Raw genomic sequence first — 72,089 nt, 5'->3', positions numbered from 1 at the left:
TTCTGAACCATTGTTATGAGGATTTAATTTCAGTCTGGTAGATTTTTTTTTATATTTCTGCTGAGACTGTCAGGTCCAGGTTGGATTCTGGCTTTTTTCCTAGAAGCAGCTCAGCGATAAATCACAGCAAACTCGCCTTGTGGATGTAATCTATTGAATGTTCAGTTGTTTATGTTAAAGTTTGGTCCAATTCCATGACTGGCAGAGATTCGCTTGATGTCCGTGCTTGTATGAGTGTGCATTTATTTGTTTGTGTGTATGTGTGTGAGAGATGAGGAAATGAATGGTCGAGGAGAGATTTTGATTTCGGGGCTGCTGAGCTCCTCCATGCGTGATTCATTCAGTGCTGAGTGACTGGCTGAGGAGACTACAGTTGTTCATTGTGCTGCACCTGCTCTCACTCTGTCAGGACACATAGACAGAAATAGAGCGCTGCCTAACAGGGCAACAACACACACAGTCATGTCTCTATGACTTCAGAGGACATTTCATTGACTGACAAAAAATTCTTGGAGATGTGCTCTAATCTTTACCATGGTTACTACTTGCCAAACCTAAACCTAAAAACATATTTAGGACTTAGCCTTTTGTCCCCATAAGGAAGACAAGTCCCCATAATGTGACTGTGTAAACAATACAAGTAGTACCTGAACACCACACACACACACACACACACACACACACACACACACACACACACACACACACACACACACACACACACAGAGACAGACACACACACAGACACCAAAACAAGCCTCGTCTTTAATCCTAATGTCCATTCTAGTTTTCACTCAAGAATTAAAATGCACGTAATAATTTAACTGTCGTTTCCAGTTACTCAGATTTTTTTCTCTTATTCTTATTATTAAGAAACACCCAAATCGAATGTAATATTCTTGTTGAAGAAGAGTTTAGAAAAGTGGGACTCCTGAGCGATGTCTTTATTTTTACCCTCTGCTCCAAATATACTGTACATGAGGCCTAGTTCAGAGTTACTTAATTGGCTGAGGTCTGATCTGATTTCTCGTGTGGGAGGAGGCGAAGTAGAGCGGGGATGTTGTGGCGCTCTTCTGTTACACACTGTCGGTGTTCGACCGCCACTCTGCGTGTGTCACTGTCACTTTTCTCCGCTGCTCGTCATGGTGTCACGCTGCAGCGTGTCGGGGAAACGTACGCTGTGATTTGGTTGGTTTGGATCCACAGCAGCTAATCTCTTACCAGGGTCGAGAGGAAGCGCACTGTGTATCGCTGTATTGATGCGTCTGTGTTGTGTCTGGGTCCAGCTAATCATTCAAAGAGCTTTTGTCGGTGTGTTTGATTTCCTCTGAGCTTTTCCTCTGGGGACTCATTGACCTGTAAAAACGGATAGCAAGTACTTTTCAGGCGCTGCTGATGAGGGAGACCCAGCTTGTCCGCAACCCTCACAGAAAAAAAGACATCACTCAAGCCTGTGTGTGGATTAAGGTCCCGCTGATAGAAGCACCTTGACTGAACATGTCTCATGCTTCTGTGCAAAGCTTATTTTAGCCTGGACATCCCATTGTCAACACTCGGTTTGACCAAACACCAGGCCGACAAGTTAAATAGGGCTTACTCTGACCTAAGACCTTTTATTTACTGTTCTGTTGCCATAGACGGGCATCCACAGCAACTCCGTTTCCCATTTGACTTTTGTTTAGGCATCTAGGTTACAGAGACAGTTTCATTGTCTCCCTTTAGGGACTGAGGTCCAAAGGGTATTGTCTGCATGGTAAGGAAAAGTGATAGATATTCTACTTGCTTTATATCAATATATAGGCTTTGTCATTCATACCATGCATATCATGTTAGCTTATTTTGTGTCACTGTATTTCAGGTGATGTTGTGCTCACTGTCTGTTCCTATTCCTAAACACTGTGTTGAACTGTTTGGTCACGTGGGGGCCGCAGAACAATGTAAACACAATATTGACCTTATACACATACAGGTACAGTTGTTATGACTCAACCATAGACTGTATATAAAGATGTATGAAGCCAAAGCGTCTAGATCGCCATCTGGTGTCTAGCTGCAGAATAGGTAATAAGTCCAGCCTCCTCCATGTTAGTGGATGGGACAAACTAAAAAGTCAAAAGAAGTTTCTGTCATCTTGGGGAGCTCTTATCACAATAAAGTATTTTCAAGTGTTAATTTGTCCAGTAAGTTTGGTTTTGATGAGGTTGACTCACGTGAAGGAAGTGCAGATGCGTTGTCCATCTTTGTTAACTGTCTGTGACAGTTACAACACATTCAGCAGACACCGAAAAACAACAGTATTCATTTGGATTAGTGATTGTGGTGACAATCCGAAATCCGGTCTCGTTTTAACTCTGTTTTGTTCTCTACCAACACCTGAGAGAAATATCTGTCTGTTTAGCTGCTAAATGCCCCATTTTATTCACTGGCATGTTGCTAATTTTACCTGCCTACTGTTTGGTGCTGGCACAGTGGGTTCATCAGACCTTTACAATCTCTAAATATGTTGGAGAGCTGTGGCTGAACAATATTCAAAAAATGGACCTGCTCCAGGCTTCATGGTCGCACTCAAAGTCTTTCTGGAGGCTTATTCCTGGTGGTCCCACGTGGTGGGTCTTAAGTGCATATTTACCCCTCCATGACAGCTTTTCCTTTATTTTAAACCCACTAGTCCCAGTTTCAAATCTAATTAGTGGTGATTAATGATGAGCCACTAATGGCATGTAGGACTTTGAGCTGGGGTCTCTGCCCTTGGCGTTGACCTCAGACTGGAGCTCTGACATGAGCTGCTGTGACTGAGATGCAGTGCAGTAGAACAAAAAGAGCAACAAATGCGCCAATGGCACATATGCTTAAGAAAATGTTTCCAAATACATATAAGCATTTGTTGTGATCTATTTAAAGACTGTTTATACCTTTACACTTAGATTAATAGTTTTGTCCCAATACCTTGGGTCTTTTGCATCATATGTGATGTACTTGCGCCATTGTAAAAATCAAAAGTCTTCTCCAAAGAGAGCTGTGGCTTTAAAAACCAGGACATTAAAGTGACACGTCTTAGTTTTTGGATCTTCATTTAGATTTGTCTTTTTGTCTGGTTGGACTTTGAAGCCATTTTCTCTCAAGGACAGATAATGAGAGAGAACAGACCAACTCTGGTGAGTGTGAGACTTTACTGCCTGTTCACTGATGACAATCTCTCAACAAGTCTTTGTTGATAGACTCTTGAGCAATTATTATAATATTGAATGGGTTGTTACTGTGGACAAAAGAAAATAGCAGGGTTTATTGTCTTTGCTGCTTTTCCTTTTGAGGGTCACAAGGGGTCTGGATCCAATCCCAGTTGACAATTGCTTAGGGTCACAAATTATTCTGTACGGCAGTTGACAGTTATAATGATGGCAGATGTAGCATTGAAATTCGTTGCACTTTCTCGATCAAGCTGCCAACCACTGCCTTTTCTAACTGCCTGGTTTTACCATCAAACTAATTCAGCTAACTCATGAGTTGGTTGAAGACGCCATTTCCATTCGACTTTTTAAAGATTCCAGCTGAGACACAGGCTAAAGCTAAATGTTCCAGGGATCACCATTCTTACAAGTGGATGATTCGTGTAGGAGATGTAGGAATTTTGAACAGCATTGTCTTTTGTTAGAGAGATAGTTAATCTGAGTATCTGAGTAAATTTAAGATGAAACATTTAATTTCTTTCTAATCCCATATCGTTTGGGATTCTTTTTATACATTTTTTTTTTTTTGATCATGCTGAAAATAATCTGTCATATCTAGAGAACTAAGAGTGTGTGTGTCTATGACTGTGTGCAATTGGGTGCGGCTTGACTGAATTTAACTGGACTTTTGGCCTCTGCAGAGGTATGCTCTCTACTCTGTGCCATTCTCGTTCCCAGGGAAATCAATGAAAATGTCAAAAAACGCCCTGGCTCGCCATGTTCAAGAAAGTGAAAAGAAAATCCTGGATCCAAGTTTCCCTGATCCACAACATTTCTATCTTTCTATCTGAAATCCGTTCAGTCGTTTTTTTTGCCAAATCCTGCTGACAAACAAACAGATTGACAGGGTTGAAAATATAACCTCCTTGATGGTAGAAGTAATAAAATCTGTTTCCGGAGCAGCAACAAAAAAGTTTACAGAAGAGACACTATACACTCAATATCTCAATGGAAGCAAATCTAAAATGTCAGTAAAATAAACATTCCCTGACTAACGAAGAAAACAGACATGAGTCAGTATAGAGGGGGTTGGTGGTGGTTTGTCTCAGCCAGAGGATAAGTTTACCACATCTCAAGATTCAAGTATAAACTTGCTATAGATAGACAGCCTACATTTTAGCCTGTATAACAGTTTGCTATAAGCTTAACAAGCCCCCTGCGGTTGTGTAAAACAATTGCTGACATGGATGAATACATAACTTTTCCATTTTTCTTTTTAATGAGTTGTTTTCAACTCATTAAAAAGAAAACATTACCTCAACTTTACCTGGTTCACTGTGTGCCCTGCAGCCTGCTCAGCCCTACCAGGATGTTTCCCCCCCCCCCATTGGGCTACGATGCTGTGAAAAACATACAGATGCTGCTTTTGAGTGTTTATAAAATAGGAAGAAACCCTGATAGTAGCAGTTAATGTTGGCTGTTTGTTGGCAATTTAGCAAAAAGTCTGTTTCCCTTTATACAAGTATTCCAATTTCTCAGCCTGGTCAAATGATATTTACTTATCAACCATTGATAAGTGACTGCGTAATGAATTGATGGTGTAATGAATATCAGAGCTGCTACGGATATCATATCTCACTCCCCAGCTCTTACTCTGGAAATAGGTGCATCCTGCCAGGCACTGATTATTGCAGCTACATTCGGTTGAGCTCACCGATGGCAGCCTCCGCTCAGCTGGCTCACCTCACACTGCGTCGACTCTGGGAGGGAATGAGAGAGACAAGCTTTCCACTCAGTGTCTCACCGTTACCGTCCTGCAGGATGACAGTTGTTGGGAAAGTGTCCTGCTTCAGGAGATGGAGGCAAATACTCTGGCAAACGGGAGCCATGAAGAATTTCGGGTTGTGTAGCTTTCTCTACTGACCAGATGTGCTGTGTGTGTGTGTGTGTGTGTGTGTGTGTGTGTGTGTGTGTGTGTGTGTGTGTGTGTGTGTGTGTGTGTGTGTGTGTGTGTGTGTGTGTGTGTGTGTGTGTGTGTGTGTGTGTGTGTGTGTGTGTGTGTGTGCGTCATACAGCTGTGGGCTCTATATGTGCGCATGTTAACTTAAGAATAGATCTTTCCCCCGGGTCCTTGTTTGAATCAGATAGTGTAGACGTGTTTCTGCATTTCAGGTGCATCACATGCCTCAAGGGTCAGATCATCATTGAGGAACAGATGGTGCTATGTTGGCTCATATGATTACAAATTAATCATGATTGCAGTTATGGTTTTGGAAAGTGTGCAGTCCACTTCCCATTCAGGGACAGGGAAAAAGAAAAGTCAGTGTGACAAATGGTTTTTGGCCTTGTACCCTGCATTTTTGGGTCTGTTTTGTTGTTTGGTGTACTTTTTATACCCATGGATAATGGGACAAAAGTGGACAGCGTGATTTCAGATGTTCTCAGCAATTTTGAAGAGGTTTAACAGCAGAAAGAAAATGGTAATAGCAAGCAAATGTCAGCGCCAAGGTTTGTTTTTGTACTGCTGCTATTTTTCACCATTCAGCGTTTAAAAAAAGAACAAATCTTTTTTTAAGAACTGCCTCAGTAGATATGTTTTTTTTTTTCCCCCAAAGGATAGTGGTGAGATGATTTGTTGATTAATCACCAGCTCTGTGATTGGCTGAGAGGCACACAGCGCTGGACCTCTTGGAGGAGTCCACTTGGAGTCTTTGAATCTCCTACTTAGCACCTCTTATCTGTTTTTGTTTTGGAAAACCGCGCTGAGCTGTGTACAGAGGCCAGAGAAGGTCAGCGTTGTCTTGCCGTGTCTATTTTCAGTGCGACTGGTACGTTCCAAAGACTTGAAGCCGCAACGACAAGACGGCGATAATAAGGTTCAAATCTCTTGTGCAGGAGTGTGTGTAAAAGTTGCAGGTCTGCCATATCTGACCTCAGGGGCCCTGCAGGGATCAGGGGGCCACTGAAGGTAGATGCTCTGTGATATTTAGGTTAACACTTTATTGGAAGGAATATGGGCTTGAAGAAATTTGAAATTGGCCACTTGTTGTGAGTTCAGACCAAGTTTTAAAAATCTGTTTTGATTTCGCAAAGCTTGATCCAATAAATTTCCACTTCTTATTTATATCCCCTCTCTTTTTTCATTGGCAGTTGTAAGACAACAGAATATCCCGGAATTACATACAACATTCGTTTGTCATTAAATCATTAAGCTGGATATGAATGGTGAAGCTGAAAAGAGTCACCATCGTCCACGCTCTACAAATGCAGAGTATTGCTGTTATAGTAACAGTGAAGTCAGTGTTTTCCGAAGTTTTAAAGGGCGCAGGTGCCGCATGGGTTCTAGGTGCCTCAGAGTTTTGTGTTATTCAAGACAATCACTATATATATTCTCATAATTTAAGTGGAAACAAATCTAAAATATCAGTAAAAGAATATTCCTGGGTAAAGTTCAGAGGGAACACAGACATGAGTCAGTCCTCTGTCCTCATCCCTCCTTCACTGCTGTGATTCACTGTCTGCAGGTGTAGAGGAGGAGGGTGGTGATGGTCTGGTTAACTCATTAATTGGATAGTTTTGCGACTGCATCATTCAAGATTCAATGTAAATATCATGTAACATAAGATTGTATGATGAAATGACAGGTGCAGTCCCTTTTTAAGCTGCTCACAAATCTGTAATATTAATGAATGGAATAAATAATCAAGTCATAAAAGTAACAGCACCTCAGTGATGTATGGACGGCTGTGGGGAAATAAAACTCTCAAAGTTTACTGTCTCGTGTTAATTTATCTTCTGTGGCAGTCGGCTGTATTAGTCAAGGAAGTAGAGGAGGATAAAGACACCTGAATGTCACTTAGTTGTTAAGTATTGAGTTAATTTATCTTTAGCAGCTGTATCAATGTATCAATGATACATTGATCAATGAGACTGTATCAATGGAACCTTGCTTCTTCTCCAGATCGCTTCAACACAAACTATGGCTCCAAATGTGCAACATGGCAGAGATAATATCCGGGATATTTTAGCTTCATTCCTGGATACTGGGAGAAAGTGAAGACGCGTCGTCCATCAGCCTATGGTTCAAAGCATTAACTCCATATTCAAGTCACTGACTTGACTTGTTTCTTCACCCTCTCTCAGAAGGTCAAAGGGCACATGGAAGAATCTGTCTACTTCCTACTGATATCCCATCATACCTGGCAAAGGACATCAGACAACATTCCAAATGAAGTTTCAGCCCGAGTCTCCCTCCCCCTAACTCCCTTTATGTGTGCATATGAATATCTTTACCTTTCATACTCTGCCCCCATCAGTCTGAATTTATGGTCACGCTGCAGAGGCTCGGGCTCTGCTATGCGTCTGCAGAGACGGAAAAGCCGTGCGCACTGTATCTCTCTGCCTCTCTCTCGCCAGGAAAGACGAATATCTTTCCTAGGGGACGCCATAAATCTGGACTTTATTTCTGAGAGTGCTGTGAAAGAGCCCAGAGCAGGAGACCAGCGTTTGCTAAAACTTATTTCTCTCCCTCTCTCTCAGCGTTTGCTCTCCTCTCAAAGATATTCTGACCGTGAAGGTGATGCAGCCATTAAGGACGTCTCCCCGAGCAGACCTGTCAGGATGCCTCTGTGCGCCGGAGGTCATTTTAAGTGCAAACACGGACTGTCTGGAAGTGTTTATCTAATAATGACCCACTGACTGGCTGCACATGTGAGCTTGTCCAGGCTGAAATAGCAGATTGTTTAGCTGAGCGAACATCTGGGAGGATGATTGGTGGAGTTTACTGTCTCTGTTATTATGATGTTCAACACGATCTGCCTCACTCTTAGCGCTGTTGAATATCAACATCCTGAAGTGGCTTTTTCACAGTTCGCCTACCAGTAATGACATTGTGATTAACATTTTAATTATTACATGTTAATTCAATCAACATTTCAACTCATGTGATTGCATACACACCAACTGGCACCAACTATTTACAAGCACATGCTTCAAATACGTCCATAAAAGAAGAATCCATCAAATTTTGGTGCTGATCCTGTTTTTTCTTCTTTTCTTTACTATTGCACAATTGTTTTTTTTGACATTTTCTGGATCTTGATGAAGAAATCAGGTGTGTATATATAGGGAATTTGATTTTTACAAGTGTGTGAAATTTGATGCAGCTTGAATTTAAAGGGGCTTTTGGGCCTCGGCCGAGGTATGTGCTCGACTGAGTGCCAGTTGAGATCTTTGTGTTGTCATTTCTCTAATCAGTTTTGTAAGCTTACACGGATTGACACTTAAATCAGTTTCCTGGAAGTAGATGTTCCCCTTATGATTCTCTGACGAAGGTGACTTGCCTAAATATAGTTACACCATTTAAGTCTTTTAATTGCTTTATCACGGGTATGACTCTTCAAGTAAACACTATGCTGTTGTTCCCCATGGTTGATTTGTAGTTCCATTTGACTCCAAATTAGCTTTAATAGCACATGTAATAATACACATGCTCAGATGCCTCGTATCTGCTGCAGAGTTGAAACTAATTATCTCATAATGTGGAATAACTTGTGCGTGCATGTTTGTTTAAATGCGTTCTTCTTGTCCCAGGGGATGAATCAGCGCAAAGATTAGAGAACAAGAGTAGTGTTGCATCCTTACAGCGACTTGTGAGATCTTGCCCATTCTTGGCAGTAAAGACACCTCGTTGCTAATAACAGGGTAGTAACTTTCAGGTGGTTGTGTAGGTGTGAGGTCATCCCTGTAGCAGATGAGACAAAGAAACATATTAAATGTATTACGAGTGCCAGAGGTTGGATGTGGTAGGTACAGAGGTGATAACAGCTCGGAGAGTAAAACCTGTTTTGGTTTGTGTCTAATCAAAATCCTCAGTTTGGTCGCTTACGCCAAGAACAGTCGAAACAGTTTAGTTTTTCATTTAAAGGAGTTTAAGTGTCAGTTGAGCCTGAAGCACTGAAATAGTAAAGTGTCAGTTGAGGTGAACGCTCTCAATAGAATACAAGTGTCGGTCGTGTTAAGTATTGTAAACCGGTTGCATGTAAGCACTGGGGCACCCGACAACAGCTGAAATATTAGAGATACTTGATACTTGTACTTCCATCAGTAACACACATAGGGCTATATAACAAAGATTAAATATATAACAATTTAATGCTCATGCATTTTGCAAGTATAGTGAGGAGCGTTTTTGTAAATTTCTGCCCAGAAAGATGAAACGTGTACTTAAACTTTTATTTAGGCCCACATCCCATACACAAACATGGAGGAGACTGAGTTTATGACCAATACTGCAGCCAGGTGCGAGATGAAAGTTGAACGGAGAAAGCAAGTGAAATTCAAATGGTCTGGCTTCGTTATCTCACATATTTCCTCTGCTGTTTTTAATAGAGGTTTTTTATTTAAATACATTATGAATCATCAGCTGTCAGTCTGGAAGTAGTCTGTTAAACCCTCCAGGCTAGTGTTGGAAAAAACAGGTAAATGTTGGTTGCAGGTACTGCTCTTCCCATTCCCTCACCCCCGGTGTGAATTGTCTGGTTTGTGGTGTGTGTGTGTGTGTGTGTGTGTGTGTGTGTGTGTGTGTGTGTGTGTGTGTGTGTGTGTGTGTGTGTGTGTGTGTGTGTGTGTGTGTGTGTGTGTGTGTGTGTGTGTGTGTGTGTGTGTGTGTGTGTGTGTGTGTGTGTGTGTGTGTGTGTGTGTGTGTGTGTGTGTGTGTGTGCGTGTGCGGTTCACATGCATGAGCCTGATGAGCTCATCTCTGAGACGGATCCAAAAACATGCCACCTCTAAAGTTTACACACCCCAGTCTTTCAGTCGGGCTGAGTCTTGACACACCTGTGCCGACCTGGATGGTGAGGCTGGACAGATTTATGTGATTTGACAAATGTTATGATGTGATAAGCCTGTTCTGTGTTGGTGCTTTTGAAACGGCTCAACAACCTGGCTTAGATTTAGAGAATAGTTTAGAAAAACTCCACTGAGATTCACATATTCTGGAAGGAGGCAGCAGGCCTCTTCTAATCGCTTCTCCTGCCAATCCACAGTCACCCAGTTGAGAAACTAGCATTTGCGACCACTTCCATCCATAGATCTGCTTTATGTTGACACCTGCGGGTTATAGGTGGTGACAGTTTAGCTCTGTGTGCTGCAGAGAGATAAGATACTGCTCAGTGTTTTCCCAGCAGCGTGTTGGGCTCTGCGCCAGCCTCTCTGCAGTGCCCTCTCACCACAATGATAAGCACGTCATCGTCACTTTGACGTATAGGTTAGGTGCGTGCATGCGTGTGCATGTGCCTTTGTTTCATTCTTGGCATTCGCTCACAGAACAATCACACACAAAGGGGTTTAGACACACCATGATTCACAGGCAATATCGGTTTATCGGTGCTCTGAGACACACAAACACTTGATGAGTGTGTTAGAAGGAAAATTGTGGGATTGTCGAAAAAAACCCCACTATTTTAAAACCTGTTATTGGGTTAGAAACCTCTCAGGTCATTTTTGATTTCCAAGGGGCATTTTCAACAGTCGCAGACCAGAAGGCCTCTGGATGCACTTGGAAAGACAACCAATCAGAGCAAAGAAACGTTTGATGATGGGCAGATCAATGAAACATTACTGGACGCACTTATCCTGCAGTTTCTTTTATACCTCTTTTACACCATAATTAGTGAGCATACGCAGGTTTCTTAAACAAGGGTAAACCCTCTAAAGAAAGACCAATGACTCCTTTCCCATTGCCATTAGAGGAGTTAGCCTTTTTGAGTTACGTTCGACGTTGTTGCCCCCGTTGTGCCGGGAAAGGTGCGTCTTGACTGCCAAAATAAAGAGGAAATTAGCGTGTTCACCTGGATGTCACGTTTCCATCACTGCCCATTGGACCTGAAGCCAATACAAACCTGTGTCCACTGCAGAGTCATTTGACCCGTGAGTGGATGCCAATTGAATCCATTCGCAGATAAAAGCCAGATGTTAGTTCGTGTTCATGTTTTTTTTTGTGACCAGCAGTAAAGGCATCCACTTCATCTAATAATGTCGCAATAGCAGATTGAACAGACGTCTCCATATCAGCAGCAGCCATCCTGGTTATTAACGAAAATGCTTCAGGGCCACTGCGCTGTCAGTCATCGAAGCAAACCCTGCCCTGTTTTAGATAAATTGCTGCGACTGGCCCGACCTGTTTCAGTCTGAATGAGAGGGAGGGGGGGGAGCAGATCCATCTGCGAGAGCAAATAAACATGAGCTCTCTGATTGGGCAGGTTTCCAGGCGACCTATTTTACTCACCCTTGCACCTCTTTTCAGCTGTTCAGGGAAGAACCAAAGTGTTTTGCATTTCCCTTCTCAGCAGAATCCTAACCCGATTGGCCTCAGCGACGCTCCCATTCTCCCTTTCCCTCATTATTGCCTGCATGGTCCCTGATTTTGTTTGACTGTATCTTTCTTACCTTCTCCTTGTCCCTCCCCCCTCCCTCCCTCCCTCCTCCCTCCCTCCCTCCTCCTCTCTCTCCGCATGCTGATCCTTTTATTTTGTCCCTGCTGAGAGATGACTGGAATTTCTCATCTGGCTGAGAGAGTGATTTTAACTTTCTCCTCTGCCCTTGCTCACTTTATTTCCACTCCCATCCACTCAGCCTGCACGCTTTTCTCCCCCCACTTCTCTCTGACGCTCCACGACACTTTCTTTGGCTCCCCACTCGACTGTGTGAGCCAAGGGAAGGCAGCACTCTCCTGGGACACTAGAACTATTCTGTCTCTTTTCCCTCTTCTCTGAGCCTGGGACGCGCATTCTGCAGCATGCAGCAGGACACTTTGCTCCCATCTGTATAGTGAGGATGGGGCCTAATTTGCTTGCCTTGGCTAATGAGCTTAGTCAGTGCTGAGCAGCTTTTAGCCCTGCAGGTTGCTGTAGTGGCCACTGGCTAAGGCTCAGTGGTTAGCGGGAGGAACCAGAGCGGAGGAGTGGATCGGAGAAGGGGGCAGAGCTGCAGCCACAGCTTCACCACTCCTCTGCTTGCCTACCAGGACCACCTCTACTTGTGCCGACACTGCGGCTGGGACATCTCTTTCTCACTCCCTTCCTCTCTCCCTCCCTCCTCTGCCTCACTACCTGACTCCCTCCTCTCTCTCTGTCCTGAAGCAGCGACACAGTGTCTTTGTAGCTGCATCACTTTTTAAGCAGCTGCCCCTCTTTCTAGCCTCTTCATCTCTTTCTCTTTCTTTTCCTTCTCACCCTCTTCCCCCTCACGTTGTTGCCAAAATGTATCGGAACCCGTGGATCTCGAATTACCTGACTCATGTCAAGTTTTGCGGCCAAGGTAAGGCAGCGACTCTCGGGGCTCTGGGGCTCAGTGCAGAGCTGAGATTTGAAACAGGGACTGGAGGCTTGGGGACAGGTTACTGGGTGACTGGTTGTGGATGTGGGGAATCTGAGCTGTTGAAAGTTGGCAAGCAACAAACTGCAGACTCCCTTCCTCTGTGCTCACTGCCCTGCTCTCCACTCAGCTGTCCTTGCACTGCAGCTGTAGCCTCCAAGGACACTACGTAGCACAGATAACGGACTCTTTAACAGTGCGGGGGGCTGTTGTAGGGATGCAGCTATTTCTGTGCTGTTTCTATTTGCACAGCTACTTAGGACTCAGTCTTTTATGCGATTTATATACGTTTACAGTTGATGTCATTGATGATGTATGTGCAGAGCAGCTTAACGTGAAGAATCACTTAATTTAATCACAGCTTTCAAGTTTTAATTTCATGTAACCAAATGTCCGATTATATAAACAGAGGTTCAACCAGCCAGGCAGCCCAAAGTCTTACTACCCATTTACAGTAGAGTTTAAAGGGCAACATTTTGTGGTGAAATTCATTCATTGCAATGGAATTGCTATGATCAGCGAATTTGATCACATTGGCGTACACAATTTCCCAGGCGTGAAAACACAGTACGTGGGGTGCGAGTTTAAGTCGAATGAGTTTAACACGCCAATTTGCACCATGCATTGACCAATGGCAAACCAGGCAGTGCATCCTTGAGGAAATGGAGACCTGGAGTCCAGAGAAAATGAAATCAACCCTTACAATCTAATTTGCTTGTACATATTTTCCTCCTAGCAACAAAGCTAATTACTTTAAAATTGCTAAATGACAGTGAGCATAAACTTTGTTTAAATGCCTTACAGCTCAATATTTATCTTTGTCCTTGTTGTCTCTCCTCTTGAATGAAATGAAGCACAATCCAGATTATCCTATAAACGGCTGAGATAACATTAAATAAAAACGATTGTGATAGACATATGTGATGAGCAGTGTATTCCAGATTACTAGTGTGATCCCCAGCTCCATTGATTCATTACGTCATAACTACTTATTCCACAAAGAGGCATGGACTCATTTTGCTGTGTCATTGCCCAACTTTTGAAACCCAGTTGTACTGTATTTAGTCCACAACACAACATTGAGTCTAAATGAGCAAAGGAAACACTTAATATGATAAAACATATTTATGGTTAAATTGATTCTTAATTGGCTAATTCATAGATTATGTAATCCAGCCCTAGCGTGCACAGCTGTATGATTATGCACCAGGTCCACGTAGGCTCCTCTTTTGAGTGTTTCTCATTCCCACCCTCCTCTGTAATAGTTTCTGAGTGAGAGCCGAGTGTTGAGAACTGGCTTCTCCACTTAACTGGCTTGGAGTCCACAACAGGTGGCTCACAGTTTCTGGCTTTTATGTGAGCGTGGAGTCTGAGGAAAGGTGTGTGTGTGTGTGTGTGTGTGTGTGTGTGTGTGTGTGTGTGTGTGTGTGTGTGTGTGTGTGTGTGTGTGTGTGTGTGTGTGTGTGTGTGTGTGTGTGTGTGTGTGTGTGTGTGTGTGTGTGTGTGTGTGTGTGTGTGTGTGTGTGTGATTGTTTCATGGGTTCGATGTGGCAGAGTTACTGTCCTTTGCTCAGAATTGAATTTCAGACTGAGCTGCTTGTATACTCATTAATGTTAGTGTTAAAAGCATAATTGCCTTGTTGTCTGGTTCTCACCTAATTTCTGATTCTCCATCTGTTTTTGAATGCTTAATACTTCTTAAGCCCCTCTCAGTGAGGCTTGGTTACAACTCGCTGCAGGCGGCGTGAAGGCAGAATAGGTGGGTGTCTGTTATGGGGGTGTTTAGACTCACACATGCGTGCTTACACATGCGTATGTGGTGTGATGTAATGTAGACAGTTAAAGAGTGACACGCTTCCTTTTGGGCATGCTGTAATCCCAGGAATCAAAGTTAATCCTGTATCTCAACTTGGACACATGCTCAGTCCCTGATGCTACTTTGGTTACCACACACACACACACACCGGGTGCTTTTGTGTGATGAGACATGATGTCAGCACTGCTGCTTGATTGACACCCACTTCAAGTTTCATCTGAGCCCCTATTTGTTTGTAATTTGTTAAAGCTGTGAGGTTTGACCTTAGCCTCCGGTTAAAGTCAGGTTTACCAGAGTGGAGCATTCCCAAAGGTTCCGCTTCTTTTTGTACATACAGAGTTAGTCTTTTTGCTTCACACCTTTTGATACCTTCACATAAAAGGCTCTCCTCACTTCAGAGCCTCAATGACACTCCACTGAATCATTAAAACATTTCATCCCCATGTTTTATCAGTGTCGAGCCGCTTTTACAGCCCCATCGACACACACAGGGCATGTTGCTGAGGAATTCCTGGCGCATGCCCTCGCGGCTATAGCTGCCGTAGCGTTTCTGTAGATTACAGCTAGCATCAAAGGCTCGGTGACACCTGTGATCATTGTGGAGGCTTTTATGCCTGTTTCTGGTGAGGGGAGGGGGGGGGCACATGCCACTATGTATAGGCTGTATGAGGTGTAAAACGAGTCCAGGTCTGTGTTGTTGAGAACTCAATATGTTAGAGCCAACAATAGCCTCAGACAGCTGCCCCCAGGGAACTAAAGCTTTTATTTCTTCATGCTAGCAGTTAATATACCTTAACATTGGCATCTGGTTTTGTTTCACATTCTTACTTTAAGGTCAATTCTGGTATATGTCAACTTGGGTGTCACTCATATGTATCTTCTAATTCCAAGAATCTTTCCCTACGTGTATGTAGTTGGAACACATACCTCATGAACCATTTTTCTTGTCGACTTCACACTTGGCATGCGTATTGATTGTTAAGGGCCCAAGGAAGTGCAGTGTCAAATTTGGTGCGTTTTGGAAAGCGCAATATTTCCAATATTAATAAACATTTGAATAAAAAGGGAACCAGTGTGCCGTAACAGTGCTGTGATGTCATTTACAGCAATATCATGTTCACGACAAAAATGGAATTTACAACTGATTCTCTAGTTCAGGCTTCTTTGTACTGCATGAGTCAAGCTTCACAGAACTTTGAATGAACAGGTGAAGAGCTCTTTTTGCAGCAGTGGCTTTATGGTTCTGCAGCAGTCGGCTCAATTACTGCAGGTCAATTTAAGTTTCAGGAAAAAAGCTGCAACCGTCATTACATATTAGACCTTTAATGACTAATGGTCAGGAAAACATTTAACTCATCAACAGCATTGTAGAAATTTAGAAATGCAAAGATATGTTGACTGGGGTCAGGAGCTTGCAAACTTTCAAAAACACCTGAGATTAAAGAAGTCACGTGTTTGGCCTAAAATATACACATTATCTAGTTCACAGGAAAACCCTACCAGTAACCCTAACTGTTGTAGCACACTGTAATACAACTGTACTACAACTACAACACCATAAGTGGACCCCTCATTTATCATGTAGGGGCATTCACTGAAAACTGCACCAGTGTGCACTTTATCAGTTTATTTTTGCAATGTGAAAACTTGCACACATTAACCATCTTGTCACATTTGCTACTACTTCTATAGCACATAAGTCATATCTATGAAGAACCACAGCCTGATAGGAAAAAAAATGATTTCCAATATTTTTACAATGGATGCTGTGAGTACCACGTTGTGATGATTGATTGACAACTAGAGTATCAATGGCAATTAATGGTTCACATCGACCAGTAATATGAGAATAAGGCCGATGAATACCAGACCTTCTCTTGCAAGTCTGTTTTGAATCTTTTTCTGCCCTTGGACCAGAATGATACAATTTCGTCTAAATTTGCACCAATCAGATTCATGATCTCCTGAAATCTAAACGGACCATAAACAAATTGTTGGAATCAGGAGAACTTACTTTTGCAGTGAAAGTATCTGAGATCTCAGTCTTGGATTAATGTATAAATCTGCTTAGAAATAATACAAAAAATGTCAGATGTTGCCTAGTAATTGTTATCATTAGTTTAATAGTTTTTTCGAAACCATTTTAATCTATCCGGAAGAAAAACACAATACATGACACCCAACTGGAGTAAAGGATGAGAAGCTGAAGGTGAAATGTATATGGTAATTTCTGTGGTGATTCAATTTTTAAATGAAGCTCAAACAAAACCAGTTTTAAAGTTGCAGATATGGATACAGTAGGTGTTGATGGCAAAATTAGTACCCACAAAGTGGAGATTTAATTTAATATGCCATGGTCTATAATAAATGATACCTTCACTTGTTCAGATATTCAGGATCGCCCTTGAAGGCTTGCGAGGAATGAGCTGTGTTTTCACGAGCCGTATTTCACCCAGCTGAAACAATATGAGACTATCCCCGAACACACGCAGGCACACTGCCCTCTGCAAATAAGCCTTCTTTCTTCTCCAATGGTGTTTTTGCTTAAGCGGAAGGGATTTAAAGCATCAACCCAAACATCCTTAATAAGGACTAACAAGTCTGGAAACTTGTGGGGGGTTATGGGTGGGTGACCTCAAGGGAGAGGTTAGGGATTTGGGTGGGGTGGGGCGGGGCGGCGGGGGTCTGAGTGTGTCACGTGGCCCTGAGGTGAACTCGCAGGGGCTGGAAGTGGGACCACATGTTTGTCCTGAAAGCGCACAGCTCTGACCAGGCTGAGGTCTGAGGTTCAGCCAAAACCGCACATTTAAGGGTTTGGAGTCAATAAGCGAAGCAGGCGTCAACATTCCTGAGAGGGATGCGCCACAGAACTGGAATTCCTCGCGAGACTGTTTATGATGCTTAATACCCGCTAATGCCTCTTTTCTTGGTAATGAGGCTTTATTTCTTTGTAGGCAGGTGTTTATGTCACTTTTTTTCTTGTTTACGGTCTGGGGGCCATTTTCCTAATAGATACCAGACTTTATTAGACTTTAAAGCCTTGTGTCTAATTGAGTTTTATCGCATAGCTGCAGAAGAGTGTTTTTGTGAGGTTTCCGGATATTGGAAAGTGTCTGTCTCTCCGTGCTGTCTCCTATCTGTATTCATGGTGGGTGTAAATGCTGCCCAGCGTCAATGATGTGCTTGGCTCCTCCTGGCGCCGTTCCAGCTTCTTTGCTTCTGCATCCTTGACGTGTCATCAGACTTTACAGCTCTCAGGCAGTGACACACAGGCTGTCACCCCTCCATCAAGCAAGCTATGACCTCATGCGCAGCACACAGACATGACATTTAGGATGGAGACAGTCGGTGTCTCTGGCTGTAAGTGTCGAGATGATTTCTGAGTCTGTTGCTGTTTGTGTGGGAGGGTGGGGACGGAGGTTTGAGGTTGGAGGGGTACAAGCCCTTTAACTGCACAGATCACTTATGTTTTGATGTGATTCACTCAGGCAGGCAGATTATTGTTTTCCACATCATTTGTTTTCTCTGTGGAAGTCCACTTAATTAATGTGGGTCTGTGCCAAAGGCCTGCAGACATGCTGGCTGCTTCACCGTGAGATGCCTGGTTGCAATGTTTGTCTGGTCATTAAAAGTTAAAGGTTTTGCTGGATTTAATGAATGAACCGTGCAACATGACTGAATGTTACTCTTTTCTTCTGCCCACAGGACTTGGGAGTGAGTCCCCTATAAAACTAAGCAATCCCAGGTTGCTACAGAAGAGAGCTTTGAGGTAATGTAAACTAAAACACTTGTTGTGTTAACACATTTTCACAGATTTCCATTACAATTGTCTTAGATCACTTTGCTAAAGACCTGGCAGGTAAAAAACAACCTTGGTCTTTATAATAGATAATTTCAATATGAATGATGTCATGTGTACGATTTTGACATCAGATCAAAGGCACAGTGAAATGTGCATTTGAAAATTTAGCAGACATGAAAACTACACTGCTGAGATAAACCATGATATAGTACAACAGCCGACACATTTCTTCCAACAAGGTTGTCTTATTTTTCTTTAAACAAAAATCTATTGCATCTGGATGATTTTCAAGATGTTAATGTAAATACCAAAAACAAATGAGATCCTCTCTGGGTGGATACATTGATACTATATTTACAAGGCCGCCACTATTGGCTATTGATCTTATTCTGACTAAGACCTGATGATGATGTTTAAATGGTTCATATTCCTTTTTATATGTTACAGAGTGTAGCCTGGTTATGAGTCACATCAACATTCCCGCCAGAATTTAAAAACCCCAACCTGAAATAGTTACAATTCTACTGTATACCCTCATTATCATTCTCAGTTTTCTTTTGTCTGCTTTTGTTTAAGCAGTTAGTGAATAGCCATATATCAATGTCGCAAAATGCTGAGAAAACTCAGATAGGATGTTACGCTGCGGTTATGACACAAACATGTCCACATAATGTGACCAAGATTGGAATACTCCACATTTGATTATTCTGATGCAGTGTGGTGACCTGTCTGAATTGTTAGGGAATTTGATTAATCTCCTGTCTGATTCTGACAATCTCCTGTTGCATTTTTCATTTCTGAAAGGCAAACTCTGGAGAATGCCTGGACCCAATTTTCTAAAAAAAATGTCAGAGTTCATGTCTGAAAACGGCTTAAAAGAGTATGAGATGAGCCCTTAGAAGTGTCATCACATGCTAATCAAGACAACAGATAACAACCATAAATCTATTTACTGTAGATTTGACCTATAGAGATAAAGCCCTATCCTGGACTAAAACTAAACTGTAAGGTGAAACCATTAGACACGTTTAGAACAGGACTGTGATTATGGAAACAAACTGATAAGGCGTTTGTGTTTCTCACAAGGCTAATACACAAGCTTATTGCGAAAGTAGCAGATCGGCCCACTCACTGTGCTCCTCTGCAGTGTAGAACCTCTCTGCTGCATCATTAGCAGGATTGCTCCGCATCATGTTGTTGGCTGTGTGTCAAATAGTCCATCATGCACACACCTTAGTCTCCATTTGGGAAGTTTCATTTACGGCAGTGAGGATATCGAAACACCTAGTTAGTGCCAAACCGAGAGAGTGTGGCTTTGACTTGGAAACACTTTGTGTTAAGAGATCACATTTTGGTAGATATTTACTCCCAACAACAGATGCTGTTATGATTAAAAAGGGATCTACTATGTCCTCGTGTATCAGTGTGTTCACAACACTGTGGTCGCCGGAATGGACAAAACCACAAAGTCATGTTTCCCCAATTCTTGAGCATTTCTTCGTATCATTAATACGCTGCCAGTTCTTTTATAGCTGTGTTGCAACAAAGCGGTTTTGAATCAAATCCATAAATGACTCCAGCATGTTTCTGAGAGGGAGTGGGGTATGTGACTGAGGCAGCTGATGTGATTGCTCAAAACCTGCTCATCGTGTCTAGATAAATATGAGAGGGATTTTAAACTTTAAACTGCATTGTTTGGATGATTGTTTGTGTATGTGTCCTCATCCATAATCAACTGGTTGATGGACGAGACTCTTGAGCATCATTCAAACCCAGCAGTGTTTTAATGATATGAATGCCTGTTTGATCAGATTCAGATTAATTCAGTGGGACCCATTCAACTGTCGGTCTATAAACAAACTTAGTTTCCCACAGCCCAGTTCTGTTTCACAACAGTTGGTATTTTTCTTGCACCCCTCAGCTTTCAGAAAGAATTCTCCCTTGACGAAAAAGACGACCCTGCCAAAATCACCAAGGATATAGATGTTAGTCTCTTGGCCAATCTCCCCAAAGGTGAGTAAGTTTTTTTTTTTTTTATAACTGCCTGCTTGTAAATGACCCTCATAATGGCAGCCTCTATAAAACCAATTTTTCTACAAGCACAGTTCTGATATGTTGAACATTATGGATTATACTTTTTCTATAGGATCCATTTTATTAAAAATGTAGGACCTATAAAGAGATATGGTCCTATTGAGGTTTGTGAGTCTGTCATGTCCGGCTGGGTGGTGGAGGCTGTTAAATAGTTTGATGAGGTGTTGAACGCCACTTTTGATCAGTGTTTGAAAGGTTCTGAGTTTTGCCGTAAGAAGGGATGATTGGATAAAATCAAAAGTCAAATCTTTTATTTTGTGGCGGTTAACCCAGATGAAAAGCTCTACCATTTCTTGTGAAAACGTTTTGGATGTTGAAACATATTTGCATGAATTTGAATGTTTCTATGCCAGGTCAGTGGTCGGACTTCTTTTATTTCTTTTGTGTTTGAAAATTAAAACCTTCTGTAGCTCACCAAACTGTTGGTTGCTTTGTGGGTAATGTAAGCAGCAGGTTTTGACAAAGAAGAACAATGTGTGGTATATAAAAGAAAATATCTCTGGTTCTGCTCCATCTTCTTCTTTTTAATTGTCTGTAGAAGCCACTAATAAGACAGATGTGTTATTCTTATTGAGCTGTAACATCTTGTTTTTTTATTTCTCCTTTAGTCTCTGAATTGAGGAAACGATTTGAAGGCATCACCGCAAGCTCAAGTGACTGGGAAATGAACAGGTAAGAATGTGAGGATATGTGTATTAAAAACGTGAGGAAGATAATAATATATTAAAGTTTGACTCCTTCCTTCCGTCCGTGTGCGTGTGTGTGTGTGTGTGTGTAGAAAGGAGCGTATTGCTCGGCGGTTGGAGGGCATAGAGGGTGAGGTCAATCCATCGCTGCTGCCTAGCTTGGTGGCCAACCGGCTTTTAGAGGAGGATACACCACGATACACCAGGGCCAATGACCCCTTTGAACCCTGTGGTGGTGAGACATGTTCAGACCTGCGTCATCATCTGTCTCCTCTCTGTGCTTGTATGGGTATAACTCCCTCGTTGGCTTAACTCTCTGTCTTCTAGTTACAGTTCAGCGATATGGTGTGGAGGGATATGAAAGTCCAGAGATGCAGCTGGCGGCCCCGGAGCGACAGTCCAGAGCTCGATGTCGGCCTGACCCTCAGTCCTCCATCCACACAGAGCCGATCTTCAGTTCAGGCTCCACCACCAGTGGTCCCGAGCTGGAGTCCAAGGCTGAACGCATCGCCCGTTACAAGGCGGAACGGCGTCGGCAACTGGCTGAGCGCTACGGTATCTCCTTGGATCAGGAGCCCGACTTGGACTATCCCTCCCGCTACACTCGCACCCGGAAGGAGTCAGAAGGCTCGGAGAGGAGAAACCGAGAGGAGTGTGAGGGGGAAGAGGGGAGAGATATCACCCTGACCTCCTACACCGGCACATCTGCCACCAGCCCGAGGTCTGGACGCACAGCACCACACCACAGCCACGCCGAGCCGAGCTATGAGATGGGTCGGACCAGGGTGGACTCTTTCTCAGAGAGGGAGAGGCTGATGAACCTGGAGAATCAACGGAGGGCCCCTCCTCCTGAGCCTCCATCCTCCTCATACATGGATGTGACACCATTATCCTCAGCTGCCAGGGTGCCCCCCAGGGACAATGCAGTCACAGGAATGCCACCTAGTTCACCGAAGCTGAGCAGGCACCCTTCCCTCTCCTCGCCTAAACATGGTGCATCTCCTGGAGACCTGTTCATTGAGCAGCAGGCCCACAACATCCTCAGCAGACAGGGGTGAGTGGGTGTAATGTTTCTTTTTGTCCTCATTGTTTCATATGCGTATTTTTCCTCCATCTTGGAAATTAAGAAACAGTAGATATGAGGTTGTTCTGTAAAAATCAGTCTGTTCTGTATTTGATTTCCCATTAGCAGGCTATACCCTGCTTGGGTCACGACCCCAGCTTCCCTTCAAATCCATATACACAGGGTTTGAACATAGTGTCCATGTTGGTCAGAACACTGCTGTATCATTCTCTTTAAGAGATGGATTCGCTGTGACAGCGTTATCCATCGGACTGACTCTCCCACCCTCTATCTCTGTCTCTATTCTCATCCACACATGTCCAAGGTCGTCCCGTTTGCAACAACTGTGGCGGGTCAGGCAACCTGAGCTTGTTCTGGAACAATCTTTGAGCTCGCACACCAACTCCCACTGAGACCAACAGCCGGGCTCACACTCAAAATACACAGGCAGATTAATACAGTGTGTTGGTCTGTTATGTTTCGATTCCAGAGGTTTCAGGTGGATCTGTCGAGAATAGTGAATCGCTGTATTGTTTTAAATTCCCAAAGGAAATTTGGTCAAGTTGTTTGTTGTTTTGTTAGGATGAGGGATTTCCAAGTGAAGTAAAGCTCCAGCTCTGTAGCTAACCCCACATTCTTAAAGAGAATTGCATCTATTCAAGCAGTTCACCAATGACTGTTTTTACATGAGCTCCAGTATCCTGGTTATTATCCATTCTTTATGTATTCCGTTTTTGTGTTTAAGCACGTAAACGCCATATCCTGATTTCAGTATCCTGGATGAGCCCTTATCCCAGTTTGGAGAAACACGATTTTACTGCCTGTGGTACTCCATAAGTAACCAGGATACTGGTGCATATATATATACATCCTGGTTTCCGACCACCGCTGAGTACCTGTTCAGGATTGGCTTCAGCCAAGTGCCAAGACTGCCAGGTTCTTACGACATTATGGCACAGTTCACACAAAATATTATGGCCACTCTCCTAAGAAGACTCAGGTCTACTTGGTTATCACACATAATGTTAAACAGACCCACGGTCCAACTGACGTGGATCCAAACCCGTAAGGGTCTCGGGTCCCACAGTTCATGTGGACCCGTGAAGACCTCTCGTTCAGGGTTCAACTCCATTGGAGGAACATCACTTTTGCCCTGTGGCATCTTAGTGTTTTAATTTTTTCTTGACACATACACAAACACACGGCTTTTTGTGCAACGAAGGATTAAGCCAAAATGTCCTCATCCTCATGTGATGAGGCTTTGTCTTCCCATTGTCCACGTTCAGCTCCAAACGTGTGTGTGTGTGTGTGTGTGTGTGTGTGTGTGTGTGTGTGTGTGTGTGTGTGTGTGTGTGTGTGTGTGTGTGTGTGTGTGTGTGTGTGTGTGTGTGTGTGTGTGTGTGTGTGTGTGTGTGTGTGTGTGTGTGTGTGTGTTCACTGGTTACATGTGGCCATTTATTACCAGTATTCACTGCTTCACTGTAGCAGTGGTATTCATTATCCAGATCACAGTAGTTTCTTTGCTTTGTGTGATGTGGCAAAACACGAAGAGGACCACATTTTTAATAAACTGGAATTATCCTTGCATTGATCTAGTCAATACTAAGTAGCATGACTACATTAGTACTTAGTAGTTAGTACATGATTGTAAACATGATGTATGCTTATTGTTAAACTGGCCTTTTCCCAACAGAATGTTTTTAAAATAAGGCCAGAGACCAAGATGATATTCTTCAAAAAGTACAGTTGAGTATTTCAATCATCTGTTTTTATAGATCCTGAGATGCTTTTCTATGAAAAGTGTTAGTGGTTTCATCCAAAGCAGATTGACTCATTGCTTCTGGAGACGGTTGGCACTAAGGAGTGTTTTGGCTCAACTACTGAAAGCGTAGATAGTATCTGCAGCACATGCACATCTTTATATCTCTGTTCCTTATGCCTGATGTACAAACCCAGCCCAGATTTCGACCCTGCTGTGGTAGTCTGCTGTTACTACAGACCAGATGAAGATGATTCTAGATCTGTCGGCCATGCTTCTCAATCTTTCTCTGCTCCTGTCTGCATTGCCCTCTCTCGTTGTTTTTCTGTCCATCTCTGAGGTTTTTAAGACTTGGCCAGTGTTTGTGTGTCTCTGGTGCAGGGAAGGTGTTGTGTTACCAGGCGGCTCAGTGTGACTCCACAGTCAGATCTCTGACCCACAGCTGGGCTTGATCAAGACCAGTGAGGCCTGAGAGGAGAGAAGTAAATAGGAGAGCGTGTGGCTTTAACTTTTCTCAGGGTATCTGAAAGTCCTCAGACAAGTGTGACGTGAACTGGCAAATGTTAGGATTTAGTGCAGAGGCCAACAAAGGTCATTCTTCTTTTTTTCTTAGAATGACATAATAAATATTTTAAAAGAACGATTGTCTTTTTATGATTAGCTGTTGCCATTAATTTGATATTTTGAAGAGAACCAACAACTAAACCGTCTGTGCTGTGGTGAGAGCTCATTCAGAAAGTATTCAGATGGTCTAGGTCTATGAGCAGCTGTTTTCAGGTCTCGCTAAAGAGATTTGGTTCAAGTCAGGGCTCACTCTGGGACATTCAAAGAGCTGTCCCTAAGCCACTCCTGTGTTGTGCTTGAGGGTCGCTGTCCTTTTGGAAGATGAACCTGATGCCCAGTCTGAGGTCCTCGGTGCTGTGGACCAGGTTTCCATTAAGGATATATCTGTACTTTGCTCTGTTCAGCTTTCCCCATGTCAAATTATCATACTTTTGGGCTGTAGCATCACAGATGTTACAGATGGCATACTGTTTAGATTAACATGGAGCTGGAAAATAACTTCAAAACAACATGAGAACAGTTTCTCGGTGACCTATATTAAGGGAGATATGGCCAGTCAAAGTAATAGCCCCCCCCCCCCAAATAAATAGTTCAAACTTGGTTAGCCCATATATTTTCTTAAGAAGGATCTGAGACACATGCAATTTCTGTTCATGAAAAAATCCATTAAGATCTGTGACGTTGTGGTCCAAAAGTGGGATGCTTCCAACCCTCAAACCCTCTCCCTCCCTGTCCCTGCTGGGGACCAGACGGTTCAATCATGCTTTCATCAAGCCAGAAAGGCTGGTTTCTTTCAGTCTGAGAGTCGAGTGCTGTCATGTGTCTTTCACTGAGGAGAGGCTTCTAATACACTTGCCTTGCCTTCTTAGAATTATGTAGACCACTGTGCCCTTGGAACAGTTGACCTTGTAATCTCTGCCAAAGAAGCAGACTTACAGATCCACACGACTGAATTGGACCAAAGCAGAAGTATAGTGGTCAAATTTTGGATATGTTACGTTACGATACACCATTTTGTCTTGTTGGTCGTGTTGGCACTGAATGCATTGTAAGTCGCTTTGGATAAAAGCGTCAGGTAAATGACATGTAATGTAAAAGCACAAAAATCCAAGTACAACTCCTCAACTCTCTACTCCTCTGTTCTTTCTGTGGTTATGGCTGAGGAGCATTCTCCTTAAATTTGTTGAACTCTGCTTTATGAAACAGTTCAGGCTGTTTGTGTTTATCCACCATCAAAGGTCAAGAATGACTCATTTGCCTCTAGACTCTAGTGGTGTGAGATGGCATTTCCTCTAAATATCTGCTGCAGTAAAGACCCTTATTAAGACCTCAGTTAGACAGTCAGTTGCTCCAGATCCAGTGCTGCATTGATAAACATAAACGAGTAAACATGTAAATTTGTTTTTTGTAGCAGTTGCTCTTCATCTCTGATGTTTCTTTTGGGTGATGCTTGTCCCAAAACCATAATAACAATGAAATGTGGCCAAGCCCATTCTCACTGTGGTCAAGCTACATGTGAAGTCAGTGGTGTGTGTAATGTAGTGGTACGACTGTGCGTGCTCCAAGAAAACAGCCGCAACACTGAATCTAGACTATTACCATACCAACCCACTCAATCCCTCACTCTCATGTCTCCTGCTGGGTTTTCCACTGGTGCAGTGCGAGGGCGTTACTGAGCACCGATTGGTTCCTGCAGACCGATGCTGAGGGCGACACACACTCCCTCATCAACTGGCCATCGAGGTATACACCCAGGCTGGTTGTGTCCCCTCCGCAATGTCACCTCCCATTTCTCTCAACTTACCAAAACCCATCAACCTTTCCCTATTTTTTTAATAATCATCTCTTACATTTGCTCAGTTTGGGTCCTGTATTGATTAGAAGTGTTTGAGCTTTTAAGCTGACCTTGCATCATCCATCATTCTTCCTCCTCATGGTCACAAGCTCATTTCACCTTTTATTTTGGACCATAACTTCATTTGTCATGCACATATTGCTGTGTTCAATTTAATCCCCATTGTGAAAACAAATGTTCTGACCTTACATGAGTGACTTTGGGTTTGGAGCCTGTGTTTAAAGTTTGCATCTTCCACCCTGTTTTTTCTTCAGTTCTCTTCTTAGATATAATATGTTTTTGATAATGTTTTAACTTGAGTTAAGTACAATTGAGATGATTTCGATGCAATCTGACTTATATTCATATCTCTGGTATCCATCACCATCCGCACGCTGTCTTATACTTTATATCTTGTCTCATAATCATAACATTTGGAATTTTTTTTGCTGTTTCAAAGTAATCCAGTCATACTTGTCTGTGCATCCATGGTTATATTGCAAACAGGAATTGCTAACAGCTAAATTGGTATGCTTTTAATTTGAAAATACAGTATTATATTGATGCTGAAAAGTGTAAACAAATATAGGTTAAGAAAATAGCCTACAGCTAATTTAATGACTCTTCGCAGCATTATGCTTTCGGCTTTCATCAGAAAACTAGGAACATGATTATCCTAAAATAGAAGTAAAATTAGAAAATAACAATAGGAGTTATGGGCCTTGTTGAAAATCTGTGGATGGTAGAAAAAAATTGGCATAACCCGTTTTTTTTTTATGAAAACTGTCCTATAAACATGTGGTTTATAACTACATGCAAACTTCTTTTTAGCCCAACCTATTGTGAAACTATCAACTTAAGGCGTATAGCCCCATAAATAAAGGGAGTGATAATTGAGCAAAAAAGTCTAATAAAATAATCATTGATACAAATGCAGCCCAGCATTTAACTTTCCAAAAAGCATTTAATGTAGAAACAAATACAAGAACATTGCATTTCAGTAAATAAAATGGGGCAAAGATTGTACAGGAAGATTATTCTACGTTAGAGATGAGTGCAATCATTACAATGATTGTAACACACACAGGCTGTGTCTATTATTGTAGTGTTAATGTTAACCAGCACTTTGTTTCCCTGAAGAATCAGAGTTAGGGACAGGCTTGCCAGGGAAGAGGGCCGCCAGAGGAGCCCAGAGCTGGGAAATGTTACAGATCCCCCAGTGCACCGCAGACAATATCAGCACCAGAGCCCATGTTACCACACAGATCCACCAGGCCTCCATCAGGTCCTTCAAACCCAGCCTCAGCTTACCCGACCAGGGCAACAGGAAGTTGCTGGATACCCAAGTTACCTCTCCATGGCCTCTGGTCCCACGTCCAGAGGCGGCCAGCAGCAGCAGGCTCCTGAGGACGAGCCTGAGGAGACAGAGGATGTGAAGACAGAGGGCCTCTTGAAAAGTAGGAAAGCAGTTCTTCCCTCAGAGATCCGCCGCAGGGAGAGGAGCACCGACGACCCACGGAGAGGAAGAGGGGAGGAGGACCTGGGGATGTCCAAGGTGCAGAGCCTCAGCCACGCCAGGGAGGCTGAGGCAGTGGATGTTCCAAGAGGCAGACACCGAGGCAGAGGCAGGCGAGAGGAAATTGAGCACCTTTCCCGTCTGCATTCAGTCGAGAGCAGGCCCAGAGAGAGGGAAAGTTCCTCTCATACCCACAAAGGGGCGACCGCAACCAATATCCAGCCCAGAGTGGCACATGCAGCCCTGGGAAGCTCCAGCACAGCCGTGAGCCACTCGGCTGGAGATTCACAAGGGCCCAGTCAAAGGAACCTGCAGCACCAGAACCACGACCTCCAGGAGGTCAAGCAGGGTGAAGGTTTCAGTAATGGAGAGGGCCTCCAAGACACACGGGTGTCTGTGTCCCAGCTCAGGCACTCCTACATGGAGAGCACCACCACTCCTCCAACCGGCCGCAGAAATGAGCTGTAGGTGGCAAAGTAAAATGTTGCAACGCCGCTACTCACTGGCTCGCTGGTGTGGAACTCAATGATGCTTGTCACCTAACATCGGCTGGCTACTGACTGACTAACATCAAAGGTCCAGTGTGTAGGACTCGGGGGGAATTTATTGAGAGAATATCATATTCATAATAATGTTTTCATGAGTGTCACCTGAAACTTATAATCCTTGTGTGTCTTGCCCAAGGACACTTTGGCAAGCACACTGGAGGAACTGGGCATTGATCGTCAACACCGGCCTACAATTGCACTGCCATGTTTCTACAGTAGCCCAGAATTCATAAACTGCTCACTTTACATTACCTGAGTGTGAGGAGTATTCACTTGGTTGCAAACGCCACCCTGGGATGCTAAACTAAAACCTACACACTGAACCTTTGCATCAAAGCACAATGCAGTGCTGCAGCGTAGAAAAAGCATTAATGTATTAATCGCTCAGCTCTAAACCTCTAAGCCTCCTAACAGTGTTAGTTTTTTTGTGGCTCTGTGGCTTATTCAGTTATTACCCGGGGCCAATGAACATGTGCATGCTTCAACTGTTAATAAATCTGCATGGCCTTGCTCACATAGTTGATTTAAAACCATGGGTGTGACTGAAGGGTCAAACCTGGGCCTCTGCTTTGAAACAATTCAATTTTTGCTTCCTGTCCCTCTCTCTTACTCTGCTGTATTTTCTCTATATTTTGGGTGTTGGTCCCTTACCTTGGTTGGTCCCTCCAGTGAGGTTGAGGGGGACCGGGCGCCCTCGGGCTACGAGGCCCCATGGAGAGGGGAAAGGGACAGGGGGCGCAGGCCCCGGCAGTATATCGATCCCGGGGAGAGTAGAAAGACCTCAGAGAGGTTTAGGACGCAGCCCATCACTTCTGCTGAGCGCCAGGAGACTGCTAGGTACGGCTCTGGACTCAAGAGTGCATGGCTGAGAGTGAGGAATGCTGGGAAATGACCACATGATCATGCATGTCAAAGAAATCATGAAATAATGTTAATCTTATAATACAGTTGTGAACTTGTGCTTATAAAGTATATTCTGTTTAGTCTACAATGAATGAAGTCCTTGAGCACATTAATGTCATGAGGTGGATCATAGTTCACCACACACGCACACACACAAGTGTAAAGTCCCGTTCTCCTTGATTTGGTCTCTGACTCTAACAACATTAACAAACAGTGAGGCTTAAAGGCCAAAGGTCCTCGACTGGGCCTTGGCAGTGGACATCACATGTGACCAATTACAGAAGCATGAATTGCCCTTTGTTGGTAATGACTCACTGAGACCATGGAACTGAACAGACTTCTGTAAAGCCATCTAATACTCCAACTTAGTGTGCTTACTGTTTCCATTTCCATTTCTTTCTCCTTCTAACACTGGCTGTCACATTTCCAGCATACCAGTGACGACCGCCTCTCCCTGCATCCCCTCACCACCTATGTGCCTGACTACTCACCAGCCTTTCATATTACTGTGTTATGCATGGCGGCAAGGATATCAGGAGATTTTTCTGACTCTTTATTTTCTGCCCTTTTTTAAAGGTCCTGTGTGAGTTCAGATCTTGCTTCCTCTGAAGGTAAGGAGTTATTTTTTGTTTCTGCAACTTGTCTCGACAAAGCTTTAAGGGCAGAAGTTGATTTTCAGAGTTATACACGTCCATCTGTCACAGAATTAAAACAGTTACTGGTTTAATGTTGTGACTGATCATTGTAATCTCTGTGGGCCTGTTCATCATTCATGTACTTATTCATACTTTTAATTAACTTCCATGACTAAATCAAAAATACATCAGCCACAGCACTTAAACCAGCTACTGGTTTCAATGTTGTAACTGATCAGTGTATATTATTGTGTAGTATATTATTTTATAGACTATAAGAAATTGTATATTGACATTTAGGATTTATTCCATCCAACCTACAATCGAATGTCCTGTACCATACATCATATAAAAGTAAAGCTCAGGCTCTACTGTAGCCTCTGACTCAAGTGTCGGTGAAATATAATTGATTTAACATGGTTAGTGGAACTATCAGCGTGGAATTATCAGTATGTTTGACTAATGAGATTGCTCGGCTGGGACTTGTTGCATAATTTTCATTGGATATAATGTTCATATTTGCAATGGTACAAGTAAAGCAGTTTTGTTAGGGGATAATGGATTATTTGGGTGTTCCAATTTTAGGTTGGAGGCTTCATTTTGATTTATGAGTTATATACTGAAAGTCAACAAACCTAAAACACTGCAGTAAGCGCTTATAAAGCAAAAGAATGTCACCAAAAACTGACCTGTAATTCACAGATACCAGCACAGCTCTCTGAGTAAATTGAATTTCTTCAGTCTCTTTTCTTGGGTTTTGCTGAGTTGAAGAGATCATGGTGATGTGTTAAAGAGGAACTACAGTTCTTTTCATCCTGGGCCCTATGTTTACAAATGTGGGCGTGGAAATGAACGGTACTTCTGGAACTTTTGGAATCGGTCCAGTAGATCACTTTCGTTGGAAGCTGCAATAACAGCTACAATGTAATCTTATGGGGCAACTGCGACAGGCCATGAATTGTCCCCTAAAAGTGTTGTTGTTGTTTTTTTCACCAATAAAAGGCTCAAATTCTTATTCTGGGTCTTTTCCTAGAGTCTGACAACATCACACTTGTCTCGCTCATCAACATGTCTGTTTAATGGACATTTCATGGACTGTCGCTGTTGCCCGTTTTGTGATTACATTGTAACCGCTGCCACAGTGTCACAGCTTCAGGCAGAGGCAATCTACTGAACCAATTCCAAAAGTTTTTGTAAGTGCCATTAATTTACACACACACATTTGTAAACATAGGGGCCAGGTTGAAAAATACTGGAATTCCCCTTGTAAGTATATTCCTCAGTTGCGTGTTAGACAGATCCTCTTTCTTAACTATATCAAGCAATATTGAAGGCATGATGTTACACTTACAAGTGAAACAACACAACCAAGATAATTATCTGCAGCTTCACAACTCTAGTCAGCAACAGATGATTGAAATGGGACTTTGCAGTGAACTCTAAGGACGGACATGAAGGGGTAGAGGCCAAATAACCCAAATCTCCCTTTTAAGGTCTTATGATGATTTTTTTTAATGGGAAAGCACAACATTAAATGAGTCTATAGAGTCTTGTTCCTACTGTAGCGCCTCTGAGGGCAGACCCCTCTCATCTGCTTCTTATAAGCAAACAGTCAGTCGGGATGATTTTTTGCACTGACGTGAACTGGAGGCAGCAGATCTCAGCTGGGCAGCGTCAATCATAGGGAATAGTTGCTTGGTGATGTCATGTCACGTGACTTGCAGGGCGAGAGCGTGTGTGCATGCAAGCAATGTCTCTCACACCTGTCCACCACTAGTGATGCCGGTCACATGGTTGAGTTGTTTGTCTTTGCTCGCAGTGATCAAACCAGATGGAGCTGGTGGTGATAATAATGGAGGTAAATATAATGATGAATAAGTCTAATTTTTTTGCAATGGATTATATATTTTACATATATACTCGATTATCTAGTATTATCTAATAGATGCATTATCTCTGACGCATCACAAGTGCTATTTTGTTGCATCTTGTTTTTAAAGTTTTATTTTTTTTTTTTTCAATTAAAAAATAATCATGAGACCTTAAAAAGGATATTTGGGTTATTTGGTCTCCACCCCCTCAAATTTGTTAATGGAGTTTTTAAAGAAAGCCACTGGATAGTCACATTTCAGTCTTTTGCTATTTGCTATTTTGTTGCATCTTGGAGTAGTTTTGGCCTTTAACAGTATATTTGCTGTTCCCCAAAGGTGAAAGCAGCAATAATTATAATAATAATTCTACCATTTTGGCGATATGTTCACTAAACACTGTCTCCCTTGTCTGTCCTTGTACAGTACATATTTTTACTTTTAACTGATAATGGCAGTCACCTCTCAATATTCTCAGTAATTGTATTAGCAGTGGGCCCTGGATTCAAGAAAAAATTCATTTCTAACAATTATCTGAAGTGACTGTTGCACATTTCATCACCTGCAGCCAGCCAACTATCCAGTTTCACATTCGCTCCAAGAGTAAATTTTTAAACCTTTTAAATGTTGCAATGAAGTCTTGTGAGTTAAAATCGTATCAGCATGAGTTTGTGCCGCTGCTTGTTAAGGGGCTTAATTTTTCATGGAGAAGTCATCCAAAGTCTCTCATGTCCAAATGTCTTCATCTCTTTCTGTCCCTCCCTCTGCAGCTGATGAAGAGAAACTCGATGAAAGAGCCAAGCTGAGCGTAGCGGCCAAACGCACTCTCTTCAGGGTGAGCTTCGACTATCAGCTGTTTGTCCTCTCACGTTGACAGATTCTGGAGAAATGTGCTCCAAGTCGAATCAAATCTTCACTGTGACGGTTTAGAGCTGTGGATTTGATTCAGTTTAATCTCTGGCAGAGATTTAATTGAGAACATTTCACTCCGCATTTGTGGAAATGACCCCACACATGCTTTATAGTCTCGGTTGTCAATGGAGAGCTGTGATATGATCCCAATGAGTTTATTCATCTGCATTTAGTCTCTGTTATAAGGATTATCCCACTGGTGTTGAGGTGAGGTGAAATATTCCCCTAATTTATAATAGTATTCCATGTTTATCTGTATGTTTCCATCCAGGAACTGGAGAAGAGCATCGATGGCGGAGCTCCTAAGCCTCGATCCAGGAATGCTGCTGTGGACAGGAGACTGAGACGGACACTAGACCGATCCAGAACTCAGCCCGTCACCACTGAGGAAGTCGTCATTGCTGCTACGTAAGTTAATAATAATCTAAAGAAGGCACATTAACTTATTTCCACACCATTGTATTATGCTATAAAGGGTCAGTTCACCTAAATCACAAAACATTTTTCTCACTAGTCTAAGCTGTGTCTTTTCAGTCAAATCATTGGTTTTATTTGTGCAGATTTTCATAGATTCGTTATCCAGTAAATTCTGTAAAGAGGTTTTTGTAGTTGTTTTTTTAAAAAGTATTTTAAATAGAATTCTGTTTATATGTACTTTATTAGGGTGGAGGCAGAAGTCTGAGTCAGATTTCCCTATAAAACATTTTCTGCATGGTTACACATTACCAGGGGTGTGCGATGAAGTGAATGGAAAATATTTTCTTATTTTCGCAACCTAACATCTGAAACACATTTTCTGCTCTGGATATGATTCAAAATTTAATTTGTATGTAATATTTCCCCTGAATTCTGAAATGAAGTCTTTGTTTGAGTCACCATCCATCCTCCTGAACATCATAATACTGATTCACTGTCAACATGCTGCATACTCCTCTCCATTAGTTTGAATTACTCTTTTTCTTAATCACCTTCCCTCTGTCGAATGTGTGTCTTCATCTCTCTCCTTGACCACTGTAGCGCCCCCTCTCATGTGCCTCAAACGCTGACTGCTCACACCGCTGTAGCTCGCATCCCTAGCCCCACCCTTGTTTGCAGCTCTGTCCCACCATACAGGTACATGGTAAATGCAACACATGCGTGTGCACGGGCATGAATGCTCACGCCAGCCTCCAGTGTGTGACTAACATGTTTTATGGTTGCTGTTCATTCACTGCGGCACAGTTAAATTTCAGAGTGGTGTTCTCACAAGTAGGTTGAAACCCACAGGATGTAAACGATCTGTCATGGAAAGGTGTTTTTGATGTTTTGGTGCCCTCCTGTGTGATTGGAGGAAATTACACAAGTAAATTATTGAATGACTCAGGAGTCTAGAAAGGTTATGTCATGCTTTTGCTTGTAGCGACTCACCCACTGCCTGTGTAACCTTTATTTTTTGCTCTTTTTAAAACTTTGGGTGTCACACAGCTCCACAATGTTGTCCGTCTTGCTGCATGTCACTTTGCACAAACTCTTTCCACGCTTATGAGAAGTCTCCCTTTCTCCCACCTCTTTGTCTCTTTGGTTCCATCATCCTCCCCTCAGCCTGCAGGCGTCCTCACAGCAGAGCTCCGCTGCCCACGAGCAGGCAAGGGAGGCGCGGCTGGTGCAGGAGACAAAGGAGGCCTGTGTGTCCAAGCCGGTGTCCACGATGGAGGGAAAAGCCCATAGTCACGGTCAGGAGGAGCCCGACCTCTGCACCCTCAGCCTGGCAGAGAAGATGGCACTGTTCAACCGGCTGGCTCAGCCTCCGACCAGGGTTACCCGCACCAGAGGGGACACGCGCCAGCGCAGGGCCAACGCTCGCTACCAGACGCAACCCATCACGCTGGGAGATATGGAGCAGGTAGGCGCAGAGCAGGAGAATGTACAATTCATCCAGTAAAATTATAGAATTACTCATATTTTCCAATTTTTCTTAATTTCTTCCTCTTTTTCAAAGACAACAGGTTCAAAAATCAAAATCTGAAATTGGTCTCAGAAGGCTTTTCTTTTTCCAACCAGAAAAGCATCTCATTAGAGGTCATACCTTCGCCAAGGGCGTTATTACATTTCATTTTATGTAATTTCTTTTATCCAAAGCGACTTACAATAAGTGCATTTAACCATGAGGGTACAAACCCAGAACAACAAGAGTCACAATGTTAAAGAAAGTGTTTTTAAAAAATGTAATCTACTACATTATGATTTGGATTTGGATCTGCAACAAATTGCACACACTCATATATATCAGTATAGTAGATATGTTCTTTTTATTAATCATAATCAAGGATGTCTCTCTACAATTGATATTTCCATCTGTAGTGAAAGATACTATTGGATTACATTTTTTATATATTATTTTATTCTATTTATATTATTTCACGTATTCTCTTGTCTACCTCATTCCGACTTTCTGCTGCCGTAATGAGTAAATCTCCCTGTGTGGGACCAATAAAGTTCATCTTAAGGATGACAATTATAAGTAAATAAAGAACCTACCCTATATTATTAATCAGAAAATATTAGGTGCAATAAGCCGGCAGGCAGTTGCAGCATCATCTGTTAAATAGAAAATCCATGAACCGTGTTTCTGCTCCAGGAGTCCTCAGACATAGACATGAGGGACGAACAGGAACTGTGCGACAGCCCAGTAGAGCATCTACAAGTAAGGCTCCTCTGGCACAGTCACCGTGCATCTGCCTGAGACACTGGCGGCTGACGCACTCTTCCCAGAAACCGCTCTACATTTCTGTGAACATCCCGCTCTGTATGCCATCGCAGTTTGAGCCCATCTCCGTGCTGTGTGATTTCATTATGAATGTAGAGTGCATGGCTTAGCTTCTGATAAAGGTCTGACTCAGCTCGTTATCATCAGGCCGTGTCAGTTAAAGAGGCTGCGGTGTGGGGATGGATCATACCACCGACCGTATTTCAGCAAGTGCGAGGGTTTGAAAGACGCCTGTGTGGTGCGAGAGAGGAGAACAATCGTAGTTTGCCACCACATGGACTGAAAGCAGCCATTTGTCAGCAGCCTCTTGGAAACAAGCAACTGCTTCAGGGGGATGTGATGTGGGAGAGAAAATTGGAAGTGGAAAGAAAAGGAGTTTTAAGGACAGGGACAAGGTTTCTCGACGTTTCCATGGAGTTGCACTGTTGTTTCTCACTTGTTACCCAGCAGAAGCACGAGGTCAGTTCTTCACGTGTAAAAACTTCACATGTATTTGATGTGAAGTGACGTTTGTATGATTGTGTGTATTTTGGCTACAGCTGGTTGCATTGTGTGCAGGCGTGGTTGCCGGCATGGCTTTGTGATGTGGGCTGTAAGTGACCAGTGAGATAGAGGCTGCCCTTTGATGCGCAGGAAGTGCAGTGAGTCCGGCAGGCGGTGATTAGTCAGCTTGATTGTCTCCATTTAGTGTGCGTGTGCACTTTATCTGATCTCTCTCTCTCTCTGACCCACTTCTTTCTTTGTGTCTCTCTCGTGTAGCTTCAGAACGGTACAGGCTCTCAGCCCGATCACCTCCCCTCCTCATCGCCCTCCTCTGCTCTGAGAGCAGGAAGCACCGTCTCCACAGACCACGCCGGAGACATCCACATAACCAGAGCACCAGACCGTCTCGAAAACCTCCCACCCAGCTCCGACAGGTCTCTGCCCCCTCACCAGGCGGACGGCCCGGCCCTGCGCCCCCAGGACTCCGGGGACCACCTGAAGCACAGGAACCTGCCCCAGGGAGAAGTCAGGGTAGATCTGGGAGGAGGGAAAAGGAAGCTGCCCTCTCCCGACCGAGCGGTCAGGCAGTTTGCTCTGCCCCAGCCTGGAAAGGAGAGGAGGAGGGAGGAAGAGGAGGAGGAGGTGGAGCAGCGGCTGACCAGAGCAAGGGCAGAGGGCGCTGTGCAGAGCCCAGAGAGCCACATGCTACTGGAGAGGCAGGAGCAGAGGGGGTATCTGAGGGAGGACGGACACTACCCCATAGGCCAGAGGAGCAGGACCGTCAGTGAAGGTGAGACTGAAAGCATTTTTGAAACTTCTGCTTCCTATACTCGTACGACTCTGTTGCTGGGGATGTATAACTTTTTTCCTTCAAATTATCCTTTTGGGAAAAAAACCTAATTATGTTATTTCAATGTTTTTCCATAGTTTCCATAGTATCATACTTTGCAAAAGACTTTTAAACCATATCCTATTTTATATTACCAGACTGAGAGAGAATAACACTGGTCTGGGTTTTTTTTCCGGGTTTATATGCAAAGTAGAGTTCTTTTTGCAAAAATCATGTCATTCATGTATGTTATTCACAAAAGTGTATGAGGAATAGTTTTGATGAGTGACTCTGAGTTTAAAAAAACAAACTCTAAAGCAAAACAACATTGATGAAGATTGAAACAGACTTTAAATATTGAAAGAGCAGATTGTAAGATGTGGTGTCCATTTCAGTCAACAACCATTTCTCATTCAGACATATTTCTAACACATGTGGTTTGTGAAAGTCTTGCATTCACGTTGTGTTTTGCCCAGCCATCATTTTTGTCTGACCCAAGGTAGATCTGATCAGAGAGAGTAGAAAAGTGATCATGAAAAGCTGATAAGATCTGCATGTCTGTGTGTGGAACGGGAACAGAGGGATGGAGCAGGATGGACGCACAGACAAAGATCAGAGTGTCACGGTATCGACAAGAGAGCTCCAGTGTTGTTTATTAGATTAGAACTATGACAGGGACATTTAAAGTCTCTGCTCCGCTCCTCACCGCAGCAGTAAAGCCCCTTCGTCACACTGGCTCTGCTGCTGAGTTGCTAAGCTGTGCCTGGGTTGTATGTTAACTCCTTTAGTCCCGGACTTTTCAGAATAATGTGTTAATTAAAAGGGTGTATCTGAGAAAGTTTGATTATTAGATCCATTTGCAGAATCTATATTAAAATGCTTTATATCTTACTTTGATCCACCATGAGAACCTTGTTAACTACCATGCAGTTGCTGTCCAGTTGACTCTCTCCCTTTGTGCGCGCTCGACTGCTTGTGCTCACAGATCGGCTGGAGTCGACTGTGCTAACATCCAGAGCAGCATCAGATTCCCTCAGGACGGCGTGTCAGCCTCCAGCCGCAGATACACACACAGACGACATCGACTTTCTGTCCGAGCACGGGGACGAACTGAGCGACGCCATGTCCGCCAGACAAATGTCCATCAGAGAGAGGTGAGCCTGCTCAGCCATGTTTTAGGCTCGGAGTTGGTAGACATCTTTTTTATATATACAACTACTGTCAAACTTTTAATTTCATTTGCGTGCAATTTATATAATCTTAGCTTTAAATATGCTTCTTGTGCCACTTCTTAAGCCACTTAAAGAAAAAGAAGATCCTTTTTCATTCTCTGCTCAAAAGTGGGTTAGATGGAAACAGAAAATTGGATCATGAGGACAAGACAGGGTGAGTTGTTAGATTTTTTCATTTTTCAGCCACTGCTGCTGCTCTGCTGGGTTCTCCAAACTAACGAGTGGAATAAAAGAGCAGCACTGTGCTGGATGTGGAATCAATTTACATTTAATTCACACTGATGCCCTAAAATGCTATTAAACTTCAGTGCATGAGGCTACCAATGCTAATTTAATGAGAAACGTAGATGTCATCAAAATCAGTCCTGTATGGCCGCACAAGCTTCCCAATGCACTTTGTTAACAACACAACAGGCGTCCAACTGTCTGTTGTCTCTTCAGGTCCACAGATCTGTCCTAGTCTGTTTTATATTTTTACATTTTTAGTTCTTGACTTTGTTTTAAGGGGAAAAAAGTTATATTTCAGAATGTATTCATGCATTTCTGTAATGTATTAAGTTGTTAAGGCTTGTGATGTTCAGGGTTTAATTTAATGTCCACAAATCTGCTAATGAGCACAATCAACAAAATGTTGGATTGTCCACAGGTCCTTAACTTTTCTGTCACTTTCAACACAGAACCTGATGCTTTCATCTCGGCTCGACTTTTTTACTTGGGTCATAAATGTATATTTTCTAGTTTGGACTTTGGAAACCTTCAAACACTATTCAAGCAGTAGGAAATAGCGCTTTGGTTGGGAACTATTTTCATTTGAGTATTAATACACATTCGTAGCATATTGGAGAGCATTCCCTGCAGCAAGACAGCGTGTGAGTCAGAATAAATAATAGTGTGTGTGTGTGTGTGTGTGTGTGTTCATGGTAGAGAGGCAGTGTTTCACACTGATGTCTATTGTAATGGAGCTCTATGGCACAGAGGAATAAGATATATCAGCTTCTGGATTACAGTACTTACTGGCAGGAGACATTATTAGTTGGTATTGTCGTGTAATGCAAATTACTGATGATAGGTAGTATAATCCCAGGAGGTGGAGCAGGTACAGCAAGTGCTGTGTCTTTGTGTGTGTGTGGTTGTGTATTGGACTGGTAGTATAAAGTGATTTGAGTTGGCATTAGGTTAAAAGCTCTATATGAATTTCTCTCTACCATTCACAGCCTGAAACAGAGTCAGTTTTCACGATGAGCCCAGTATTGGATTTCCCACCACTAAATGATTACATAAGTCTGGTTATGTCACATTGTGTTGGCTGTCACAGTCGTCTGGTGTGACTGGGAAACACTGGGCAGCGATCACACAATTGACTGATGACATAATGGAATCACATATAACCTGCTGTTAAAGGGTTGTGTTCCAGTCTGCTCGTCGCACTTTCTGTGACATCCAACCCCCCCCAACCCCCCTACGTCGTCTTTGAGTCTGTTCCAGTTTCAAAGCATTTCACTGGAGGCATGGTCTGTATCCCAGTTACAGCTGGTGACTTGTGTTCAGTGTCACTCTGACTGTGTTGTTGCCCCTGAGGCAGAACAGGACGTCGCCTCACTGGGTCACAGAGGGGTGGTTGTAACAAGGGGCAGGGGGCACTGCCCAACACCCTGACCCCCCGGTCTCAATAATTGAACCTCTGTTCTCGTAAAACTATAGAATACTTCAATTTGTGATACTTTAATACTCCTGGTTTCCCCTACTCCTTATTTAAAAGACAAAATGTGAATTCCTCATTTTTGGCCTCCCCAGCATTTAGCACCTTTTTCTGCTCGTCACTCTCCCAGCTCCAGTCACACGACCTGACGTCTCTAAGTGATGTTTATGTCTAATTGCACTCCAGCCGTCTCGAGTGTGTTTAGACAGTTAGACAGACCTCTGTCTAACTGTGGCTGTGAAATGACACACTGCCTGCCTCTGTTTAGTGTCTGCTATCTTTTCTGCAAACTGACCCGGGGATTGAAAGCCGCGTGGGAACATCCCTGTTTTGTGTTGGCTTCAGTGTTGTGACAGAGGGTCGGAAGTTTTGCTGAGCGCTTAACTTTAGCGCGAGCGTGTCTACATTTAACTGTTGTACAAGATGTACAAGTGTTTCAAACCAGTTCCACGGTAATATTTTTCAGTATAAAATGGTATCACAATGTTTTGTTGCTTTGCAGCGAAAAGATTAAATATTATCAACACAAAATAAATGTTTATTAGTATATTATATTGTACAGTGTTAGATAAGCAACATTTTACAAAGCTGTTACACCTTTTTTAAATCGTAGTTGTGCACAACTTTTGTACATTAACATATTCCAATCTATTTATTGAATTTATTATTTTAAATTAAAGTGTTTTTTGGTAGCCAGTACTGTTTTTGGTTGTAAGAAGCAGTCCAACAATTTCTCTGTAGAGCACAGGCCGAATATTAGATCCGGGTTTTCTTCTCTTGAGATCCCCTATTTTTTTATTTATTATTTTAATGAACTGTTCCCCTCTTTCTTCCCCCTCTGCCCGCAGAGTGGCCTTGTTGAAGAAGAGCGGTGAGGATGACTGGAGGAACAGGATCAATAGGAAGCAGGATCTGGCGAAGGTGGCCGTGGACGAGCAGCAGGCTCAGCTCTGGGAGGTGGAGCAGAGCTTCAAGAAGAAGGTAACCGCCTGACGTGCACACTCACTGCTGAACGCACACAACAGACGAGCCTGAGATGCTGTAATGCCGCCTGCATTCATGTCATGTGAAAAGGACGATAGAGAGTCCCAACAATATTGATTCATATTCCCATATTGACTGAAGTTTGAAGACACAATCTCCTCCACTGATCGGCCTGTAACTGTCATTCCATCACTTTAATAATGGAATCAGCAACATGCCACTGAGGTTTCACATTATGACAACATGTATTTTTTTGGTCTTAAAAAGAGTTCTTGTCATTTCTGATTTTCTTTTTCTGACACTGAGGTCAAAGTCGAGAGAGCCATAAATAATCAGGTCTGCAGAGAGGCATGGTAACAGTTCAGGATATCTCTAAACAGAGAGGTTGTGTATTATGTTTCTGTTGTCATCTTTTTGTCTCTTTCTTCTTCTCTGTGACATTAACATCTGTTGCATGTTTTTGGGGGTTTGAACGGTGTCGAGATCTAATCTGCAGTTATTCCAGTCATGATAATATTATATTGACTTCAGTATCTGGATCATGCACGCATGTTTTCATGGTTCAAACTGATCTTATTCTAAACAGAAATGTAAGGCTGCCAATATTGAATGGAATTATTCGGTCAAATTTAATTTTCCACTTGTGTGCATACATGACAACATTGAATACAAAATAATAGTAAATGAAAAACAAATGTAATTGACATTGTAAATTTACTACCAAAATTATAAATAAGAACTCCTCTGGCAAACTATTTCCGGTGCTACTGAGCGTAACACTGCCCTAAGGATAATGAAATTGAATTATAAAATACATTTTTCATTTTCTTATTGCAAGTTTTACTCTCAATTCAGTTTTTCCTAAAAGCACCTTTTTGTTTTAAGTGTCAGAGTCAGTGACACTAACAACTGTCCACTATAATGTGTTGTCTATGTTTTGTCATTTCTGGCTTCAGCCTGTCTCTCCACTGAACTGCATGTTGCATGTAACCTTTCATTCTTCTGTTTGCCTTTGTCTCTACTTGCATGTCCTCTACCTGAAATAAATGTCATTTCATCCTCTGCATGTTGAGTGTGTCTATGTGTCGAGCTCCTCTGTGTGTTTTTGAAGGGAGGGCTGAGGTGGGGCGCTGCGTGTGCCTCTCTGTTTAGACATATCCACAACAGCTACCATGTTTCCAGCTGCTTATCAGTGTTTGTTCAGCTCCACTCAGCAGCTCTGTCTGTATCTGAACTCTGGCTTTCAGCTCATGTAATGTCAGGCAGATCCTTGCTTCGATGGTTCTGATGCCTTTTTTTAATGATGACGCGCTGAGGTTGAGTTGCTTTTTCTGGATTTCTGTCTATAAAAACAGATTTCCCAGTAGAGATCAGGAGTAAGGATGTTGTTTTATCTTGGTTTTCTCCCATTCATCAGAGTCAGTGGACACAATTCAGTCAGGTTCCTGAGCAACATTACAGACGAGGCAGAGAATAGCACAGATGTCCCACATATGAAGGCATGAGTCCTCCTGCAGCAGCCACACGTTGGATTCCCACTAGGCCCGGCAGTTTTTTCAAAGATCAAGTTCAAACTAATTTGACATGACACGCAGATTTGTTATACGGCACTTGCATGGTACAAATACATTAGACAGCCTCAGGTTTGTCTTCTACAGTGTAGAGCCCAAACCAAATGAATGTTTAAATTTTCGAATACAAAGTTTAAGCCATAATTCAACCCTTGGCTGCAGCCTCATTACTCAATAAAGGCAGATTTTAAAAAATGAGCAGCGTCAAACAAATGCCAACAGCAGGGCAAATAGAAATCCATCACTGGTTTCAACGGGAGTGCCACACATATTGTAGTCCTCATATTTTCCACCTCTGAGAGGAGCATTTCAGAAAGTCCAAGTCTTGTGTCAGAAATGTTTTTTAAAGATTTGTATCTAGTGGGTCATGTGATTTGGCCGCGGTACACGACCTTCAGAAACCATGTCCCCTCTCACCTGCGGTTGCTTGTCTGTAGGACGATGAAGCGCTGATGATGATCGATGAGCTTGCTGTGTCCGACCAGCTGTGGGTAAGGCCAGTGTGCGAGGCCAGAACCACACAAACACACAAACACACACACACAAACATGCGGTGGTATTTACAAACAAAATGCATTTAAATTGTATTAGTAATCTTAGCTGAAAATCTGAAAATGAATTTCCTGACTCCCAACACACTTGATGAATACACCGCTGTTGTTGTGTATGTGTGTGTGTGTTCATGTGTTCATGTGTTGGTATTAGTGATGGTGCTCTGTGTTACAGTCACGGTGATGGTGTTGTATAGTGATGGTGTGTGCTTCTCTAATTCCCCCCCGCCTGTGCTCAGTGGTTTTCCTGTGCTCGAGGATTTCTCTCACACTGTGGATGTTTTCTTGGTGCTTGTGTGTTAAAGTTTCCCATTTAATTATTCATCTCTAATTAATTACATTTGGTGCAGGACTCTAATCATTATCCCTGTTCTGATATATCAATGACGGGAACTGTTGTTGACATTTAATTCAAAACAGTTTGCCTCCCTTCTCTGCTCTGCCTCCTGTTTCCTCTCCACTTCCTCTGCTCAGGTCTGTTGTTACTGTTGAGGTCATGTCCCTGGTCATATTGCTGTGGATGCAGGGTAATAACAGGAAGAGAAAATATTGCACATAATGGTGTTTTAAAGCGAATTATAATCTTCAAGCAGACTAAATATCTTCTAATTATACTTTATGAGCATGAAGCATACTGGTGGTGGAGAACAAAATGGAGCTGAAGGCAGAATGAATAATAGTCCAATACTCAACAAATGGTCAGACACATGACTCAAAATGAACAAGAACGTTTGCTGGATGTATAACTGGGTAAGTTTTTACTCAAACGTTTGCCATAGCAACTTTATAAGTGGATAATGTCCGCATCTACATCTTGGTTTGCTGCCTTCAAGTGACCAAGATCAATCAAGTAACCCGATTTAAAATAAATGTAGTATTCTCCGTCCAAAATAAATATAAGAATCGTGAAGTGTGATTTTATTTTGAAGGGGTACTTTAATGCTTAATGTCCTATTTCCATAATGTTGAGGAATTTGTGATATTGATTTAAAAATAATGATTAAAATAGAAATAGCCAAGGTTAGAGTATCTTCACGCACACGTGAAATTCAAGAGTGTCTTTCAATGGACCCTCACTGCAATGTACACTTGTACAAATCCTAAAGATTGGTAAACAACCATGTTGCTCAAACTCCACAACCCCTGTTAGTAACGCAGCATTTCACCACCACCATCATTACAACCACAGACGGATTTAACCGAACTGACACACGTGTTTCTCCCTAAACATTTCTGGTAAAGTAAGCATCATGTTTAAAATCAGTGCAGTGACCCTTTAAATGAGTTCTCTCTGGTATTTATTTTTTCCCAATGACCTCAGTATGAAATAATAAACTCCACCCTACAGCTCCACAGCTGCTGTCCTCTTGATAATATCCTGTGTGTGTTTCCTCTATCTGTGGCCTCCATAGGAGCCAGTCTTTTCCCCGACTCTCTCTCCTGAGCCTCTCTTTCATAACCTTTCCCCTGCTGATTCAGCCGGTCAGGTACGAAGCTGCTCCAGATCCCTCTGCCTGCCTCGCCACCGCCCTGCTCATTTCAGCTCAGAAATCCAAACGCAAAATCACAAACTCCATCGTTTTAACAGGCAAATGTATTATAAAAATGTAATAAATGTATTGCAAGAGAGAATCTATCAAATGTAATGTACAAGGAGCAAGGATTTTTAAAATGAAGACATTCCTTTGTTATTTGGGACAGTTTCACGACAAATACTACAAATACTTTAACCTCTCCACTGCTTCAGTTGCTTCTTTTGGCCAGAGCTCATTTGGATTACTAATGCCCTGCAGTCCTTTACAGCCACACTGCCCCTGTTGTCTGCCATTCAATATCCATCCTGTCCCCAAAGCTGCATCACTGTGCCCATGAGGACAGCATGGCGGTCCCTGCAGCTTCTACCTTGTGCAGAGATAAACTTTTCCACCATATATACGACTGCTTTCTTATTTTTTCCATCTTCATCTCATAATCCTCATCCTGTCTCACCTCATCTCCTCCTCTGGTTGTGAAGGCCCCCAGTTCTCCCAGACCCATGCAGGTGGATGAGAGACACCCCTGGAGACGGAAGGTGACTCACTTTGTCAATACTCTGTACAGTGCTCTGGCAAATAACTCACATCCCAACCACCCACTTCCGAGTGGACGTGCTGAACAAAGTTTCTAAAAACACCAAACAAGTCGCAAAATAGTTTGTTACTCTAAAAAAAATGGTCTGCTCCCCTCTGCTTCATTGTATTACCTAACATTTTATTCATTTTAACTTTATGAGAGACACTAAAATATTTGAAAGTCCAATTACTGGGATTAACGTCTGCCCTCACACTCGCATGCAACCAGCAGAAGAGAATAAAAATGAATTATTCTCCTTTGGATGTTGTTAAAAGGATTAATGTGCTTCATGGTTATTCGTTGTCCCCCTTTGGTAACCTTGGTATCCTTGTTTTGCTTGTGTGTTTGTGAATGTGGCCCCTTGTTTGGGCAAAATACTACATTTAATTACCGTGGATAACACTTTAACACGGTTGAACACAGCCAATAACACAGTAAGATGCAGTCCTGGTTCCATTTTGATTTAGTTTACCTATAACAGAGCTTGTGTACTTGTATAATTAATCTAAAACATCTACCTGAATATTTTGGGACAAACTCAACAGTCCAAATTATTCCGGTCAGCTTCAGTCTTGTTTGCTAATCAGGGTGACGGGTCTGTCTGTCTTCTGCAGGTTTGCTGCAGGGCTCACATTAAAGATAAATTGCACAAAGTGGTTTCTGGAATGCATCGGGCATCGCTGTTTGAGGCTATATTACAGTGTTCAAGCATCCTAAAGTGGATTCATCCGATAACTAAGTATTTATTATAACTTTTCTCCTCTCTTTTCTCAGAGAATAGCCGAGGCTGAGATGGAGTGCGAGAGCATCGAGTCCCACATGTCCATCCATGAGAGGAAACAGCTGATAGTGGCCCAAGAGGAGGCCTGGAAGAGCAAAGGCCACGGAGCGGCCAATGACTCCACCCAGTTCACCGTGGCTGCACGCATGGTGAAGAAAGGTGAGAGGGCGAACTGAGCCCACATGCTTTCTCTACCATTCTCTCCCTCTGTCTCATATATACATGCACACACATGCTGGACTGTCTGTAAGTCCACAGTTTCGGCTTCCTGCTCTGAGTCCTCCAGAGCCTCGGTTTGCTGCTTGAGGAAAATGCGTCTCCTCCCGCCACCAGGCCCAGACACACCAGACCAGTGCTCAGAGGCCTCTGCTCAGGCAGAAAATGCTTTAATGGTTTTTCTCTGCAGTTGATGGAGGGTTTGATTTGTGTTTTGAGGGAATTGTGGGTTTAGCCAGATTATAGCTAATGGAGCCACGTTAGAAACAGGGACCTTATCCAACTTTTCAGGCATCATAGACAGTGCTTCTGTAGAGTAGCTCTGGCTGCATTTTAGATCCACGTTTACAGTAGTGTTGTCCAATGTTACTGTAACAGCTATAAAGAAACCTTGGCTACCGCTGCATCTCATTACTCAATTCTGTGGTGTTCAAAAGCTGCTCTAATCAATAGTTTTATATCAACCATAGGTCAGTATTTCAGTTTTTGACACAAATTTTATTTCATTAACATTTCAAATGAAGTCACATCATCAATGACAACTACGAAAAAGAACATTTCATCATTTGAAAAAGAGTAACCAGTGTAAGCATGTCATGCTCACTGGGTGGTTGGGTGCTTATGTCTGTCTATGTTCCTTCATCAGGGTTGGCCTCCCCCTCCGCCCTCCAGTCTCCAGTGACGTCCAAACCTAAGAACAGCAGCCCTGCCATCTCCAAACCACAGGAAGGTCTGTCATGCTCTCGTTTCTGTTACTTTACATTATTTTTTGTCCAAAACTCAATACTTTCATAAGTACTCTAGTTAGCTGTTATATGACACACTTGGTTTATTGAAAACTGGAGAGTTCAGCAGCTGCTCAAATCTGATCTAGACATAATGACCTGACTCTCTTACACCCTCAGCTGACACCACGCACAAATAACTGTAATCTTATTCTGAACAGAGTATTGTATGATTTCTGATTCTGAACTATTGAACTGTCAGTTTATCCACCGATGCTAAATTTAGATTTTGAATGAATTCTGCGTCAGATCTGTAACGGATTTCCTTTGCTTCTCTTTCAAAAGACATGGAGGAGATGTCTGATACCGAAGGTTTATTCCTACTTTTTTTTTATGTTGCACTGAATGCACCGTTCATCATTATCACCAAAACCACAAATTTCATCCACACGTGTTGCTGTGACACTTCTATTAGGTTACAAAGCCTAATAGAATTTATACCATGGGATAGTGTTTACTGTGAATATGCATGAGTCTGAGTAGCAGAGGATGTCATGTTAAGTGACTGTTAGCTATGTTTGCATTATGACTGTATGTAAGTGTTCATCATGCCCATATGTAACAGCATCAGTGTGACTCCCTAAAATAAAACCTAGCTGTATGGCTCTAACACCTCTGTGTGTGTGTTGCAGAGATCAAGGCCATACCCGATCTGAACCTGGAGTCAGACAGGAAGCTGGATAATCTGGAGTCATTCCTGGGCAAGCTCAATAGTAAAGGTCAGTCCTGTTCATCATACTGTCGGCAAGTTCATCAGGCCTCAGCTTGGGAATCCGACCTGTCGCTCTGTTCAAATAATAGAAAAAGGAGGCCACATTAAGGAATCACATCTCACTCTCCCCTCATCTTTAACTGAGACCAAACTCAATGCACTGAATAAAATGTTCCCCAGTTCATTTAGAGATGAGAAAATCTATTAGTGTTGCATTTCTAGGCAGATATTGCATGACTTAATATTTTGCTTCTTTAAATAATGGGTATATAAGAGTCCCTGCTGATGAATGAATGAATGACATTTTCAGGTAAGGAACCTTGTTATGTAAATATATTAATCTCTTATCATTGTCCACTTGTCCATTGGATAATATTCCAGCAGAGTTTCACTAATTAGAGCTTCAACTGCAAAATAAGTTTTTAAGTCCATCAGTGATGCTGAGACCAAAAATCTTTTTTCCTTATATGTGAGTCAATGCTGCCTCTCTTACATCAGATTCTAAATATCATGTGATCATCTCACTCTTTCTTTAACGGTCCTGTCAGGTCTAAATAAAACCCCTTGAGTGCACTCTGTTACTAATTCTGTAGAAGTAGGGAAGTCAACAACAGCTGGACTTCCAAACAACCTCTCCATGACATGACATGCACCAGCTTTTGTCCTCCACATTATGACCGGTACATGTTCATTTCCTGCAAATCCAGTGGTTGTTTGTTGACGATTTAAAGTCTGTGCAGAAAAAGCAGGGTTTCCACACAGGACTTAACAAGTCTAACATATAATAATCAGACTTTTAGGACTTCAAAAGATAAAATATTACATGCTAGGTCTTATTTGCATTAAGGTAATTCTCAATGTTAATGTTTATTCAATGCTACTTCTAAAATTAACTAAATATTTTTTTATTTTGTTTTAAAGAGAAATGTTTTGGCAGCAGGTTCTTCCTCAAGGATTCAGATATTAGCTCACTGTAATAAAACTACAAACAAAATCAATATGGAGCTGATAACGGATTTATTACCTGAAGTTTGAGAGATAATGTAGCATTTTGAGGGTTATTATCTACTAGGCTGCTTCATCTTATTTTTTATTATGGGGAAGTTTCAGTAATTCTGGGACACTTGTCGGAAACTACAGAAACCCTGAAAAAGACTCGCTGATTATAATTTTAAAAAATGTTTACGCATTCACAGAAGTAAGATACTTACTATCTATACTAACTATTACTAGTTACATTAATGGGACCATTAAAAGAATAATAGATCTTATTACTTTGCTTAGTGATGTTTGCACAGGCTTTTACAAACGTTATGCTGATGGTAAATAAAGTGAATTGATGAAGTGATAATTATGACCCTGACCCAGTCTTGTCCCCTCCCAGTGTCTGGCCTGCCAGAAGCTACCATCTCAGTGACACAGAAGAAGGTGAAGGAAGTGATGTCCCTCGAGGATGAAACATTCTCCAAGTTCTACCGCCATGTGGAGGAGCTCCCCTCCGTCACCAACAAGGTGGAGATAGACGACGACTTTGATGCCATCTTTGGTCCGCAGGTGCCAAAGTAAGCTCTCGCTGCCAGAGGTCGATTTTAAGTAGAAACTCTGACTAAGCCATGAGTGTGAGGTTCCTTCCTGTCAATCGTGACCCTTCACCTCTGACCCCCTCCCAGGCTGACCTCGGAGATGGAGCAGCACAAGCGAGCGGTGCGCCCGACGCGTAACGTCCAGTCGTCCAGGAACCCTCTGAAGATGCTGGCTGCCCGGGAGGACATCCGACACGAGTACACGGAGCAGAGGCTCAACGTGGGCCTGCTGGAGAGCAAGAGGATGAAGGCTGAGAAGAGTGAGTGAGAGTAGATGAGGAGCGGGAGAACACGGGAGAAAAACGATGTTCAGGGATGCAACATGGGACTGGTTTTTCAAAATCAGCTACACATTTGAACTAATCAAAATTCTTGACGTTACTCAATTAAATTTTAAATTATTTCATTTGTCTTTATAAGTGAGATTTTAACATTCTCTTGAATTTGTTCCAATTTTTTTAAAGCATCAAATTCTTCTCATTTATCATCATCAAATCAAAACCGGTGGAGATTGCATCTTTTAAAATGAAATTTTTTCCTTCATTTTTAAGATTTAAAATCTTTGCACATTTTACAGACACAGACCCTTACCCCTGTTACCGTCCTCTCCTTCCCATCTTACAAACCATTGGTGATTAAATGGTAAATGGTCTGTGTTAATTTAGTCTTGATGACCACTCAAAGCTCTACACAGCACAGTTTTTGCGATTCACCCATTCGCACACATTCATACAGTGCATCTATGTGCAGCACTTTCTCTATGATAAGAGGCAATTTGGGGGTTCAGTATCTTGCCCAAGGGTGGCATGCTAAATGGCTAATAGGATTCAAGTTAAAGTTGCAGTGTGAATTTAGAGTTTAGTGACATCTAGTGATGAAGTTGCATGTTGCAGCTGAATACCCCTCACCTCATCCTCTCCTTCCAAACATTAAAGATCATAAAAACTCAAAGGGAATAGTTTGTCCAGTCTAGGCTACTACAAGAAACATGGCGGCCTCCATAGAGAGGAGCCCCCTGATGTAAATATGTCAATATAAAGGGCCCATTCTAGGGGAAAATAAAACAATTTGTAGAATTTAGATGAAATACATTAGTGAAAACATCACTAGGATTATTTTATATTCAATTTCTGCCAATAGATCCCTTTCCCCTAATCCTACACACTGAACCTTTTAAAGGACAACCACTCTACCCTCTGAGCCACAGCCGCTATATATTAACATATATAGATAGAAAATAGTGGAAACAGAATGAGATAGGAAATGAGATCAATTAGAAATATGGTGAACAGTCCTTTTGGAGCAAAGAATAGATGGAGGGCCATAGAAGAAATGATTGTGGGAAAAGATGAGTTACTCTAATGATGGAAAAGATAGAAAAAAGATGGAAATAAGAATGACGAAGAAAGAAATTTGATATAGAAAAGTAAGTGAGACAAGAATAATAATAATTACAGAATAGAGATTTAAAAAAAACTGATTGATTGGTCTTTGTTATGCCTGACTGTGTTCTTCAATCTCTAAATAGTCTCTCTGTGCTGTAAATGAATCCACTAAAACCTCTGTGGCTCTAAAACTGACCCACAGTCCGTTTCCTGTCATTGTGTCATAGGATTGGGGTTGTTTTTGAGCTGCACGTTTGTTTTTTTGGGGGACACTCAAACTATCGCTGTATTATTTGTTGCTTTCACATTTAGACCTTTATTGTCATGCCTGAAAGAAAGTGTTGTTTTATTTTTAACTTAACTGTGTATGGGCTAAATATGAAGATTTAATGTTTTGTGTTATGACCTTTCTCTCTGTCCCATGTCCCCCCCGTCCCTCCCTTTGTCCTGTTCCATTCAGTGAATAAAAACTCCGGTTTCTCTGAGGTGGCTCTGGCTGGTCTCGCCAGCAAGGAGAACTTCAGCAGCGTCAACCTGCGCAGTGTCAGCATCTCCGAGCAGATGTCCAACAACAGCGCTGTGCCTTACAAGAAGCTCATGCTGCTGCAGGTCAAAGGTCAGTTGCATGGACAGCCTTCTTCTATAGTATGTAACAGGTGCATCTGCACTCACAACACAGTCTTTTAGTATCTGTAGTTTGGGGATGGTCTATAAGTGAAGTTATACTGGGCATTGACTAATAGAGAGAGAGATGTATCTCAATCAGGAGAGACTTGTAGTGAAACAAGTGAGCGTGAGTAAATTAGATTGAAATTACATTTGTGAACAGAAGAATAAATGTTGGTGCTTAGACACCAGCAGGGAAGTAGAACGCCATGGAAGCAGAGCCTCGACGCTAGTGATGAGGGATGATGCATGAAGTTGTGACGTTTCATGAAGGCTCCTGATTGGATGGTTTGAAGTAGATGACAAGAGTTGAGGTGGGTCACTCGTTGATCATGGTACTGAATTCACAGCTGAATGGGAGGAGGGAGAGAGTGTGTTTCAACTTTGACAGCTTGCAGGTGATTGGCTCAAGGCGAGGGTGTCAGGCTGTGATTGGATGAAAAGAGATAATGAGCTGTTGGAATTTAAAGACAACAGGAACCAGCCAAAGTCTAACCTCGGGGTCAATGTCTAATTTTAGGCTTGTGAGTGGATTTGAATCCAGGCCTTGAACGGACACCGCTAACTCCTGTGCTAACATTACATTTCAATTCACAAAATAAAGACACTAGACACTCAGTAGAGCTCATACCTCCACCAAGGCCCAACAGACCTTTAAATTAAGCTGAACCAAATTTCACACACATGGATATAGGTGCCCTAAACGTGCCTGTTTCATTTTCTTCTAGATCCGTGAAATATTCCCTTCGAAATCTACAAAAACAGATTTTTTTAAACAGATGAGTTCTTCCCTAAACCCCATACCACATCCTTTCAGCAAGTTTCATAGAAATCCATCCTGTTGTCAGTTTGTTTGTAAGGCAACATTACACAAAAACGAGGGTGAAAACACAACTCAGAGGCCACATTTAGAGGTTATCATGCTGTACGGTAAGAAATACTGCAATCCTCCAAGTCCTGAGGGCACCCACCATGATAGGACAGGTTTGAGGATGCAGCTTCTCTTTAGCACTAGCTTGTTTTTTTATTAAGACATGCCCTATGTGTGAATTGGTTTCTAGTGATTCTATTCAGTTGATACGGAAAAACAGACAGTGAGTGTTTTACTCAAATGGTGCTCGAAGGCCGTCCCTTCCAGAGGATATCTAAAATAAGAAACAAGAGTGGGTCTATTTCTGTGTCCGTGCGCCTCCTCTGCAAGTGTGGTGGTGACAGCTGGGGCTCTAAATCATTCCCCCCAGGTCACCTCACACTCTCCTGGACTGATCCCCTCCTCCCAAACACCACAGCGTGTAACCCAGAACAAATCCACGGTACACAGGGGGGACCACATGTGTTAGGAGGTCAACTGCACCAAACCGCTTGTGGCACTTTTACTTCAGAGTACATTTGTATTTGAACATTTATTAGTTTAATATTGAGATGTTTTTAACACAAACTGGTGGGTACATGACAAAGCAGATGCATGTACATTCATACACAGTGATGGCTGGCTCACACTACTATAATAACCCAGTCACAGTGACAGTGATAGTCTGAGTTGTCACTAATGAGCCGCCGGTCTGTGTGTTTGTGCAAAACCAGGCCGAAGACACGTCCAGACCCGGCTAGTGGAGCCCAGAGTGTCCTCCCTGAACAGCGGCGACTGTTTCCTGCTCATCACGCCGCACCACTGCTTCATCTGGACCGGAGAGTTTGCCAACGTCATCGAGAGGAACAAGGTTGGTCACAAAACATTGGAAAACAGGCTGGTTTGGTCACACTTCATAAGAGTCACATCAATAAGTGAGTGGAGCGAGGTTGTGGTGATGTGGGGCAGCGTTCACGTGCAGGATGTAAACGCAGCTGTGGGAGGAAGAAGTGTGTCGGGGCAGAGCGTAAATGTGTGTGTGTCCGTGTGTGTATGTGTATCGTGGGGTTGTGGCAGGAAACTGACACAAGACAATTGTTTGTCCCAGACTGACTGATGACCTTGGCTGAGCAGAGCTCTGACCTCAATCTGAAGTAGAGGAAAGCTTTTGTTTAGAGTTTAGTTCATATTAAGGACAAAAGTTTTATTCTTGAGAGAATTGAACCAATAGTTTCCCCTTCTTAAGAGTATCGGGCCATGTTGAACCCATCCATAATAAACGTGTAACAAACTTATAATGTTTTTTCTATTTTCTCCTCTCAGGCTGCAGAATTGGCCAACTTCATCCAGAGCAAGAGAGATTTGGGTTGTCGTGCCAACCACGTGCAGTTCATCGAGGAGGCTGTCAACACTCACAGCCACGCTGCCAAGGAGTTCTGGAAGATTCTGGGAGGACAGTCGACTTATCAGTGTAAGGATTCATATCGGACGTGGGTTGAAACTGGAGAAAATCCAACCTGAATTACTGAAATGCAACGTCCTTCTCCTTGCAGCTGCAGGAACCCCAGATGAAGATGAGTTGTACGAGGGCGCCATCGTGGAGACAAACTGCATTTACCGCCTGATGGACGACAAACTGGTCCCAGACGATGATTTTTGGGCCAAGATGCCTCGATGTTCCCTGCTCGAACCCAAGGAGGTCAGACAACATAGATCACCCTAAACATTTAAAATAGGTGGACATGTAAAGCTGCAAATCAGAACTCTATTTAAAGTCATTATGTTTAAAGTGTGTTTTAAAATGTTGAAATGCTTCCCCCCAGTGGTCATTAAAATAAAAAAGATTGTTTTCTGTGCAGGTTTTGGTGTTTGACTTTGGCAGTGAGATGTACATATGGCACGGGAAGGAAGTGACGCTTGCACAGAGGAAGGTGGCGTTCCAGCTGGCCAAGCACCTGTGGAACGGCACCTTTGACTTCACCAATTGTGACATCAACCCGCTGGACCCAGGAGAGTGCAACCCACTCATACCCAAGTATGGAAACACACACCACAGCTCAGAATCCTAGACTTAGAGTTTGACTGGATGTTTAATTGCACACTGTCATTGTTGCCTTTGCAGAACCATAACGACACAAACTAGAATGATGCTAAATAGAGCGCATATCTCCGCCAAGGCCCAGCAGTCCACATAAACCATATTTAAATTCACTAGATTCAAATTTTTAATTGGACCTGCACCAAATTGCACACACTGATAAGTATCAGTCCTCTTAAAATGCCTGATTTTTTTTCATCAAGATCCAAGAACTATTCTCTGAGAAATCAAAAAAGAGGTCAAAGGGAAAATACTGTATCCGCCCCCTGATTTGGATCTGCAACAAAAGTTTCTGATCGATACCTCATCCTTTTATCAAGTGGTTATCTATCCTGTTATTTTTGTGTATAACTGCTAACAATCCAAAAAACGTAGAGGAAAACATAATTCTTTCTTGTTCATGTTCAGTGTGTTTGTATCTAAAGCTGAAATATCAGATAGTAACAAGTAGTCTCCTCTACGCCTTTTAATGACAGAGGTTTGTCACTGACCGTTAATTCTTAAAATCTGTTAAACCTGCAATGCAATTTGTCACAATCTGACAGTTGGCAGTAATGACAAAAAATGCAGTAGTTGAAGAAACTTCTAATCCAGCAATAAGAGCGTGACTGGTCTGAATTTATTTTCTAAACTCCCTCAATGCTCTGAATACTGTAAACGTGTGAATAATGAATGGATACTGAGAACATTGCCGTTGATTGAAGCTCTGGTATTGTGTCATTGATTCACTGTCTCCTCCTCTCCTGTAGGAAAGGTCAGGGCCGACCCGACTGGGCAGTGTTCGGCAGACTGACTCAACACAATGAAACCACTCTGTTCAAAGAAAAGTTTGTGGACTGGAGCGACTCCAGGAAAACGCCCAGCCCCACAAGAAACACCAACAACCACGTCACTGATCAGAAGGTACCAAAAGTACTTTACTCTAAAGTGTGAATCGTGTCTTAAATGTGACATAGAGGATGATACAAAATCTGTACCTCTGTCGTCACTCCTCTCCTCGCCGCAGGAGCCGTCAGCCGCCGATCATCGCCACGCGTACGACGCCTCCCTGATGCTGCACCCCCACGAGGCACCGGTCTGCTCCAAACTGGATGGCTTCAATGTGGGCCGGGGCTACGGCCTGGTGGAGGCAGAGGACTGGCGGAGCTACCAGATCAGCACTCAAGCGGTGGAGGTGTGGCACATCCTGGAGTTCGACTACAGCCGTCAGCCGCGCCAGAGCATCGGCCAGTTCCACGAGGGCGACACCTACGTGGTGAAGTGGAAGTACATGGTCAGCGCTGCAGGTTAGTGTTGGGTTACAAAATTACAAAATTTGTTTCAAATGCGCATCATTTAATAGTTTTCCAGGCTTGTAGTGTTTCACACCCCTACATTAGTTTCTAACCATTTCTAAACCATTATTCCATCAGTTGGGAAGAGACAGAACCCAGATCAGGTGAAGACGGCAGGGCCGGGCAAAGAGAAGTGCTGCTACTTCTTCTGGCAGGGACGCAACTCCACCGTCAGCGAGAAAGGAACGTCGGCACTGATGACGGTGGAGCTGGATGAAGAGCGAGGAGCACAGGTACCGTACACTTGTGTGCATTTGTTTTCATGTAGTCAGTTCTTTGTGTGGACAGAGAGCATGACTTCTCCTGTCTCACCTCCCTCCAGGTTCAAGTCCAGCAGGGGAAGGAGCCTCCATGTTTCCTGCAGTGTTTTAATGGAGGGATGGTTGTTCACTCAGGGAAGAGAGAAGAGGAGGAGGAAAACTCACAGAGTAAGTTTTCATTCAGTCATTAGTCAAGAAAAACAAACATATCAAGTTTGCCTGTAAAGCAGTCATGTCCTCGTATATATGAGAACAGCGATTGTAGCTTAGAGAAGATTTAGATGTTAAAAATGGAATCGGAGGATAAAACAACCAAAGCGTTTGTCGAAAGTTACACTTCAGTTCAGAAGTTTTTGTCTTTTGTAGTTTCAGTTAAATGCCTAAAAGGTAAAACCTTTTTTTCTACCTTGTGCGTACCTCTCCTCCTCATTGTGCTTGTGTCCTTCTCAGATGACTGGCGTCTCTATTGTGTGCGGGGAGAGGTGGAGGTGGAGGGCCACCTGCTGGAGGTGGCCTGTCACTGCAGCAGCCTGCGCTCCAGAGTCTCCATGGTGCTGCTGAGCGTCAGCCAAGCTGTCATCTACCTGTGGCACGGCTGCAAGTCTCAGACACACACACGGGAGGTGGCACGCACCGCCGCCAACAGAATCAAAGAAGAGTGAGGGGATACTTTTATTACTTAAAGATCACTACCAATATCTGTTGAACACCTTGTGAAACATACTTACAAATATCCATTTCTGATTTGCTGCAATATTTGTGTTATCATCTGCCGCTGTGACACTGTTGTCTTTGTGCAGTTGTCCTCTGGAAGCAGGCCTCCACAGCAGCAGCAAGGTGAGCATCAGGGAGTGTGACGAGGGAGCAGAGCCCACAGGATTCTGGGAAGCCCTCGGGAGGAGGGACAGGAAAGCGTACGACTGCATGCTGCAAGGTGGGGGAACGTCAGAGCTCAGAACCGGACTCTCTGCTTTTCTTTATAATAAACAGACGCAGGGTGTTTATATTGCATTTAACTAATGTCCTTGTTTGTGTGTGATCTTTTTGACCTTTGACCCTCAGACCCTGGCAGGTTTAACTTCACGCCGCGTCTCTACCAGTTGAGCAGCAGCTCAGGGGAGTTTGCAGCCGTGGAGTTCCTCTACCCAGCCAGAGACCCCAAACAGGTCAACTCTATGCCCTTCCTACAGGAGGACCTTTATGCAGCTTCCCAGCCAGGTACGCACGCCACCATCAACTTTATTATTCAAATTTATTAACAAAGCCAAATAATATTCAGGATAATAACTTAAAAAAGAGAAGCTACAAATCCTCATGATGGAGAAGCTTGAACAAAAGGATGGATTATATTTTTGCCTGGTAAATAATAATAATAATAGACTAATTTCTTAAGCTCTAACATTTCCATAAAACCAAATACTAACTTTGCTTTCTGAAAAACAATTGAGAAGCGACTTGACCCAAAAAAATTCAAGAGCACACAAAATTAGCCTGGAATGTGTTTCTCAGCTTCCCAGTGCGAAGAAAAAACAATAAACAAATACAAGAGTCCAGTAATTAGTGTTTGTGAAGTTTCCCCTGAGAAATGTTTACTGTACTGTGAGTGAGGTGTAAGTGTCCTGTATTCTCTCCTGTGTGCAGCCCTGTTCCTGGTGGACAACCACCACGAGGTGTATCTGTGGCAGGGCTGGTGGCCTCAGGACAGTGAGAGCACCGGCTCAGCCCAGATCCGCTGGGACTCGGACAGGAAGTGTGCCATGGAGACTGTGCTGCAGTACTCCAGAGGTAATCCACTTCCTTCTTATTCTGTCTGTACATATCACAACATTTGTCTCTGTCCGTCACTGATTGATATAATATTTTTGAGTGGTCATAGAGAGGAATGAATCTATTTATATCGAGGCCATGTTTCTTGTTGGATTGCCGCTGGTAGGTATTTGGCTAAATGGATATTGAAAGCATGGATTATGTGAGAGCAGTATGAAACTTAAAAGAATGAAGAATTATAAGCTTTATTATTATAAGAATAAAATGGAATGATAAGATTAAGGTCATGGTACAGAAAGATTTATTTTGGAATAATGTTTAACTGATGTGTTGAGGCTGTCATGGAGGATACACACCACAGACTTTATCACTGTAGTGCTACATATTGTAGTTGCTGCCCAGAAAAGAGTAGAATCCACAAACCAAAACACAAAATCATATATGTTTCCATGTATTTGGTATATACTTTGTGTTAACACCTTATTTTGTTAACCATACATAGTTAATATCCAATATATTATCTGTCTCTATTGCTAATCTGGGTCTCTGTATTCGTATACAAAACCAAAATTGCAATAAATGCTTGTAACCTCATTTTCAGTGAGCCCTTCTTTCTTTATATCCTCAGAAAAGAATGAGAAGAAGCCTCCCAAAGCGTATCTGATCCACGCTGGCCTGGAGCCGCTCACCTTCACCAACATGTTCCCCAGCTGGGAGCACAGAGAGGACATCGCTGAGATCACTGAGAGGGTGTGTGGATCGAATCACTTTATCTGATTACTACCAGATACATCATCTGATATGAAGCTCACAGTGTAGACGTCAGTGGCCTCTCATATACTAAAGTACATGCTCTTATTGTACAAAAAACACCGTTATCCCTGTAAATTGATTATTTAATTTCCAGCTCTCTGGGTTGAAATGATACATCCAGTGTGTTGTGTGCTTTCAGGAGGCAGAGGTGTGTAACCAGATCATCCTGGTGGAGGACGTGTTGGCCAGGCTGTGTAAAACCACCTACCCCCTGGCTGACATTCTGGCCCGGCCGCTGCCTGAGGGAGTCGACCCTCTTCGCCTGGAGGTCTACCTGTCGGAGGAGGACTTTGAGGTAGGAACCCACTGGCTACAGACTAATGTCACTGGAAAGATCCATAAAGCTTTTAGATAAATAGCTGCCAATAAAGTAAAATGCCACAATTTGACTTTTTTAACTGTAGGTTTCACTTAAGATTTTAATGTGCAGCAGTAATTTATTCTTGTTTCTGAAACCAAAGGAACAAGTATCCATTTGGATGTGAAACCTCGTCAAACACAATGTTGGTTACATTTTGATCAAACATTCATCCGATTACTGAATATAAAAAAAATGGGTTTGCCTTATTGATGTAAATGTCTCGTATTATATATAGTTGTAGTTTTTACTGTCAAACAATTCTCATAAAAAGATAAAAACAATGTCTTGGTCCATGTCTCACAAACTCTCAAACTTTCTGACTTCCCTGCTCTGTCTGTGGCTCTCAGCCTCAAGCCCATTGGTTCTGATTAGAGATGTGAATCTTTTGAAAAGGATCATGAATATAAAATTTCAGGTTTTTCAGTTAGGGTAAGGTTGGGTTTTGGTCAGGGTAATGTTCACACTACACCTCCGACTAGATTTCTCGGAGGATCTAGAGACAAATCAGCAACAACTACAGAGACATACTAGTTGGGGGTTTCTGTGGAAAGATCATGTATGAATGAATTGAGGGTGTGCGTTTGTTGTTGTTAGTCAAATTATAATTTGGTGTTTCCCATCACAGTCAGGAATGTTGTATATGTTTGCTGTTAGTTGATTATTGAGCCTTTTAAGATTCCTCTCTTCATTTATGCCTCTCCTTTGCTTTTTCTATCTATGTTCTGTCATCTTCTCTCCATCCTCTCGTCTCTTTGTGAACTTTGCTTTTGTATTCATTCCACACTCCAGGGTGTAGGGGCTTATGGGAAGGTGAGTGGTCTGAGTTGAGCATGGAACGGCCCGGACTCGTTACACTACAGCCTCCTCACTTCTTATTCCGCTCTTTCACTCTTAATCCAGTTTCCTCCCAACTCTGCTTCACTACTGTTTTTCTTATTTTCTTAAGTTTTTATTTGATCAGCATGTTTTTCACTCACAATCTACAAGTAAGCGTGGACACCTGGAATTATGCGATTTTACTCAAACATGACACAGATGATATTTTAGTTGAATAGAAGAATGTTGTTTGCTCTTAATCTCACTGATGCATGAGTGTGTTGAGAGGTTGCCCATTCCTTACTAAGCTGCAGGATGTTTGTGGTTTGAAACCCTGAACAATGTGTAAACTACAATGTGACTGCTGGTGCAGTGTTGTGTGCTTCACCCTGACTGTGTGTGTGTGTGGCTCGTCCCACAGAAAGGCTTGGAGATGACCAGAGAGGATTATGGGAGTTTGCCCGTCTGGAAACAGGTGAAATTGAAGAAAGCCAAAGGACTTTTCTAGATCGCTGAAACAGAGGAGGTGACCTGAAGACGTCACAAAAACCACCAAGATGTCGTTTCGTCTCTTTTTATTTGTTTACGTCTGCGCACAACCGAGGTTCGGGGTAGGAGGGGAGTTCGAAAGCCGTGCAGCAGATTTCCCTCTCATCTGCTTCTTGTGTTGTTTATTTCGTTTGTCAAATGTAGGCAGATGCACGTATGTGTGAATGTGTTCATAGATTTTGTTTAGATGTATTCTTTGTTAATGTTTGTACATATGTACAATACGCAGGACAACCAGTGCCCTTACATTATCAGCAATGCAGCCATGTGTTGGAGTGGGAGCAGGTCTGTCAGCCTGTTCCACACACTTCACATCACCCTCTGTATGTATGTTAATGCATTACAAATAATTTATATTTATATCAAATCTATAAAGGATTTTTAAAGCCTTCATGAGTATGTACTGAACTAAAGTGATAAAGTGTATAATGAACGTGTTTGGGGGAGGTTTGTGTCATATGTTAATAAATACTGGATATTAGAGAAACTTGCTGTACAGTTCACCGTTTGCCATTTACAGATCAAATGATGCAGCTTTATCTGGATGCATTTAGTGTCATTGTTGTCTCACTTATAGTAAAAGACACGGGCTTGATTTAAGGCAGAGCGAGTGATGAAATGCATTTGATTTTAAAGTCCCACAGTGTATAGTGCCTTGCTTTGTGTACAGTTTATATACAGGTCATAGTCTGCATTTTGAAGACTCTTTGTGATATAAAGATCTATTAGAGAAATAAACCCTGAAAGTTGGATATGTGAAAAGCTTGTGTTGGGCTTTATTTAACACAGTTTGCTGTTTTCTTAGTGGTGTTGTGATATCAGCATCATCAGGTTTAACCCAGTAGAGGGCGCTATAGGTCTAATTTTTACAGACTGAATGCGTGACAGTTGCAGGAACTCAGACAGTGGGTGACATGTCATGTTTAAGTTGCATCACATAACCGTCAATAACCTGGAGCACATGTTTGCACAAGTTTTCTTACTTTTACGTTTTCTGACACATTTAGACATGCAATTTGTTTTTCAATGTTCGACAGTTGAATTTTTAGAGTTGTCCAGTTGGAGTTCAACTGTGAGGAAATGGAGATGAATAGAATAGGAAAGCAGGACAAAAAATCCTGGTGCAATAAATTGTTTCATTTTACAAACTTTCCTCTTTCCCTTTCCTCGTTTTCTTCTAAAGTACTGAGTGATTTTTACCTGAATTACTTCAGTCTACGATGAATTTATTCCTCTTAAATAGAATTAAACCGGACAAAAATCGCTCTTTGGGCCAGAAGCCAAAAAAGTAGGTTACAAGAAGTCTTTGCCTCTTAGGGATGATGTTGATGTAATTTGTCTAAAGGAAACAGATCATCAGCATAAACCCTTGACCAGGACATTCTGCAAGGGAACGTGTTATTTTCTGTCAACCTCTTTAGGAAATAAAATACTGATTTGATCATGGTTCCCAAACTGGGGGTCAGGGATCACCACCAGACCCACCTGATCATGGAGGAGAAGCCTGGAGCGGAATGAGAGTAGAATTCATCAGATTTATCGGGCTTTTCAAAGCAGACAGTTCGACTTTTATATTATTATCCATATTATTATAATGTGCCCTGTTCCAGTGTCTGTGTAAGTTATGACAATGCACTGTACCAGCCTCCTGAAACTTAAGCTGCTACGTGGAATTCAGCTGCACAGGTGCCATAAATTCACTTTGTCAAAAAGGAAACGATAAAGAAACAAAATTGCTTTGATGCTAGCGAGGCTGTCACATCAGTGGGATTTATTTAGATGATACATTATTGAGAAGAACAAATATGAAGTCTGTCTGATCCTTACAGTGTAGTGGCAGAGCCTCGTGAATTTAACATTAGGTTAAATGTAACTAAGTACATTTACTTGAGTATGAATTTGAAGTTCTTGTACTTGAGTAGTTCCATGTATTGCTATACTTCATACTTTCACATCACTACAAATAGGGAAATATTTAACAAGCTGCATACTACTACAAAACTAAAAGTGGACTTCTACTAAAAACTACTACTTCTAAAAACTGACCGTTTCTTCTTCAATCCGTTCAATAATTTGAACCCTGCTGTCTCTCTATACTATTGTTAGCAGTTAATAAAATGTAAGTAGTTTACACAGCACGTCAGGGAGTGGAGAATATGTTCAGCTTTCACAGAAGGAAGTGACTGAGGGGGGGTTTGGGAGCTGCTGGTTGAGGCAGTGAACCCCAGGGAAAAACCGGCTGTGTGTAAATGTAGTGACTTTGGCACATGAGGACATGGAATCATGCATTAATACTGGAAACTGTAATTAAAAAGTCACTACGTGTTGATGTTACACTCTTATTACCTCCTCTGACAGTGGCTGTGATCACCAGCGCTCCTTTGGGTTTTGATACGCGGTTAACAACCTACATTTAGTGTGTGTGAGTGTGTGTGTGTGTGTGTGTGTGTGTGTTCTCTCCCCATATGGCAGCTTTATGAATTCTGTTAAAAGCTCAGTTACCTACGTGAAGTCGTACACACACACACACACACACAGGTGAAAGCTGCAATCAGCCATTAAACCTCACGGCCTCATTTTTCCAGGCCGTCCTCCAACTCCAGACACACACACACACACACTTACTTGCACTGAAACCTCTCAGATGTTCTCAATATCAGCCGTTGGCCTGTGTCGAGGAACAAGAGCAATTAGAGGGGAGTTTCATGCAATCACAGTAGAACAATATACACAGCAGGTTTCTGTCCATCCAACTGTTGCTCGAGTGTTGCTCAATATTTTCACAACCTTGCTGACAGCCTGCTCTGAAACAGCAACAAGCGAGAGAGAAGAAGCTGCTGCTGCTGCTGCCTTTTCCAGAGGAGGAGGTTGGCAAGCAGCTGCGTGGTGCTCGCTGTTTCTCATCTGCTCGCCCTCTCTTTCATGCTAAGTTGTTGGATGCCGAGCCTGTGCTGGATTACTCTGTTACACATGGCTCCCTCTGAACTCCTCCTCCGGCCTGCGAGGAGTTTTGATGTGCGACACAGTGCGTTTCCGCTCCCACCCACTCCTCCACACCCGCACACCAGTGCAACAAGCTCCAAGCCTCCCTCCACCCCTCCACCCCTCCCTCTCTCCCAACACTCTCCATCCCTGCGCTCTCTGTCTCCAGGAAGACAGTAGGATGTACAGTTGCGTTGCTCAACACACGCACACACTGCCAGGTGTTGTGTAGTATCTCTGAACCCGTTTTTTGACTCGGAGCCCAGTTTCCATGCTGAGCTCCAACCAGCTTTTCTTTTGATACAATCCCTTTACTGGATGCAAAGACATGGATGCAAAACACCGTGACACACACACACATTCCTGTACAGAACAATCTGTTTATACACACACACACAGTAGCTGCTTTTATATTCCTATGTATATAGTAGATGTAATGAAAGCAATAAAAGAATAGAAAGGGAAGTCGAGGTCAGCCAAATCTATTTGCATTTGTTTGACGGAAAGTTATTTTTTGTATTTTCTCTGTCCTCTTCTGACTCACTCAATGTTAAATTCCAAACAGTAATACTCGTAATACCTCATTATAGCAGCATTGAGAAGTACATTTAAAAAAGAAAAATGTGTATCTACTGTTTGCAAGGGGACTACCTCCTTTACTTAAGTATTTCCATTTTGCCATAAATTCCCCCTGAGAGAGGACATTTTATTACTTGGTTCAAATAATTTCAATAATCCCCTTGTAAACTTTTATGTGTCACATAAAGCAGAGTAAAACACTGCTGCAGTTAATTTCACCGCTCACAGGCACCTTTTGTGAAATTGTTTGAAGGAGTTCGTCTCCCGAGGGATGCATGTCTTTACATACCAACTCTTTAAAGGTGCCGTGTGTACGTTTATGCTACAGCGACAACGTTAGCATCAAGAGCTGTTCACTTTGATCATAGCGGCATGGTATTACAAGAGGGGATGGGCCGGGGGTTAGCTGGTTAGCATGACAGAAACTATCTTTGAGAAAAATGTATTTGACTTATACTTTGACTTCGTTAGGACCAAATTGCATCCATAGGACATGGGAGAGCTTTGGCTTCACTTTTGTGGCGCAGTCATGTCGTCCATCTTTATAAACCTTCTGTTTCAAATGCTGGAGGCAGCTTTGATGAGAAAACAAGTGAAGTTTGATATTAAGCTTGCAATGTTTTTACTAGATTAGTGTTTTGAGATATGTAAAGATTTGCGTTGCATGCTATGTTCTATTCTTCCACATTTCAGAGGGAAATTGTGTCTGTTTTTATATTGCTATAATTGAGGCAGCTATAGGCAAAAAAAATTCATATAGGGCATTAAGTTACAAGTAAAATACATGTGCTTGAATGGAAAAGCATATGGAAACACCTACCTATCCCACATCCACCCCAAAGAAATAAACCACAACCAAACGTGATTTTAACTTTGTGAAAACAGAACGTTTACAGTTTGATTTTGAATGTGAACACAGTTATGAAAGAGCTCAGGTTATCAGCCACTTTCTTCCAGGACCAAAGTGATGAAAACCATCCCCAGCAGATTTGGATTATATTCAAGGTACGGATAGAAAACCACCACCTGATGACATGAGAGCTCAGACAGGACTGTAATCAGCGACCAGGTATTTCTACAGCAGCTGTGACCGCACGGCTGGTGTTGCTTTCACCTTGTGAGTCTGTGTGTGTGTGTGTGTGTGTGTCGTCATGACAAAATGTGGTCCTGGAGACAGGGGAACTTCCACTGAGGTGGATTTAAGTACTTTGACAGGTGTTTATATGTCTGTCTGCCACCACAATAGTATCATATCTATACTAGATACAGTCAGAAAAACTTTACCGATGTGTACTTGAGATCAAAATGAAGGCCAAACTCAAATTTGGGCATGGACACCATAACTAGGGGGTTTATACAGGAAGAGGACCCACACTTTACACCGCCAACCCACATTCATTTCAAGTCATGAATCACTGTAGCCCAGTTGCTGAATAGTGTCTTGCTGGTTTTGGCACATTGTTAGGTTTACTGCCACATTAACGGTTGATCAGTGAAATAACAGGAAACTGATGACAGGATGTGGATGGCGCTGTCCTTGCTCCATATTGCTACAACTGGTCGGAAACATCGGAGGGAACCTTTAGGAGTTACTCCAGAGATTTAGCATTGCACTTCCATAAAGTCCGGGGACTTGACTTAGAGACTGAGTAAAGAAAATCCTGACCGTCAGTCCCAGGGAACCAATCGCAACATTTTCTGACCCTGCACAAACGCCCATGTAAAGTACACACTAAGTCTGTAACTGTGATGATGTCATCAGAGCTTAAAAAAGCTCCCTCCACCACCAAAACATAAAACATTTATAAAAATAGTAGCGTGTGCAAATGGATCTACTCTGGATTTTTGTGGATTTTACAGTAAACATTTAAGCTCATCTCGTAAAATATAATATGACGTACCAACCCAACAGTATATGAAATAGTAAAAAAAGTGAACTACACTCCTGAACGAAATAAAATAACGATATAACACCATAAAAGAGGTTTTCCACCTGATGACTAATAATACAGCACTTCATTCCTCATGTATCTGAGATCTTCTTCTATCGTGCCATGAAGATGAATGAAAGTTGGACAGAAATATAAAAACACAGAGAATAGAAACACACTTGTGATCAGGTCGGTGCTTCATCCTGAGCGTCCACAGAGTGCGGGCCAAAGGTGAAACTGTGATGCTTGTGATTAATTTTTAGATTATGCGAGGGGTAATTATAATATCTGTCAATATTTACCGGGCCATATGCCACGCGTGCTTTCGCAGCCATGACTCGCTGTGACTTCTAATAGCTCGCACAGGGGTGAGGAGTGGCCTTTGGCAGGTATCTCCCTAATGCTCTTAACCATCTGCCCGCGTGCAGCCCACTAACATAATGTTTTGTTTATGATAACAGTGTTAATTCAACACAGGCTTAGGTGCAAAGTGGCACAGTTGAGCTTTACCGCCGTTTATTCCACAATATTTGCATTTGGCGGCGTGCCTGCTCAGCAGCGCTCCTCCCCTCGCCTCCCCCTCTCCTCAATCCACAGAAGATGACAAGCAGCGAACAATGAGAGTCCAAATAAGGCTTAGCACATATTCTTCTGCATGCTGTGTTTCCTTTTTGTTCACAGTTTCTATTTATGTGTGGATTATCATTCGCTCCCGGCATCACAATGGAGCTATGGGTTCTTCTCCTCTCCTCTTCTCCTCCTCCTACCCTCCTCTCCTCCCCTCCTCTCCTCTCCTCCCCTCCTCTCCTCCTCCTTTCTCCTCCTCTTATCCTTCTCTCCTCCTCTCCTCTCCTCTCCTCCTATCCTGCTATCCTCCTCTCCTCTCCTCCTCTCCTATCTTCCTCTCCTCCTCATATCCCCTATCCTCCTATTCTCCTCTCCTCCTCTACTCCTCTCCTCCTATCCTCTTATCCTCCTATCCTCCTATCCTCCTATTCTTCTCTTCTCCCCTCCTCTCCTCCTCATATCCTCCTATTCTCATCTCCTTCTCTCTTCCTCCTCTCCTCCTATCCTTCTCTCCTCCTCTCCTCCTCCTTTCCTCCTCCTATCCTCCTCTCCTATTCTCTCCTCCTTTCCTCCTCTCCTTTACTCCTCTCCTCACCTCACCTCTCCTCCTCTCCTCTCCTCTCCTCTCCTCTCCTCTCCTCTCCCCAGGTTGGAAAAAAGCTCTAAGCGCAACACTTCCTGTCCAAGGTCTAAGCCACTTCAAAGACTCGGGGCTGAGATGATTTATGGGAAATGAATTTCAGAAAGAAAAGTTTTTTTCTCTTTTCTGGTGCCCTGGGCTTTTAGTGGTAAGCTACGCTTGTTAACCCAGATTTAGATCTGTACCCTGATGGAGCCCGTAAAAGTGGTGTGGATTTATATAATGTGGAGCGCAGCCACGTGCCTCAGGTCCCCCTCACTGGCTGTGTCTTTCCTGATCCCAGTCCAGCTGTGACCTGGATGGAGGCTCTGCACCACCCGGAGCTGGAGGGAGACGGGGACCACACACTTCAGTTTGAACTGAAACTGGAGTTTAGACTTTATTCCACAGGTTTATGATGGAATTAACCTTCTTCCTCTGCAGCCACTTAGACTTTTCGATGGAAAGATATAAAGAAGGGAGTAAGATGAGGGCGGGCCTAATGATTCTTTCATGAGAAAATAATCTTAACTCAAGGTCCACTCACACGCCCTGCATTAAAATCTGAGCCTGCTCCATCTGAATGTGCATGAACACATTTGCACTGTCAGCTTGGGGAGTTTCCTAAAAACTGCTTTTTTTACACAGATGTTAATTTATAAAGAAACTTGCAAACACACACATCTTAGGTTTATTTAGTGAGCAGCCATCAGGACAATGAATGGATGAAAGTTTCTTCCCAAATAAGGACAATACCAAGAGAAAAACTTTCAATGTAATGTCTCTAGTGTCCTGAAAGGTTTTACTTATTTATCAGAACCTCACAAATTTTTAATATGTTTAGAACCGTGTAAAATGGAGAAATTCTTTTTGAAATATTCAACCTCTTTTCATCCAAAGTTCAAATTCATTCATGACTCATTTATTGTTGGAAACTATTCTTGTGTTTGTGTACATATGTGTGTGTGTATGCTGTCTCTCAGACAAATATTTGTTCACTTGACCCGCTGTGCTCTGACAAAAGACTTTTAGGTTTAGGTAATGCTGCCAACTAATTAGAAGTAATTCACTTGAACTGTCCTGACTGAGATCTGGTTCTCTTTTTCTTATAATTACAAACATGTTGCGTTTTACCATCCAGGAAACTTCACTGGAAATTGTCAGGAAATTACAGACCTGTAAAATCAGGCTTTACCAAAACTACCGAAGACCATAAAGCAAACCTTGTAAATCACTCAAGACTTACTTTGCAATGAACCTTCACATTGAGTAAGTATTTTCATTATTGATTATAAAACCAAAACCACAATAAAACTTGATGAAATAATTAACTGGTTTTCTAATGTAGAATAGTTGCTTGTTTTGTTCGTCCCACAAACTCAATCAAGTTTGTTTGGATACAACGAAACTGCACGTCCTCACGTTAAAAGTTGTAATCACCAAATTACTGATTCTCAACAATAATTGACTTTCTCTCCCTATGAGTAATTAAGTTGATTCATTACTTAGCAAGCAGGTAGCTTAAAGGTTCAGTGTGTAGAATTTAGTGACATCTAGTGGTGAAGTGTCATGTTGCAGCTGAATACCCCTCACCTTACCCTCCCCTTCCAAACATGAAAGAGAACCTGTGGTAGCCTTCAGTTATCATAAAAACTTGAGTTGAAACACACTAGTGAAAACATCACTAGGATTATTTCGATTACTTCGAAATTTAGATGAACGTTCAAAGCAGCAGTTTGGGGTCACATCATTTCCTCCAGTCAGCCTGAAGAAGGAAACTGCTACTTCAAGAATCTGCCAATCACCGAATCAATCAAAAGTATCTTAGCCTTTTAGAGGAGCTCCCCTGCCACGCACTGTGTGTGTGTGCGCTTGTGTGTGTGTGTGTGTGTGTGTGTGTGTGTGTGTGTGTGTGTGTGTGTGTGTGTGTGTGTGTGTGTGTGTGTGCGTGCGAGGCCTTTTGGACCGGAGTCGAGCGACTGGCCTCCTACTGCCACCTGGCATCATTAGAGGCTCTGATCCTCTAATCAACACCAACAAACACACTCCCCTCCTCCCCCTCTCCTCCATCCATCCCTCCATCCTGTGGCACAGCCCCGGGCCTGGCAGCCTGCTGTGGGGAGCAGACTACTGGGTGTTTTTTCGGTGGGGGGTATGGGGGAGGGTGCTGCTAACCAGGTGGGTGACGATGAGAGCAGACACGACTGCTCCTCCGCAGACAGCACGCTGGGTGGTGGCGGAGGATTTGGAGGTTTAGTGAAGGGGGGGCTGGGGCACTTTGCTGAAATTACAGCGGAGTTCCACTGACATGGCCCATGTGACGCTTGTGGTGGTTTTCCGTTCACCAGCTCGCTGTGGAAGTTATTTTCTGCTAGACTAGTAAGCCATAGGTGGATTTTTGGATTTGCAAAGCAGGAAGAGGTTTCCTGTGTCATGCAGAAAACATGTGCTGGTCAGCGCTTAAATGAGCTTCACATCAAACGCTGGTGTGCGTTTGCAGGGGAAAGGAGGCGGGTCAGGTGTATAATTTGAGACGCACAAGGATCCAAACAAAAACACAAAAAGTGGCGTAACCAAGAGGAGAGAGTGACTCAGGCTCGGGAGTCGCTCGCTGGCTGTTGTGCTCCAGAACCCAAAAGCGGGGGAAACAAAAACACTCTTCACTCTCTCTTTAGTTCAGCTCCAGTTGGGACGTGTGGCCTGATCTAACTGCTCGCTCTGAGTGATGGGCAGACAAGCTGAAAGTTCCCGGGCCCTACACATCACATTTACAGCTATGGCACAGGTCTCACACACACACACACACACACACACACACACACACACACACACACACACACACACACACACACACACACACACACACACACACACACACACACACACAGACATAAGCACACCACCAGGAGGGAGAGCTGCAGTCTTCAAACCGTTGGCTGCTGTCTCCAGCATAATTAGAGTCTAATAAAAGAGGCTAATAAGGACCTACTTTCAGAAGTCAATAGCTAAATGACTTGAGTCAGAGAGGATCAGCAGCGTCTGACAGTGCGATCACACTGATAAAATGTGTGACCTACACCTGTCCTCCAAAAGTTGTGTAAACCTTGTACTCGGAGCTGTTAGGACAAGGAGATTATATTGATGTTAAATGATACATATCTAATGATTCTGATTCTGATCTTATGTGATGTGAAAAAAAGTATGCTTACTTATAATCTAGGTTCTCGAATGACAATATGAGAACAATTACAGTTGTTCATTTGTTAGTACTGGATCAAGTGAGCCCTGAACCATCCACGCTGCTATAGGCCAAGACTGCTGAGGGAACTCCCATCATGCACTGAGCACTCTCTCTCTCTCTCTCTCTCTCTCTCTCTCTCTCTCTCTCTCTCTCTCTCTCTCTCTCTCCCTCTCTCTCCCATCTTTTCTCCCCACAGTTGCCAAAGTGTTTGCTCGTTGTGGGAGCTGCTGGGTTTCTCTTTTTAAGGTCTCGACCCGACAATGTAAAGAGAGATAATGGATGTTGGGATTCGGTGCTGTACAAATACAATTTAATGGAATTTTGATGTGCATACTTTGACACTGGAGCTCTTGTAAACTATTTTCTGCAAAAACATAAGGCCTCACTCTCAGCTTCCCACACACTTCAACTCAAGTGGTGGTTTGAAGCTTCGTAACGCTCGGTGCTCGTCAAATGAAGTCATCATGTCCCTGGACGCTCCACAGTGTTTATCACATCATGTTCTGATTACAGTAACATGCACTTCTCATTGTCACCGCACTGACTGTCTATAAAAACAACATCCACTGTATTGACAGTTAAGTAATCGAGTGACGTTTCATCTTTCACTTTCCGCACCCGCTGCAGTTCCGTGAAATATATACACTGACTCTGGCCTAAACCCGATCCCGTCCACTCCCTCTCTGTCCTCACTGACCTCCTGTCTGCTCCGTGTGTCCTGCTACCTGGCCTGTTGTGCTAACTGTATCTGTGGCCTGTGGCTGATCACCGCTGTGATTTATCCTCAGACCCTCTGAGCCAGAACACATAAATATATGTTTAAAACCTGTAAACTCCTACCATCCGAAAAAAAAAAAAAAAGATTTATGTGCCTATTTTGTTTCACTCCGTGCCCTCCCACCACAACTGGGTTTGATTTTTCAGTGCAAACCAGAAGCAGGTGATGTTCTGTGCTCTTTTCCAGGATGCAGTAAATTAAAACCAGGACAGGTCTGAATCTGACGAACATAATACCCTGTCGGGCCTTGGCCGGGACCTGTGAACATGCCTATGGGCTCATTCTGCAGAGGTCTACACTGTGCCGTCTTCACCCTGAACTCCACATAGCTGCTCGTGGTTGTTTTATTACCACCTAGTAAGCACTAATTCAGCCAAGGATGCGAAGTGATGCAAGCCAAAGCAATCCACTGAGTGTGGGTAGCTTTCATCGCATTTCCATTTAACAGATAACTGTGATCCTGCGCTGTCAGCTTTAAAAAGCTTATCAGCAGGGCAGACACAGGAGCAGGGCTGCACTGAGACACAAAAATTAAGATATTACTCATTTTAACATCATTTAAAGTTCTCACCGGAAGCAGTAAATTTGTTCCCTGAAATTGAGGATTACATCCTTGTATCTTTTTAAATTCAAGACAGGTTGATGTTTTCGTTTTTTGGGAAAATTGCAGGAACTCTTTTACTCAGAGGAGAGGATCTCTGGATCTATGAAGATGTTCTTGTCAATACTTTTGAATTTATAGGGTCAAATAATCTCGTGCAATGTAAGATGGGTCAGTCATAGTGAAAAAGCCGCAGAGAACTAATAGTTGCATATTTATAGAATCGCTATTTGGGGAGCAACATTATGATAAATTTGTTTATATTCACTGTGTTTTAGCTGTTTTGGTCTCAACCAAAGCCTGAGACATTTCCAGCTCATTACTCTCAAAAATATTAAAACTGACTGGTCTTTAAAGATTCATGTTTAAAAGATGTATCTTTAATGAAAGAGATAGAACTAATAAACCCATTGAACCCATTAGAAAACGCATAATGACTGGGTATGTAATGCACAAACAGCATTTCAGCCAAATCCAAACCAATTGAAGTAACTGGCGACCACTTCTTCAAATGTAAAGCAACAACAGAAAAAAACAGAAAATGCCTCCATACTGCTGCTGTGGTGTATCCACATTCAACGGCATCATTTACACCAGGTTCTTAGCCCCTGTGAACCACACATGAACGTGACTCCAGAGGATAACAGATGACCTTTAGGCTATAATCGGTCACCATTTACTTCAACTGTATTGGAATTGGCTGAAATGCTGTTTATCCCTGAAACTCCAAAAGTGTTGTGGACTCTTCAAACACCCCCTCCATCGGCATAGTGGTGAGTAGATACTGAGTTTTCATAAACAGAGATACACTTGAGATAGAAGAGGAATTCACATCTAGGAAAAATCGAGGAGGGACGGGATGATCTGAGCTTTAAATTTTTCCCTTAGTTTCGAATGTGTTTTGCCCTTTTTTACTTCACAAGAATGTTTGACGTAAGAAAACTGTTTCCACGTTCACTTGAAAAGGGGGAAAGTTTCCCTGTGCTCCCCTCAAATCTGAAATTGAGACATTTGCACAAGCAGGCAGGATTTTATGACATAACAACTATAGTGGAAGCCAATCATA

The 72,089-nt window shown here is 42.7% G+C and overlaps 1 protein-coding gene across 6 annotated transcripts; it reads left to right on the top strand.

Annotated features, from left to right (window-relative positions):
* The first annotated feature begins 11,742 nt into the window (after positions 1-11,742).
* svila (supervillin a) lies at positions 11,743-60,487 on the top strand. 6 transcript variants are annotated; one of them, XM_035142815.2, is made up of 45 exons: positions 11,743-12,485; positions 18,064-18,127; positions 20,082-20,173; positions 20,863-20,926; positions 21,033-21,175; positions 21,268-21,994; positions 25,986-26,069; positions 27,301-28,140; positions 28,894-29,061; positions 29,704-29,738; positions 31,582-31,620; positions 32,401-32,465; positions 32,814-32,950; positions 33,560-33,655; positions 34,124-34,424; positions 35,160-35,225; positions 36,048-36,561; positions 37,586-37,754; positions 37,897-37,986; positions 40,380-40,512; positions 42,524-42,577; positions 44,050-44,124; positions 44,652-44,708; positions 45,524-45,689; positions 46,393-46,476; positions 47,164-47,250; positions 48,628-48,805; positions 48,914-49,086; positions 50,672-50,827; positions 52,462-52,598; positions 53,051-53,198; positions 53,281-53,426; positions 53,587-53,762; positions 54,575-54,728; positions 54,832-55,111; positions 55,238-55,392; positions 55,482-55,587; positions 55,870-56,077; positions 56,220-56,353; positions 56,482-56,637; positions 57,061-57,204; positions 57,815-57,936; positions 58,139-58,294; positions 59,150-59,170; positions 59,598-60,487. In XM_035142815.2, exons 1-45 carry the CDS (start codon positions 12,428-12,430, stop codon positions 59,682-59,684), a joined length of 7,245 nt encoding a protein of 2,414 aa, XP_034998706.2. In that variant the 5' UTR covers positions 11,743-12,427; the 3' UTR covers positions 59,685-60,487. The 6 variants fall into 6 exon arrangements, with proteins under 6 accessions (XP_034998706.2, XP_034998708.2, XP_034998707.2 ...); XM_035142817.2 differs by lacking the exon at positions 25,986-26,069 and having other exon boundaries at positions 11,744-12,485; XM_035142816.2 differs by lacking the exon at positions 44,050-44,124 and having other exon boundaries at positions 11,744-12,485.
* The last annotated feature ends 11,602 nt before the right edge of the window (positions 60,488-72,089 follow it).

Source organism: Hippoglossus stenolepis, chromosome 19 (assembly GCF_022539355.2).
Source record: "Hippoglossus stenolepis isolate QCI-W04-F060 chromosome 19, HSTE1.2, whole genome shotgun sequence".
NCBI lineage: Eukaryota > Metazoa > Chordata > Actinopteri > Pleuronectiformes > Pleuronectidae > Hippoglossus > Hippoglossus stenolepis.
The sequence above is the reverse complement of the archived record's forward strand: the minus strand, read 5'-3'. Positions and strand labels throughout refer to the sequence as shown.

Bases quoted from the DNA above. Each gene is read 5' to 3' on its own strand.
- svila (XM_035142815.2), top strand. From the start codon at position 12,428: ATGTATCGGAACCCGTGGATCTCGAATTACCTGACTCATGTCAAGTTT. The intron at 44,709-45,523 runs GTGACTCACTTT...CTCTTTTCTCAG, and splicing joins GACACCCCTGGAGACGGAAG to AGAATAGCCGAGGCTGAGAT. The intron at 52,599-53,050 runs GTTGGTCACAAA...TTCTCCTCTCAG, and splicing joins ACGTCATCGAGAGGAACAAG to GCTGCAGAATTGGCCAACTT.